The sequence below is a fragment of the Salvelinus alpinus genome, chromosome 19, assembly GCF_045679555.1.
Source record: "Salvelinus alpinus chromosome 19, SLU_Salpinus.1, whole genome shotgun sequence".
Classification (NCBI taxonomy): Eukaryota; Metazoa; Chordata; class Actinopteri; order Salmoniformes; family Salmonidae; genus Salvelinus; species Salvelinus alpinus.
Window position 1 is genome coordinate 46,340,292 of NC_092104.1, and position 72,089 is coordinate 46,412,380.

Genomic DNA, 72,089 nt, shown 5'->3' on the forward strand with positions numbered 1-72,089 from the left:
GCCTCTCGGCTTTCGCTGCCTCGCTCTGCCTTGGGGCGGCGATATTCACCCGGCTGCTCCCATGGTCCAACTCCGTCTAATATTTCCTCCCAAGTCCAGTACTCCAGGTATCGCTGCCTCTCCCGCTGCTGCTGCTGCCTGTTACCACGCTGCTTGGTTCTTTTGTGGTGGGTGTTTCTGTAACGGCTTTCGTCGGTGGAAGGAGAGGACCAAAGCGCAGCGTGGTTAGTGTTCATCTTAGTTTAATACAAATCAAAAAACAGAACACTTCAAAATACAAAACAACAAAAGTGAAAACCGAAACAGTTCTATCTGGTGCAGACACACAAAGACTGAAGACAACCACCCACAAAACCCAACAGAAAACAGGCTACCTAAATATGGTTCCCAATCAGGGACAACGATTGACAGCTGCCTCTGATTGAGAACCATATCAGGCCAAACACAGAAAACCAACACAGAAATAGAAAACATAGATTACCCACCCAACTCACGCCCTGACCAACTAAAACAAAAGACAAAACAAAGGAACTAAGGTCAGAACGTGACAATAAAGCCCTTTTTACATCAGGTGATGTCACAAAGTGCTATACATAAACCCAGCCTAAAACCTCAAACAGCAAGCAATGTAGATGTAGAAGCACGGGGGCTTGGAATTAATCCCTAGGGAGGCAGGAAGCTAGGAAGAAACCTAGAGAGGAACCAGGCTCTGAGGGGTGGCCAGTCCTCTTCTGGCTGTGCCGGGTGGAGATTATAACAGTACATGGCCAAGATGTTCAAACGTTCATAGATGACCAGCAGGGTCAAATAATAATAATCACAGTGGTTGTAGAGGGTGCAACACTTCAGCAACTCAGGAGTAAATGTCAGTTGGCTTTTTATAGCCGATCATTCAGAGTTAGAGACAGCAGGTGCGGTAGAGAGAGTCGAAAACAGCAGGTCCGGGACAAGGCCGCACGTCCGGTGAACAGGTCAGTGTTCCCATAGCCGCAGGCAGAACAGTTGAAACTGGAGCAGCAGCACAACCAGGTGGACTGGGGACAGCAAGGAGTTATCAGGCCAGGTAGTCCTGAGGCATGGTCCTAGGGCTCATGTCCTCTTAGAGAAGAGAGAAAAGAGAGAGAGAAAGAGAGAGAGGGAGCATACTTAAATTCACACAGGACACCAGATAAGACCGGAGAAATACTCCAGACATAACAGTCCATGTTCAGTGATTATGTGGTTTTAAGAATGGATGGCAAGGAAGAAAATAGTATTTCAAAAACGAAAAGCATTGTATTTGGGACAAATCACTCACTAAACCCTAAAACTCAACTAAATCTTGTAATTAATAATTTAGAAATTGAGCAAGTTGAGGTGACAAAATTGCTTGGAGGAACTCTGGATTTAAACTGTCATGGTCAAAACATATTGATACAACAGTAGCTAAGATAGCGAGAAGTCTGTTCATAATAAAGCCCTGCTCTGCCTCCTTAACAGCACTATCAATAAGGCAGGTCCTACATGGATTTTGTGTTGTAGATATGTGGTAGTAAAGTAGGGGCCTTTGGGCAGATACTTAATGTGTTGTGAAAACGGTTGTGAATGTATTCTAATGTTTAAAAAAGTGTATGAATGCCTTTAATTTTGCTGGACCTCAGGAAGAGTGAAGTATATTCGGAAAGTATTCAGGCCCCTTTACTTTCTCCAAATGTTCTTACTTTACAGCCTTATTCTAAAATTGATTAAGTAAATTTTTTCCCTCAGCAATCTACACACAAAACCACATAATGACAGGGCGAAACCTTTAGACATTTTAGCTAATTTATTAAAAATAAAACACTGAAATACCTTATTTACAAAAGTATTCATAACGTTTGCTGTGAGACTCGAAATTGAGCTCAGATGCATCCTGTTTTCAGTGATCATCCGTGAAGTTTCGACAACTTCATTGGAGTCCACCTGTGGTAAATTCAATTGATTGGACATGATTTGAAAAGACACACACCTGTCTATATAAGGTCCCAGAGTTGACAGTGCATGTCAGAGCAAAAACCAAGCCATGAGGTTGAAGGAATTGTCCGTAGAGCTCCAAGACAGAGGCACAGATCTGGGGAAGGGTACGAAAACATTTCTGCAGCATGTCCTTGAGTAGCCCAGCCAGAGCCCGGACTTGAACCTGATCGGACATCTCTGGAGATCTGACAATAGCTGTGCAGCGAGGCCCCCCATTCAACCTGACAATGCTTGAGAGGATCTGCAGAGAAGAATGGGAGAAACTCCCCAAATATAGGTGTGCCAAGCTTGTAGCGTCATACCCAAGAAGACTCGAGGCTGTAATCGCTGTCAAATGTGCTTCAAAAAGGACTTGGTTGGAATATTTATGTAAATGTGATATTTAATACGTTTTAGAATAAGGCTGAAACCTAACAACATTTTGGAAAAGTCAAGGGGTCTGAATACTTTGAAATGCACTGTAGCTAACAGGGCTCTATAATAAATACAAATTGGCTATATCCCGCCTAGTGGCACAGCGGTTGACTTTTGGCCACATTAGAAAATAGTGACTTTTCCGCTTCAGCAAGCATCCTAAAAGCTAGTAAAATTGGTTGTTTTTGGTGTAACTGTAACATAGGCCTACTATTACTACTATGCTTTAGCCTATGCTATTTGATCTTGCAAGAAAGGGCGTGTTCATTAAGTGCATCATATTACGAGGACAGACATTTTGGAACACCCCAGAGTTTTCCGTCTGTGGCTGTTCATGTTATTTCGGATTTGAGCGCAGAGCTTGTTTGACCATGAAAGAGCTTGGCACCCAACTTGGCACCCAAATACGCACCGTTCTTTTGTAACTTAATGCTGAAGTTCAGCAGCACACTCAGCGAGTTGGTTACTTCTAAGCTGCTATACATATTGATTTGGTTTCTCATTCTATCGTTTTTCATGGAATTTTGGGGTAATTAAATAGCCAATAATTTATTTAGAATTTATCTGTATAAATTTCTCAAATATTTATGCCAGCTCGGTGCATTCTTAAGTTGAAAAAGTGAGGGAGCGCAGCATATTTTAAACATTTACCAGCCGCTCTTGTAACGCTCGTCCTCCTCCTCGTCTGAGGATGAGCAAGGATCGGACCAATATGCAGCGTGGTATGTATCCATAGTATATTTATTTAAGCGACGTAAATAAAGAACACTTAAACAAAATACAAAATAACAAAAACGACGTGAACAGACCTGAAGAAGAACATAAAACATGAACACACGAACAGGAACAAACGAAGAACGAAACGAACCAGTACCGTGTGGTGAACAAACACAGACACAGCAACAATCACCCACAAACAAACAGTGAGAACAGCCTACCTTAATATGGTTCTCAATCAGAGGAAACGTAAAACACCTGCCCCTGATTGAGAACCATATCAGGCTAATACAATGAACCCAACATAGAAACACATAACATAGAATGCCCACCCAGCTCACGTCCTGACCAACTAAACAAGGCTAAACAAAGGAAATAAGGTCAGGAACGTGACAGCTCTTATCCAGAGCGACTTACAGTAGTGAGTGCAAACATTTTTGTATTGGTCCCCCGTGGGAATCGAATCCACAACCAACTGACCCACACTAGACAACTTTGGCATCAGAGGTTGAATTGGAGATGGTCAGAGCATGTTTACACAATAATAAATAATCACTAACCTTTGATGATCTTCATCAGATGACACTCATAGGGCATCATGTTACACAATACATGTATGTTTTGTTTGATAATGTGCATATTTATATCCCAAAATCTCAGTTTACATTGGCGCGTTACGTGCAGTAATGTTTGATTCCAAAACATCCGGTGATTTTGCAGATAGCCACATCAAATCCCAGAAATACTCATAATAAACATTGATAAAAGATACAAGTGTTATTCACAGAATTAAAGATAGACTTCTCCTTAATGCAACCGCTGTGTCAGATTTCAAAAAAACTTTATGGAAAAAGCATAATCTGAGTACGGCGCTCAGAGCACAACCAGCCAAAGAAATAACCGCCATGTTGGAATCAACAGAAGTTAGAAATAACATTATAAATATTAATTTGTCTTTGATGATCTTCATCAGAATTCACTCCCAGGAATCCGAGTTCGACAATAAATGACTGATTAGTTCCATAAAGCCCATCATTTATGTCCAAATAGCCACTTGTCGTTAGCGTGTTCAGCCCAGTAATCAATCTTCATGAGGCGCGAGCACTACGTCCAGACAAAAACTCGAAAAGTTCCGTTACAGGTCGTAGACACATGTAAACTAGGTATGGAATCAATCTTTAGGATGTTTTTAACATAAAACTTCAATAATGTTCCAACCGGAGAATTCCATTGTCTGTAGAAAAGCACTGGAACAAGAGCTAACTCTGTCGGGACCGCGCGTCACGAGCCTGAGACACTCTGCCAGACACCTGACTCATTCAGCTCCCATTCCCCCCTCCTTTATAGCAGAAGCCCGAAACAAGTTTCTAAAGACTGTTGACATCTAGTGGAAGCCTTAGGAAGTGCAACTTGACCCCATAGACACTGTGTATTCGGTAGGCCAAGCTTTGAAAAACTACAAACCTCAGATTTCCCACTTCCTGGTTGGACTTTTCTCAGGTTTTCACCTGCCATATGAGTTCTGTTATACTCACAGACATCATTCAAACAGTTTTAGAAACTTCAGAGTGTTTCCTATCCAAGATGATTAATACTATGCATATATTAGCATCTGGGACTGAGTAGGAGGCAGTTCACTCTGGGCACGCTATTCATCCAAAAGTGAAAAACAGGTTTTTAACCACATTTTCCCACCAACATCTGCGTCTTAACATGCAGATGGAAGCAAACAGATTGAAAACAGAAAAGGGGATCTTATGATCTTATTGTTTCCGCTTCTGAAGAGATATAATAAAATACAATTTTCACAATTAAGAATAGATGATCTTATAGTAAAGAAATACAATGTTTTGGGGGTTTTAAGTAACCTTTATTTTTTCTGTTATGGTGACAATTTCCTCATACAAAACAGCCCAATACTGTACATCACAGTATGTAGAATACTTTGCAGAGTAATGTTTGTTGTAACATTTCTTTCATGAAGGCAGCAATTATTAAACCCTACCCCATCTGAAAGGACATGATTAATGTGTTATGCAAGGAAAATGTCACTCTTCATACAAACCTATCGGTGTAAACAACAACAAAATTGTATTAATGTAAAAAAACACACCAATTAATAATTTCACTCAGATCAATTTGTCTGCTCAATAAGCAATACTTTTTGTTCTTCAAAGAAAATATAAAATATGGATTTTCTATTACTCATGTTAATGAGTTAATGTTTTATTTTATAAAATATGTTAGAAAATTAACTAATTTATTGGGGGGAAAAATACACTTCATTACACACATAACAAGTTACTAAATATTATATTGGCTAATGAGACATAGGATATTTGGATATTTAAATCATGGGCCTACATATTTAATAATGTATTGGTAAATATAATATTTAGGAAAAATATTTTTATATAAATCAAATACAGATTTTGTACAAAATAATTTAAGCTATGACAGATATTCAAGGGCATCTTTCATAAAATAGTCTACATTTTAATTGTAAGGATCTACCTTCAAGATTTGCTTTCATTATTTTTCAGACAACCTTAACTTAACCTTTATTCAAGTGTCTGCAATGGGTAGCTCCCACAGTCATAAAAAAATGTAATATTAGGCTTCATTTTTATTTTAAGCAGAGAAACACAATTTACATAATGTTCTGCAAAAAATGTCATTATTGTCAGTTTAAGTTATTGGAAGACATGGAAATCTATGGCTTACAATATTTTAGCATCTTAAAAATAAAGTTTAGAAAATTAAGGCAATAGGCCAACAATTGAGATGTTAGACCTCAATGGGATGTAAAATCCATGTTATTCCCAACCTACTACATCTTTATCCATACTGGGGGGTATCCTCTCTACAGGTGTTGTGTCCACTTCCTCATCTTCCTGTGGTGCAGCAGGAGAGAGAGCCCACAGCAGTACACCATGCTCTTCACTATCATCACTGTATAAACCAGAGAGGCCAGGTTCAGACTGCACATGACGAAGAAGGGATCTGCGGAAAAGAAAAGAGTATATAGGCCGAGATTTTAGCCAGTGAATTTACTTGAATAAGTCATGTTTTCAGTTAGTTTTTGTTTGCGGTCATCTTCTTCAAATCAAGCTTTATTTATACAGCACATTTCAGACATGGAATGCAACAAAATGTGCTTCACAGGAAAAAACGAATACAAACAATGAAAATAAAAACGGAAATATTTACTACACAACAAACACAAGAGGATAAAAAACAAAAGAATAACAATAAAAACTGAACGACTAAAAAAGCAACCCCCAAGCTAAAAAGGTGTGATTTAAAATCTATTTTAAATATGTCAACAGTTTCAGCCCCCCTCAGGTTCTCTCGCAGCCTATTCCAACGACTGGGGGCATAATAACTAAAGGCTGCCTCTCCATACCTCCTCGTCTTTTGGATGGTTAACTTCTCTGGGATATGTGGGACGGTAGCGTCCCACCTAACCAACAGCCAGTGAAATTGCAGGGAGCCAAATTCAAAACAACAGAAATCTCATAATTAAAATTCCTCAAACATACACCATTTTAAAGATACACTTCTCGTTAATCCAGCCAAAATGTCTGATTTCAAAAAGGATTTACGGCGAAAGCCACCTTGCGATTATGTTAGGTCAGTACATAGCCACGGAAAAACACAGCCATTTTTCCAGCCAAAGAGAGGAGTAACAAAAAGCTGAAATAGAGTTAAAATGAATCACTAACCTTTGATGATCTTCATCAGATGACATTCATGGGACTTCATGTTACACAATACATGTAAGTTCATATTTATATCCAAAAATCTGAGTTTACGCGGGACGCTGCTGTCTCACTTGGCCAAAGCCAGACAAAATGCAGCGCGCCATATTCAAATAAAATACTATAAAAATCAAACTTTCATTAAATCACACATGAGAGATACCAAATTAAAGCTACACTGGTTGTGAATCCAGCCAACATGTCAGAATTCAAATAGGCTTTTCGGCGAAAGCAAACAATGCTATTTTCTGAGGATAGCAACATTGTAAACAAAGAGAGATAAGCATATTTCAACCCTGCAGGCGCGACACAAAACGCAGAACTAAAAATATAATTCATGCCTTACCTTTGACGAGCTTCTGTTGTTGGCACTCCAATATGTCCCATAAACATCACAAATGGTCCTTTTGTAATTCCGTCGATATATATCCAAAATGTCCATTTATTCTGCGCGTTTCATCCAGAAAAACACCGGTTCCAACTTGCTCAAACGTGGCTACAAAATATCTCAAAGGTTACCTGTAAACTTTGCCAAAACATTTCAAACTACTTTTGTAATACAACTTTAGGTATTTTTTTACGTAAATAATCGATAAAATTGAAGACGGGATGATCTGTGTTCAATACAGGATTAAAACAAACTGTAGCATGCTCTCTGGTTAAGCGCCTCAAACAAAAAGTACACTTCACTCGACTCTCGTTCTGAACAGGGCTACTTCTTCATTATACAAAGGAAAAACCCTCAATCAATTTCTAAAGACTGTTGACATCCAGTGGAAGCGGTAGGAACTGCAAGAAGGTCAATTAGAAATCTGGATTCCCAATGAAAATCCATTGAAAAGAGAGTGACCTCAAAAAAATTGGGACCTACTGGGTATATAACTTAAAAGCACTGACAAGTGCTAAAAGCACTGTCTGACATATTGGGGCGCATAATTGAGGATTAATTCCAAAAACAATAGAAGACTCTTAAAAACTTCTTCAGGATTGGTGGGTCCATTGCGGGACGGTTGAGCTAACATAGTGTCACGACTTCTGCCGAAGTCGTTGCCTCTCCTTGTCCGGGCGGTGTTCGGCGGTCGACTTCACCGGTCTTCTAGTCATCATCGATCCATTTTTCATTTTCCATTGGTTTTGTCTTGTCTTCCCACACACCTGTTGTCAATCCCATTCATTACCTGTTGTGTATTTAACCCTCTGTTTCCCTTCATGTGTTTGTCAGAGATTGTTCGTTGTCATGTGTTGTGTTAATTGTGTATAGGTGTGCGACGGGTCTTCGTACCCAGATTTGTTTTATATTTTTTCCGTGAGTGTTATGGAGCAGATTACTAGGACTTTAATTAAAGTACTCCATTCTACACTCTATTTGACTCTCCTGCGCCTGACTTCCTCTGCCACTTATACACGCCATTGTGACAGAATCTCTGACCCAAAAAAATGAAGTCAGCAGGAGGAGGCACTTCACTAATGGAGGTTGAGGAACGCGTCCTGGAACACGCGGCGGAGATTGACAGTCTGTGCGCTGCCATGGATCGTATTATCCAGAGTATGGATCGCTTGGAGAGACAGGGAGCGTGTCCAGTACCTCCACCACCTCCTGGAATTCCTTCGAACGTTTTTTCCCCTCCGGAACAGAACAGGATCCAGTTATCCCTACCCACAGGATACAATGGAGATACTGCCAGCTGCCAGGGTTTTCTCCTAAAACTGAACTTGTATCTGGCCACGGTCTCTCCAGTACCAACAGACCGTGAGAAAAGCTTCGCCCTCATCTCCTGCCTTACCGGGAAAGCCCTGGAGTGGGCCAACGCTGTGTGTGGAGAGGATAAGGCGTTGGACCATTTTGAGGAGCTCATCTGCCATTTCCGGAAGGTATTCGACCACCCATCCGAAGACAGAGCAGCAGGTGAGCTCCTCTATCATCTGAGGCAGGGGAAGAGGAGTGCTCAGGTAGGTGTGTAGGGGTTTCCGTTGGTGCTACTACGGTGGAAAGTCCAGACCAGGTTTCCACCGTGCGCATTCCCCCAGAATATGCCGATTTGGCACTCGCCTTCTGTAAAAAGAAGGCGACTCAATTACCACCCCATCGACAGGGGGATTGTGCGATAGATCTCCTGGTAGACGCTGCATATCCCAGGAGTCATGTGTATCCTCTGTCGCAAGCGGAGACAGTGGCTATGAATAATTATATCTCTGAATCCCTGCGTCAGGGGTTCATTCAGCCATCCATTTCACCCGCCTCTTCGAGTTTCTTTTTTGTGAAGAAGAAGGATGGCGGTTTACGCCCGTGCATTGATTATCGAGACCTTAATAAAATCACGGTAAAATATAGTTACCCGCTACCTTTGATTAATACAGTAATGGAGTCAATGCGCGGGGCCCGCTTCTTCACAAAATTGGATCTCAGGAGTGCGTACAATCTGGTGCGTATTAGGAAGGGGGATGAGTGGAAGACGGCATTTAGCACCACCTCAGGTCATTATGAGTACCTGGTCATGCCATATGGGTTGATGAATGCTCCATCAGTCTTCCAATCGTTTGTAGATGAGATCTTCAGGGACCTGAATGGGCAGGGTGTAGTGGTGTATATCGATGATATTTTGATATACTCTGCTACACGCGCTGAGCATGTGTCCTTGGTGCGCAGGGTGCTTGGTCGCCTGTTGGAGCATGATTTATATGTCAAGGCTGAGAAATGCTTGTTCTTCCAACAATCTATCTCCTTCCTAGGGCATCAGATTTCCACTTCAGGAGTGGAAATGGAGAGCGATCGCATTACAGCCGTGCGTAATTGGCCGACTCCAACCACGGTAAAGGAGGTGCAGCGTTTTTTAGGGTTTGCCAATTACTACCGGAGATTTATCCGGGGTTTTGGTCAGGTTGCAGCTCCCATTACCTCACTGCTAAAGGGGGGACCGGTGCGCTTGCAGTGGTCGGCCGAGGCGAATAGGGCTTTTGGTAAACTGAAGGCTCTGTTTACCTCGGCGCCTGTGTTGGCTCATCCGGATCCCTCTTTGCCATTCATAGTAGAGGTGGACGCATCCGAAGCTGGGATAGGAGCAGTGCTCTCTCAGCGTTCGGGTGTGCCACCGAAGCTTCGCCCCTGTGCTTTCTTTTCGAAGAAGCTCAGCCCGGCGGAGCGTAACTATGATGTGGGGGACCGAGAGCTGTTAGCTGTCGTAAAAGCCTTGAAGGTGTGGAGGCATTGGCTTGAGGGGGCTAATCACCCTTTTCTCATCTGGACTGACCACCGCAATCTGGAGTACATCCGGCAGGCGAAGAGACTAAATCCTCGCCAGGCAAGGTGGGCCATGTTTTTCACTCGTTTTGTGTTTACGCTTACTTACAGACCAGGCTCCCAGAACGTCAAGGCAGACGCATTGTCTCGGCTGTATGACACAGAGGAGCGACCCATGGATCCCACTCCCATACTCCCAGAGTCGTGTTTGGTGGCGCCAGTAGTGTGGGAGCTGGACGCGGACATTGAGCGGGCGTCACGTGCAGAGCCCTCTCCTCCTGAGTGTCCAGCTGGTCGTCTGTACGTTCCGTCTGCTGTCCGCGACCGATTGATCTATTGGGCTCACACATCACCCTCCTCTGGTCATCCTGGGATAGGTCGGACGATGCGCTGTCTTGATGGGAGGTACTGGTGGCCCACTTTAGCTAAGGACGTGAGGATTTATGTTTCCTCCTGTTCGGTGTGCGCCCAGTGCAAGGCTCCTAGACACCTGCCTAGAGGTAAGCTTTTACCTTTACCCGTTCCTCAACGGCCGTGGTCGCACCTGTCAGTGGATTTTGTGACTGATCTTCCACCTTCACAGGGTTACACCACGATCCTGGTCGTTGTGGATCGGTTCTCTAAGTCCTGTCGTCTTCTCCCTTTGCCCGGTCTCCCTACGGCCTTACAAACTGCGGAGGCTCTGTTTACACATGTTTTCCGGCATTATGGGGTGCCTGAGGATATAGTGTCTGATCGGGGTCCCCAGTTCACGTCAAGGGTCTGGAAGGCGTTCATGGAACGTCTGGGGATCTCGGTTAGTCTTACCTCAGGTTTTCACCCCGAGAGTAATGGGCAGGTGGAGAGAGTTAACCAGGATGTGGGCAGGTTTCTGCGGTCCTATTGCCAGGACCGGCCAGGGGAGTGGGCGAAGTTCGTGCCCTGGGCAGAGATAGCCCAGAACTCGCTACGTCACTCCTCCACTAACCTTACCCCTTTTCAATGTGTATTAGGGTATCAGCCGGTTCTGGCTCCTTGGCATCAGAGTCAGACCGAAGCTCCTGCGGTGGACAATTGGTTTCGGCACGCTGAGGAAACTTGGGAGGCAGCCCACGTCCACCTTCAGCGTGCCATAAGGCGCCAGAAAATTGGCGCAGACCGTCGCCGCAGTGAGGCCCCGGTGTTCGTACCAGGGGACAGGGTCTGGCTCTCGACCCGAAACCTGCCCCTCCGCCTGCTCTGCCGGAAGCTGTGTCCGCGGTTTGTGGGGCCGTTTAAAGTCCTGAGGAGAGTGAACGAGGTATGTTATAGATTACAACTGCCCATTAATTACCGTATTAACCCCTCGTTCCATGTGTCTCTCCTCAGGCCGGTGGTGGCTGGCCCGCTCCAGGAGGCTGAAGTGCGTGAAGTTCCTCCGCCTCCTCTAGACATCGAGGGGGTCCCGGCGTACGCTATTCGATCCATTTTGGATTCGAGACGTCGGGCGAGGGGCCTTCAGTACCTCGTGGACTGGGAGGGGTACGGGCCGGAGGAGAGATGCTGGGTTCCGGTGGAGGACGTTTTAGATCCTTCTATGTTAAAAGAATTCCACCGCCTCCATCCGGATCGCCCTGCACCTCGCCCTCCGGGTCGTCCCCGAGGCCGGTGTCGACGCGCTGCTGGAGCCGCGCGTCAGGGGGGGGGTAATGTCACGACTTCTGCCGAAGTCGTTGCCTCTCCTTGTCCGGGCGGTGTTCGGCGGTCGACTTCACCGGTCTTCTAGTCATCATCGATCCATTTTTCATTTTCCATTGGTTTTGTCTTGTCTTCCCACACACCTGTTGTCAATCCCATTCATTACCTGTTGTGTATTTAACCCTCTGTTTCCCTTCATGTGTTTGTCAGAGATTGTTCGTTGTCATGTGTTGTGTTAATTGTGTATAGGTGTGCGACGGGTCTTCGTACCCAGATTTGTTTTATATTTTTTCCGTGAGTGTTATGGAGCAGATTACTAGGACTTTAATTAAAGTACTCCATTCTACACTCTATTTGACTCTCCTGCGCCTGACTTCCTCTGCCACTTATACACGCCATTGTGACACATAGGCTAATGCGATTAGCATGAGGTTGTAACTAACAAGAACATTTCCCAGGACATGGGAAAGCTTAAATTCTTATTAATCTAACTGCGCTGTCCAATTTACAGTAGCTATTACAATGAAATAATACCACGATATTGTTTGAAGAGAGTGCACAATTTTGAACATATAAAGTTATTAAACCTCTCTGGGATAGCGGGACGGTAGCTTCCCACCTGGCCAACTACACTCGTTGTGAATCCAGCCAACATGTCAGATTTCAAAAAGGCTTTTCGGCGAAAGCATAAGATGCTATTATCTGATGATAGCACAATGTCAACAAAGAGAGTGTAGCATATTTCAACCATGCCGGCGCTACTCAAAACGCAGATATAAAATATAAAACATGCATTACCTTTGACGATATTCTTTTGTTGGCACTCCAATATGTCCCATAAACATCACAAATGGTCCTTTTGTTCGATTAATTCCGTCCATATATATCCAAATTGTCCATTTATTTGGCGCCGTTGATCCAGAAAAAAACAGCTTCCAATTTGCGCAAAGTCACTACAAAATATCTAAAAAATTACCTCTAAACTTTGCCAAAACATTTCAAAGTACTTTTGTAATACAACTTAAGGTATTTGTAAACATTAATAATCGATCAAATTGAAGACGGGTCTATCTGTTTTCAATACAGGAGATCAACAAACAAACGCTACATTTTTTTGTCTTGCGCAACTCCCAAACAGTACACATGACGTTACTCTACTTCCTGATGGCCTTCTTCTTCATTGCACAAATGAATAACCTCAACCTATTTTCTAAGACTGGTGACATCCAGTGGAAGCAGTAGGAACTGAGAACACCGTGATTAGAAATCTGGCTTTCCAATGAAAGCTCATTGAACAGACAGTGACTTATAAAAAAAATGTTTTTTTAATGGTTATTCCTCTGGGTTTTGCCTGCTACATAAGTTCTGTTATACTTACAAATATGATTCAAACAGTTTTAGAAACTTCAGAGTGTTTTCTATACAAATCTAATAATATGCATATCTTATATTCTGGGGATGAGTAGAAGGAAGTTGAAATTGGGCACGCTATTTTTCCCAAAGTGAAAACTCTGCCCCCTATCCTAGTTAATAAGTAAAATTTGCAGGTTCTTCCATTTAAATTAGACATTTTAAACATTCCCATAATAACCTAGATGAACCAACTTCTCAGGTTAATTAAAGTTGAATTACCAGTTGCATATAAAAGGTATGATTAATCATTATCATTGATTAACCAAAAATATGCTTTTGCAAATTCATTAACGTCCAACTCCCACATTACTGATACAGTACTGTAACATCTATAAATAGAATAAAATTGTCTTTGAAGCTTCCAACGTATTCCAAAACCAAACTTTGGAAAAATAGGAACTTTATTAATATTTTCTTTCTCCTCTAAAATGTTCTAATAATGTGCAAGCTATCAGAGCAAGTGGTCCCCACTCCCCCGCTAATTAGTGAACCCTCACTCATAAGATGATTGATCTCTGACCTCAGCAGCGATACCAACCCTAACTTTGCCATTAGCGGAAAAACAGTAGAAATCGCGACACACACTCTCCAAAATCATCCTTCGGGCACAGTTTAGCCCGGATGTCTTGCCCTCCGAGACTGGCATCGGTCCAATACCGCAGCGCACAGCTGAAACACAAGCAGGAAATGGTAGACATAAAGGGACAGGTGGAGAGAACTGGGAACCTGATGACAAATGCAGAAAAGGGATACATTTAGCTAGCTATGGAACTGTGTTTGAAAACAGAACAATTAAATGTAATTGCAAAAACTTATGAAGACGAACGAGCAGAAACTCTTTAACAAAATCGCCTTCTACAGGAACAACTCGGTTTAGCCAAAACTAAATATGACGATGTCCACGCCAAACTAGATAAATCTGACGAGTTCAAATCAAATCAAATTTTATTTGTCACATACACATGGTTAGCAGATGTTAATGCGAGTGTAGCGAAATGCTTGTGCTTCTAGTTCCGACAACACAGTAATAACCAACAAGTAATCTAACCTAACAATTCCACAACTACTACGTTATACACTCAAGTGTAAAGGGATAAAGAATATGTACATAAAGATATATGAATGAGTGATGGTACAGAACGGCATAGGCAAGATGCAGTAGATGTATAGAGTACAGTATATACATATACATATGAGATGAGTAATGTAGGGTATGTAAACATTATATTAAGTGGCATTGTTTAAAGTGGCTAGTGGTACATTTTTACATAATTTCCATCAATTCCCATTATTAAAGTGGCTGGAGTTGAGTCAGTATGTTGGCAGCGGCCGCTAAATGTTAGTGGTGGCTGTTTAACACTCTGATGGCCTTGAGATAGAAGCTGTTTTTCAGTCTCTCGGTCCCTGCTTTGATGCACCTGTACTGACCTCGCCTTCTGGATGATAGCAGGGTGAACAGGCAGTGGCTTGGGTGGTTGTTGTCCTTGATGATCTTTATGGCCTTCCTGTGACATCGGGTGGTGTAGGTGTCCTGGAGGGCAGGTAGTTTGCCCCCGGTGATGCGTTGTGCAGACCTCACTACCCTCTGGAGAGCCTTACGGTTGTGGGCGGAGCAGTTGCCGTACCAGGCGGTGATACAGCCCGACAGGATGCTCTCGATTGTGCATCTGTAGAAGTTTGTGAGTGCTTTTGGTGACAAGCCAAATTATCTACAAGCCGAGTTATCTACAAACTGGAGCGAGCAGCTTGATAACATGCATGCAGTTTTGTTGAACGTTACTCAAAGTAACAATGTTCTACTCAAAAGGCTGCAGACCAAAGACGATCAGTTATTAATGAACAGAATGACTAGGTTGGATGACAGGTCAGCAGAACTTATTGAAGTTGCTGACCAAATGAATGATGAGAGAACTCATGTGATGAAGATATTGATTTATAAGCAAGCGGAGGAAATCTCATCACTGAATCTCTCGCTCAGTACTCAAGACCTCTATCTGCAAACCATGACAGATAAGTATGAGACCAAAAGGAGAAAGTGCGACACTCACGTGTCCAAAATCAGTACTCTAAGTGCTCAAGGGGTGGCAGGGTAGCCTAGTGGTTAGAGCTTTGGGCTAGTAACCGAAAGGTTGCAAGTTCAAATCCCCGAGCTGACAAGGTACAAATCTGTCATTCTGCCCTTGAACAAGGCAGTTAACCCACTGTTCCTAGGCCATCATTGAAAATAAGAATGTGTTCTTAACTGACTTGCCAGGTTGAATAAAGCTAAAAATAAAAATAAATAAAAAAGTTGACTCTGCAATGCAGCAGAATATCACCCTTAGGTACAATCTGGTGGAATTCCAGAATAGTCATGCACTACAGCGTGACTACCCAACCAAGCAACTGGAGTCCGGTACTATAAGGAGTGAAGACGATAGATGGTTTCAGACTTTGCCTCCCTCATGTGTCTCTCAGTCTTCTCCTCTTGGCCATTCGGCACTGAGTAATATGGCACCTCTTCGCCAACAAAGCCGAAGTTTGGCTTCTCCACTTGGCCTTTCGGCCCCAATTTCCCCACAGGATGAAGCCAACCCTTTCCGCCTGCTTGGCACGGAACACCTTGACAAACTCGTCAAGAATTTCCCCACCTTTGACCCCGTTCCAGGTCAGCCAAACTATACTGAGACGTTCCTAGCTGACAGAGGACGCATTGGATGGCTACCCGAACGCTACGGGTTCTGACAGGGTTTACCTGTTGAAGTGAACGTCGAATAGACACGTGACGAGGTTCATTCGTCAACAACAGCAACACATGCTAAATGACTACGCTAAACTTGCCACAACTTTGAAATTAGAATTCAGTGGTTCTTACAAACACGATAGCTCACATACCCACAAGCTTACTATCATAGGCTTTGTTCAGCTTACTTTGGCCTACTCACTGAAAGAGGAATGGAAGAGCTTTTACCATTCAAACAAATGTTTCTGTCGAACATGTATCCCACCATTACCTACTTGGGCCCTACAGCCCACGTTGGCTTGCCTATCTTACAACTCAGAGAGCTTGCAAACACAGCTTTTGAGGCATCAAAAGCTCGCAACGCTAAGAGCCTTGACAACTTGGTTTTGAAGTTTGACCAGGAGCACTCACTACAGTTAGAGGGTGCATGATCAGGTATTGGAGCGTTGAGAGATGACGCACAACAACGGTTTCTACCATGAAACCACGAATACAATAACCTCTGCGGTCGAAATAACTGTAAAGTACATCGCCATCAAAACGACTACCGCTCTACAATTGACCTGTTCGCTATGTTCCTGCACCCAAACCACAAAAAGTGTCAGAGCACAAGGGTAACAAAGGGTTAAAGGACAATCAAAACGTTGACCAATGTTCTCTAGAAAGAGAGAATAATTTGAGAAAAGGGTAAAAGATAAGTCACAAGGACTAGACAGGGATTTACGAGCCAGCAGTCTCATTCTTTTCAGGATTACGAGCCAGCAGTCTCTGAATGAGCAATGTGTAGTTGAGATTAACTTCTTATGGCTGCAGGGGCAGTATTGAGTAACTTGGATAAAGGTGCCCATTTCAAACGGCCTCGTACTCAATTCTTGCTCTGTCACGATCGTCGTAGTGAGGAGACCAAGGCGCAGCGTGAGAGAAATACATTCTTCTTTTTAATAACGAAGAACACTTAACACACATTACAAAATAACAAAACGAACGTGACCGCTATAATACTGAGTGCAAACATGCAACATCACATAGACAATTACCCACAATAGCCTAATGCCTATGGCTGCCTTAAATATGGCTCCCAATCAGAGACAACAATAAACAGCTGTCTCTGATTGAGAACCAAACCAGGCAACCATAGACTTTCCTAAACACCTACACTGAACACAACCCCATACACTCTACAAAACCCCCTATACAATACAACCACCCAAGACGAGACAAATACACACAACATGCTCGTTTTATATAGGAACACTATGCTGACAGACACAGCAAACCTTCTTGCCACAGTTCGCATTGATGTGCCATCCTGGATGAGCTGCACTACCTGAGCCACTTGTGTGGGTTGTAGACTCCGTCTCATGCTACCACTAGAGTGAGAGCACCGCCAGCATTCAAAAGTGACCAAAACATCAGCCAGGAAGCATAGGAACTGAGAAGTGGTCTGTGGTCACCACCTGCAGAATCACTCCTTTTTTGGGGGTGTCTTGCTAATTGCCTATAATTTCCACCTTTTGTCTATTCCATTTGCACAACAGCATGTGACATTTATTGTCAATTAGTGTTGCTTCCTAAGTGGACAGTTTGATTTCACAGAAGTGTGATTGACTTGGAGTTACATTGTGTTGTTTAAGTGTTCCCTTTATTTTTTTGAGCAGTGTATTTCGTGAGTGTGTGTGCGTTGTTAACATCTGCCTAAGTTACTGCCCAGATCTTCCAGTCTGGACGACCAGACGATGGGTCCGGAACAGCAATCCCAATCCAGACACCCACTGCCCATCCTTGTGTCGGCCTGTTCCATTTGCAGAAATCCTACCCGACCACCAGAGGGGGACTGCAACGGCGATCACCAACCGGACATCCCCTGGCCATTCCTGTGGTACTTTGCGGCTTCCAGGAAACCTACCAAGGTAAACCGCTAGAGGGGGACCGCAACTGCAATCACCAACCGGACATCCACTGCCTATTCTTGTGGTGGACTGCTCCGCTTTCAGAGAGCTCAACAAGGTCAACCACCAGAGGGGGACCGCAACAATGGTCCCCAACATGGACATCATGTGGTCATTGTTTTTATGTTGGTTTGCAACTTGCAGGATAATCACAAGATTCAACCCACCAGAGGGGGACTGTCATGATGTGCCCTGGGGGGAGGATCATAGCCTCCCCCCTCTCTCTCTCTCCACAGCTTTATGACTTTATGACAGGTCATGAATACCTGGTAGAAACTGCCATGCAGTATTGAGGGAGAAAGTCTACCAGAACAAAGAGCTTCTCTTAGTTCAAAACTCCTAATCCCCAAAATGGGAAAACTAAATATTATTTATACTTTTGAGAATGTGGGAATGGTCCGTGGACACTTAAGGGACAGTCAAGTCGAGTGTGTTTCATTTGGTGATCTCATGAAGGACAGGAAACACATATCTCTTAATAAAGTGTTCATTTCCCAGCTGTCAGATTTACATCTAGATATTGTGAAACATATGTGATTAAACATGAAACTATTTGTGGAAAGATGTAATGTGATGTTTTCCTTCTAAATGAGACTATGGATTTTCATATAAAGATTAACTTGTCAGTGGCCACGCCCACGTGAGCATAGACATTATGTCGGCGTTATGGAACCGCCCTTTTCTACTCCAGAGTATAAGACCACCCGTGATGAAATGTACATTTCATGCCAAAGAGATCCACGGTAAGCCAGACGTCTTGAATGGTTAAGAAGTCAGAGAACACCGGGACAGAGTCCCCACGTTGGAATGGCTACAATTCTATAGTCCACAGAGACCATACACCTGTAGTTTTGGCTACAGGGCTAGAAATTGTTAAAATCTGAGACTATCGATCACTGCAGAAGGAGCAAATTCTAGATAACACAAATTACTAGTCTGCAGCTAGAAATGATGTAAACCTAGTATGAGAATACTGACACCCGCCAAAGCATCTATTCTATGAGAACATTTCTGAATGGTACTCTGAAGTATCCATTCTATCCACCTATAACCACAAACGACATTGTGACTTCTGGGGAAGTTAACCAGAGACTCAGATGAACTCTCAACGGCGAGACAACAACGACATACGGGCGTAAATATATATATTGCAATTATTCTTGAATGAGCAGCTGTTCATGTGCAAAGGATTAGCATTTCAATTAGTATAATTATCCACTGTGTGTAGTGAATCAATTTAATCTTTTCTGCTCTCTGTCACCACCCCTTTCTTTTGTCTATCAAGCCGTCATATCGGCTTCATCTACTAGGGATTTTTTCTTTGTATCATTGCTAGTAACCAATATCTACTGTTTGTTTGATGTATTTCTGTGATTATTTAGATAGTTAGTAAATAAATAAATAACTTCTTACGGGCAGGTGGGACGGTAGCGTCCCATCTCGCAACTTCCGTGAAATTCAAATGACAGAAATATAAATATTTAACATTCATGAAAATACAAGTGTCATACCTCCAAAATAAAGCGTAACTTCTTGTTAATCCAGCCGCTGTGTCAGATTTTAAAAAGGATTTATTAAGGTGAAAGCACACCATACAATTATCTGAGGACAGCGCCCCTCATACAAAACAACATTTTTCAACCAGGCAGGTGCGCCACGAAAGTCAGAAATAGCGATATAATAAATGCCTTACCTTTGAAGATCTTCTTCTGTTGGCACTCCAAAAGGTACCAGCTACAACACAAATGGTCCTTTTGTTCGATAAAGTCCTTCATTATGTCCCCAAAAACTCAGTTTAGCTGGCGCGCTTCATTCAATAATCCACTGGTTTCACTCCTTCAAAATGCATACAAAATGAATCCCAAACGTTACCAACAAACTTCTCCAAACAAGTCAAACCACGTTTATAATCAAACCTCAGGTACCCTAATACGTAAATAAACTATAAAATTTAAGACGGAGAATCATCCAGGTCATCAGGTCAATCAAATATTTCTAGCCCAATGACCAATCAAAACCTGCCCAAAAGGCCTGAAAACTATCCCCATTTTTCTTTCACAACAAGAGAGGAGTTGCCATATCTACACTGCTCAAAAAAATAAAGGTAACACTTAAACAACACAATGTAACTCCATGTCAGTCACACTTCTGTGAAATCAAACTGTCCACTTAGGAAGCAACACTGATTGACAATAAATTTCACATGCTGTTGTGCAAATGGAATAGACAAAAGGTGGAAATTATAGGCAATTAGTAAGACACCCCCAAAAAAGGAATGGTTCTGCAGGTGGTGACCACAGACCACTTCTCAGTTCCTATGCTTCCTGGCTGATGTTTTGGTCACTTTTGAATGCTGGCGGTGCTCTCACTCTAGTGGTAGCATGAGACGGAGTCTACAACCCACACAAGTGGCTCAGGTAGTGCAGCTCATCCAGGATGGCACATCAATGCGAGCTGTGGCAAGAAGGTTTGCTGTGTCTGTCAGCGTAGTGTCCAGAGCATGGAGGCGCTACCAGGAGACAGGCCAGTACATCAGGAGACGTGGAGGAGGCTGTAGGAGGGCAACAACCCAGCAGCAGGACCGCTACCTCCGCCTGTGTGCAAGGGGGTGCACTGCCAGAGCCCTGCAAAATGACCTCCAGCAGGCCACAAATGTGCATGTGTCAGCATATGGTCTCACAAGGAGTCTGAGGATCTCATCTCGGTACCTAATGGCAGTCAGGCTACCTCTGGCGAGCACATGGAGGGCTGTGCGGCCCCACACCATGACTGACCCACCGCCAAACCGGTCATGCTGGAGGATGTTGCAGGCACCAGAACGTTCTCCACGGCGTCTCCAGACTCTCACGTCTGTCACATGTGCTCATGTGCTCAGTGTGAACCTGCTTTCATCTGTGAAGAGCACAGGGCGCCAGTGGCGAATTTGCCAATCTTGGTGTTCTCTGGCAAATGCCAAACGTCCTGCACGGTGTTGGGCTGTAAGCACAACCCCCACCTGTGGACGTCGGGCCCTCATACCACCCTCATGGAGTCTGTTTCTGACCGTTTGAGCAGACACATGCACATTTGTGGCCTGCTGGAGGTCATTTTGCAGGGCTCTGGCAGTGCACCTCCTTGCACAAAGGCGGAGGTAGCGGTCCTGCTGCTGGGTTGTTGCCCTCCTACGGCCTCCTCCACGTCTCCTGATGTACTGGCCTGTCTCCTGGTAGCGCCTCCATGCTCTGGACACTACGCTGACAGACACAGCAAACCTTTTTGCCACAGCTCGCATTGATGTGCCATCCTGGATGAACTGCACTACCTGAGTCACTTGTGTGGGTTGTAGACTCCGTCTCATGCTACCACTAGAGTGAGAGCACCGCCAGCATTCAAAAGTGACCAAAACATCAGCCAGGAAGCATAGGAACTGAGAAGTGGTCTGTGGTCACCACCTGCAGAACCATTCCTTTTTTGGGGGTGTCTTACTAATTGCCTATAATTTCCACCTTTTGTCTATTCCATTTGCACAACAGCATGTGAAATTTATTGTCAATCAGTGTTGCTTCCTAAGTGGACAGTTTGATTTCACAGAAGTGTGATTGACTTGTAGTTACATTGTGTTGTTTAAGTGTTCCCTTTATTTTTTTGAGCAGTGTATACAGTGAGGGAAAAAAGTATTTGATCCCCTGCTGATTTTGTACGTTTGCCCACTGACAAAGAAATTATCAGTCTATAATTTTAATGGTAGGTTTATTTGAACAGTGAGAGACAGAATAACAACAAAAATATCCAGAAAAATGCATGTCAAAAATGTTATAAATTGATTTGCATTTTAATGAGGGAAATAAGTATTTGACCCCTTCTCAATCAAAAAGATTTCTGGCTCCCAGGTGTCTTTCATACAGGTAACGAACGGAGATTAGGAGCACACTCTTAAAGGGAGTGCTCCTAATCTCAGTTTCTTACCTGTATAAAAGATACCTGTCCACAGAAGCAATCAATCAATCAGATTCCAAACTCTCCACCATGGCCAAGACCAAAGAGCTCTCCAAGGATGTCAGGGACAAGATTGTAGACCTACACAAGGCTGGAATGGGCTACAAGACCATCGCCAAGCAGCTTGGTGAGAAGGTGACAACAGTTTCTGTGATTATTCGCAAATGGAAGAAACACAAAAGACCTGTCAATCTCCCTCAGCCTGGGGCTCCATGCAAGATCTCACCTCGTGGAGTTGCAATGATCATGAGAACGGTGAGGAATCAGCCCAGAACTACACAGGAGGATCTTGTCAATGATCTCAAGGCAGCTGGGACCATAGTCATCAAGAAAACAATTGGTAACACACTATGCCGTGAAGGACTGAAATCCTGCAGCGCCCGCAAGGTCCCCCTGCTCAAGAAAGCACATATACATGCCCGTCTGAAGTTTGCCAATGAACATCTGAATGATTCAGAGGACAACTGGGTGAACGTGTTGTGGTCAGATGAGACCAAAATGGAGTTCTTTGGCATCAACCCAACTTGCCGTGTTTGGAGGAGGAGGAATGCTGCCTATGACCCCAAGAAACCATCCCCACCGTCAAACATGGAGGTGGAAACATTATGCTTTGGGGGTGTTTTTCTGCTGAAGGGACAGGACAACTTCACCGCATCAAAGGGACGATGGACGGGGCCATGTACCGTCAAATCTTGGGTGAAAACCTCCTTCCCTCAGCCAGGGTATTGAAAATGGGTCGTGGATGGGTATTCCAGCATGACAATGACCCAAAACACACGGCCAAGGCAACAAAGGAGTGGCTCAAGAAGAAGCACATTAAGGTCCTGGAGTGGCCTAGCCAGTATCCAGACCTTAATCCCATAGAAAATCTGTGGAGGGAGCTGAAGGTTCGAGTTGCCAAACGTCAGCCTCGAAACCTTAATGACTTGAAGAAGATCTGCAAAGAGGAGTGGGACAAAATCCCTCCTGAGATGTGTGCAAACCTGGTGGCCAACTACAAGAAACGTCTGACCTCTGTGATTGCCAACAAGGGTTTTGCCACCAAGTACTAAGTCATGTTTTGCAGAGGGGTCAAATACTTATTTCCCTCATTAAAATGCAAATCAATTCATAACATTTTTGACATGCGTTTTTCTGGATTTTTTTGTTGATATTCTGTCTCTCACTGTTCAAATAAACCTACCATTAAAATTATAGACTGATCATTTCTTTGTCAGTGGGCAAACGTACAAAATCAGCAGGGGATCAAATACTTTTTTCCCTCACTGTATAATAGTCCCTTTTTCCATAACGTTATTGAGCCAATTAATAAGGAATATCATAGTGACGTTAGAAGCAAATTTCGTGTTTCCTCAAAATAATTATTATTGCAAGCTATGACATTGCTTAGTCATAGCAGTCAAACGAGTTAAATCGACATCTATTGACAGAAAATTATCTGGCGAGTTTAAAAAAGGCAAATTATCTGATCAAATTAATTGATTACGTCATAAGGATCAAGGGGTATGGTATATGGCCAATATACCACTGCTAAGGAATGTTCTTAACCATGACGCAACGTGGACTGCCTGGATATAGCCATTAGCCGTGGTATATTGGTCATATTCCACAACCCTCAGTGTGGCTTAAAGCTATTTTCAAGTGTTAAAACTGTAATTGGAACAGTAAAAAGTAATGTTTTGTCATATCTGTGGTATATGACAAATCAGCATTCAGGGCTGAACCAGGTTTATAGATAAATCTCGAAGTCTCTGAGCAAGAAACATTTGGATGAACATAAAAAACATTATGTGCCATATGTTAATAAGACTACAAACCGTTATAAAGGGCCCAATTGCGAGATTGACTTGTCATTTCAATAGGCATAAGCTACTGATAGGCCTACATCTCTTTTCACATAGTCAACAGTAGCCTAGACAAGATGTAGGCAAGATGTGAACTGAACAATTTAGCAGCTTGCTTAGTTCAAATTAACAGACTAATTTATTCATGAATAGCAAGGCGATTTCGCAGTAAGAAGTGCTTGTGTTTCCCAGTAGCATGCTGGAATAAGCTACTGAGGATGGGGGCATAATTTCAATCACTGAATTAAATATGAATAATGTGTATATGAACTGAATATGCTTGTCAACAACAGTCAGTGTTTATTTTTTTTTAAATTTGTTTTACCTGTAGCCTAATCTGACTACTGTTACCGTCTATCTAATGCGTTAAAAATAACACAAGGCTACAACAACAAACTGAAGTCATAGGCTATTTATTAAATTGGTTTACGAGCTCCAGGTAGGCGACACAAGTGGCACGAATTGATTTGCAATGACTCCAGTGATATCGTCATTTCAACATATGAATTGTATCAAATGGTAGCCTACAATGGTTTATACATTCATAGGCTACTTGATGGCCAACAGAGGCAAATGTATAATTCTCCACATTTCGCCTAATGTCAGTTTCATTGAAGACATTTCCCCATAAAAAGAACCACGCGAGGGAGTTCCAAAACTTCCATTTCAAATGTACACTCGGGCAGCCCCCGAGACGCAAGATGCATAAAGCACTTAGCTTGATACCAGTTTTCTTTAAGCAGTCAACATAATAATGCAGTTTAAACCACCTCGCTCAAGTGACTCAGCCTATAACTGTAGTGCTCTCTCAACACACACACACACACACCTGACAGTAAGCAGCAGGTCACAGCGCGCTATCGACTGTGCCCCAAAAGCATGCTCAAGCGGCAGAGTCGATATCCGCGTTTATAAACCCAGGGTCGTTACAACACCGCGGCCGCGGTGCAACTTAGAAATAGGCCAAAAACCGGCAACCGGCGGCCAATACATTTTCACCCGCGAAATGATTTGCAAAATAGCCCAATTTGCGGGAACTGAGAACATGGCAACACTGCAACTGACTTACTGACTACTAGGATGCTAGCGCGAGAGCCACTGTAGAGTGAGAGCGCGTGAGGCAACCACTAGAGCGAGCGGCTCAATCTGCGGGGCGAAACTACCACAACACCCTTGACTATAAATACTCTAAATGATTACAAAATGCCAAAGATTAAGCTACTTAAGTATCTTTATCAATCGTACAGTTTTTTGCTCATGTTTGGGTTCCCTGTGTTGCCAACCTGAAATTAAAACGGTACTATTAATACAGAATGTATTACCCCTTTTTCATTGATGTTACAGACAAACTAGGACCAACAATAGCATCCTGCCTCTGATTTGATGAGAAACTTGCCCATACTGGTATATAAATTAATCAATATAATACCAAGCAACCTCTTTTGACCTTGTGGTGTTTATTTATTTAATGCATTATACTGCCACTGTGCTATGGTAACACACACACTTTTTAAAATGTTTATGTATCCTTTATTTATACAGGTTTTTCTCATTAAGATAAAATACATTTTCAATTAATAAATATGGTACCATATGATAATTTTTGGCACCATTTATCCTGATTGTGTGTTACCATGGTAGAATGTATAATGCAGTATAAAACCAATGGTATTTCCATGATCCACATCTATACCATAGTATAAATGAGGCAATACCATAGTATTATTTTGGTGCATCGCAGTACCATCATACTTCAAAGTTAAAACCATTGTTCAGATCTATACCATGGTATAAATGATGCAATACCATGGTAATATTTAGGTATAGGCCTAATGGCAGTACCATGGTAAGCGGAGGTACCATGGTAAAATATAACTTATAGCTCATCTATTCACATGCTCATCTAACACTGTTCAGAAACATTTAGTTTGCAAAAATGTAGCCTATGTTAAGTGTATTATTTTTTGCTCGATCGCCAAAAGTCAACTCCCAAACCCCGCGAAATATGAACATGAGACTCACATGCTTTTGACATTAGATTGCGATTTTTTTTGTATCGGTATCATGATGAAGATACTCTCAATGTAAGACCCTACACCTGCTCCCTAACAAAGCGGAGTGAGGGTAGAAAAGAGATGAAAGGTGGATTAAAAAATAGCATGGGCTTGTCTTCAAAATATCACTTTTATATATGACAGCGCATATAGGCTGCACAGACCAGTAGCCAAATTAAACTCTAAATATGCCATTCTATTATTTTGAGATTTTTTCTAAATGTGTCTCATGTTTCTTAGGACCTACCTAAAACGAATTAATAATGGATTTCTTTGTGATGGTGTATATTATTAAGATTGATGTCCACCCACATCTGCACAGGTCTAGTCCCACTCCTAAACTTGCTGAGAGATATAAAAGGCTTATCCCAGAATGTGGTAAAAATAGGACTGCATGAATTGGTCTCTAAAAAACATTTCCAGATTTTTTTTTATACGGGCAACACGCCGTAAAGTCTGCCTGTAAAGGGTATAATTTACCAATCCAAAAATGGTTTGCTGACATGGCCAGTTAAATGCCTGTCAATGACTGACAAAACAAGCTAAACACTGCTGATGCACATGCTCATTTCGAATTTACGCCTTGTGTATTCTACTATTCTAACTCTCAACAGTAAGTTGAGAACACGACTGAGGGGCCCAAAAGCGACTGAATATGTCACGTATGCCTGGCACGTATGCACTTTTTACATGGTTGAATAGCCTACATGATAGCCGACTCATATAAATATATTACATGAATAAATATACATGAATAACGATGTATACAAAACAATACACACGAATGTAAAACTATTTCGATGACTGGCTTTACCTTTTAGCATGTCAACATCGTGAGTGTCCCCTTCATGCTCCACATAACATCTGTATTTGTTCTTGCACGCATTCTCTTGATTAATGATGATCATACTGGTCGTCCGTCCTTCCTCCCTCTGCTCCAGCTGTTCCGTCTCTGCTTTGGACACCTCCACTGTTTGGCCGTATTCATCCTCCATCTTCCATGAGATCTTGACCAAGTCTGGAAACATGTCTCTAGCCAGACATAGCAGTGTGGTCTTCCCATTCGACTCAGGGTTGGACGCTGGGTAGACCGTCACTTTGGGTTTACGTACGTGATTGTCTGATTTTCAAGAGAAACAATAACATTTACAGTCTTCTTGAAAGGACCGTCACACACACACGTTTTCAGACTTCAGATGTATTATGGTGTCAAGATTAATCGTGATGTCCCACACCATTTGTTTTATATCCAGCTTTACTGCCTATATTCAAGTAAACAATTAATTACATACATCAATAATTTCCATGTACCAACTCGTCTATTTTGTCATAACAACTATCCTTTATGGAATATCCAATTTCGTAATATAAAGTCAATTATAACGTTCAATATTATTTTAATCATAAGATTCTTAGCTCAGTAAACAATTCGACATTCTTGCCCTATATCAGACTACTTTACATTTATATCACACATTTAACTGAGGGTGTATATCTATATGATAAAGGACACGCAATATACTGCAAATTGTGCGTATGGCTTCCTTGAAAATCTGAATAATCAATTATACAGGTTAATAACACACGTTCAAATTAATAATATAGAGATTTTTTTAACATGGGTTGATCGTAAATAGTGCGTGCATATTTGGAGCAAAACTGCAGGAAGTTTTGTCAATTATTTTGGACTGATTAGACATAGATTAATTATGAATTATTAATGACTACTGCTTAGTTTTTTTTTCTGCTCGAAAACCCGAGGAATGGATCTCTTACCTGTCACATAAAGTCTCGTACCAGAGCCAAATACATAACCATACACAGTGAAAATTCCCTTGTCAAAAAGTAGTCTTCACTGTGTTTTGGATCAGCTTGTGTTAACAATACAAAGGTTCAGCGGCATCATGCACCCCAAATATCATAGGGGGGTTCAAATATGAGGGGGCACATTCAAAACATATTTAATTCTACAGTATGCACAAAAATATGTATATTTTTATGCATATCTAAGCATACCTCTTGAGCTAAAATATATATATATATACACACATAGAATGAGTTGGAACATGAAGCCTACTGCCAAAGTATTATTATAATGTTTTTATATTTTTTATTATTATTATAAAAACACAACCCCGCCACACTGCTTCTTGACACAATGCACGCTTAACCCGGAAGCCAGCCACACCAATGTCTCAGAGAAACGCCGTACACCTGGCAACCGTGTCAGCGTGCATGAGCCTAGGCCTGCCACAGGAGTCACTAGAGTGCGATGGGACAAGGACATCCCGGCAGGCTAAACCCTCCCCTAACCAGAATGATGCTGGGCTAATTGTGCATCGCCTCATGGGTCTCCCAGTCGCGGCCGGCTGCGACACAGCCTGGTATCGAACCAGGATCTGTAGAAACGCAGCTAGCACTGCGATGCAGTGACTTAGACCGCTGCGGCACTCGGGAGGCCTCTACTGACAAAGTTTTAAATTACGTTTTTTCATTGGTTGCACTGGTGCTTCCAACTTAAAAAAGTTAGGAGCACAACACAAACATTAGGAGTACCAGAAATGAAGATTTTTTTAAATCGTTTGAGCCTATATTAGCTACTTCTGAAGCACACGTTGTGCCATTGAAACTAATATGTAACACTGTAAATACGTGTTTATTATAAAATGCTAAAATGTTGATACAAATACCTGTTATTTAAATTACAAAATTGTTTGTGGAATATTAGGTTTCTACCTTGTATAAAATCACTTTTTTCAAAAAAGCTTAGGCTCACTGCTGTCAACAACAACAAAACGTATGTTAATTTATGTGAAGATAATAATGAAAATGTATGATGTAAATTATCACTATAATGGGGTAGGAAACAAGAGTCCTGACCTACAATTCTTTCCAATAGGTTGGCCCTCTTTTACTCCTCCTTGCAGATCTGAGACAACTGGATAGGTATAAGAAACAGCGTCCATTTTCTGTCATGTCTCTTTCACCTCTCTCCTCTGGTACCAGTAGAATATGTAAGCCTTACATTGGCTGACAACTCTGTTGTTGAAGGAGACACTCTTTCCCTCTCTCCTAGTCTTTACTGTGTTGGGCTCTGATGAAGGTTGACAGGCCAAAAGCTCAGTTACTATTAAAATACATTTGCATCTGATTGGAAGTGCACAGAAACTCTTTCCCGCTATTTCAGCTTTGTATTTTGCCTCCAGCACCTTCACTAATCGTAACTAGGCTCCATGATCTATGTCAAAAAAGCCAAACTTACCTTTGGCCCTGGCATGACGCAATTGCTTACAATATGGTGTTAAATGGGGAGCCATTGCAAATACTGTATATTATTAATCATCACTCCCATTTTACATTGTTTAATAATCACAGTCTCCTCTTGGGTGACCAGCAAATACACTGCTCAAAAAAATAAAGGGAACACTTAAACAACACAAAGTATCTCCAAGTCAATCACACTTCTGTGAAATCAAACTGTCCACTTAGGAAGCAACACTAATTGACAATAAATTTCACATGCTGTTGTGCAAATGGAATAGACAAAAGGTGGAAATTATAGGCAATTAGCAAGACACCCCCAATAAAGGAGTGGTTCTGCAGGTGGTGACCACAGACCACTTCTCAGTTCCTATGCTTCCTGGCTGATGTTTTGGTCACTTTTGAATGCTGGCGGTGCTTTCACTCTAGTGGTAGCATGAGACGGAGTCTACAACCCACACAAGTGGCTCAGGTAGTGCAGCTCATCCAGGATGGCACATCAATGCGAGCTGTGGCAAGAAGGTTTGCTGTGTCTGTCAGCGTAGTGTCCAGAGCATGGAGGCGCTACCAGGAGACAGGCCAGTACATCAGGAGACGTGGAGGAGGCTGTAGGAGGGCAACAACCCAGCAGCAGGACCGCTACCGCCACCTTTGTGCAAGGAGGAGCACTGCCAGAGCCCTGCAAAATGACCTCCAGCAGGCCACATATAACGTGTGCCACAAATGCACTGGCTGGCTAGGCTACCAAGACGTTTTCATTCAAAATTTGTGACTGAAAGTAGTTAACTTACCAACATAGTGATGAGATACACTTAGCAAATAACTTTTGAATTACAGGTGCATAACGATGCACCCTGCATAAAGCAAGCTCAGCCATATTTGTTCTGTTGTCCAATTGCACAAGTACTGTACAAGGTTGCTGTGGTTCGGCAATTCATTCATGCTCTCTAGGGTCTCAAGTTGGAAAAAGTCATAGTTCACTGTGTAATGGTTGGAAAACTTTCCCATAGACTTCTAAATGTATTTTAACTATTTACAGGGACTCCATTCCCTGGCAGAAGGCCATGAGCATGCATTCGATACAAGCCACACCAGTAATCCCCCAGATTCTCAGCAACCCCGCCACCAGCGGCGCTTCTTCCCAGCCTACCCCTCTGTCCCGAGAACCTCGCTTACCTCCTCTGGAGAGTCTGGGACCTGCCTGGCCTTTCTCTCCCAGTGCTCCCTCATCTTCAAGCTGCAGCCTTCTTCGTTCCCCATGGACCGCTCGAAGATGGCATACCTCATAACGCTGATGTCCGGGATGGCACTTGCCTGAACTACGACGGTGTGGGAGCAACAGTTCGCCATTTGCCTCAGTCTGGAGGGGTTTGTGGCGGAGATACGTAAGGTGTTCAATTCTCCATTGTCTGGGAGAGAGGTTACTTGTAAGCTGCTCCAGCTACATCAAGACTCCCGTAGTGTGGAAAACTACACTACGGAGACCATGTAACTGGGCTGGGCTAGATTGTCTCCTGCTGATCGCTTATGCAGACTACACACCAACAGCTGTCTGTATTGTGGAGCTACAGGACATTTCTTATCTACCTGCCCATTAAAAGACCAGGCTTATCAGTAGGAACGAGTACACTGGTGAGGCTTTACTACTCGTAACCCCCTCTATGCTACCCTGTTGTGGGGATGCCAGTCCTTAATCCATCATGGTGCTCATTGACTCTGGGGCCGATGAGAGCTTTATGAACACTACCCTGGTGTCGAAGCTGGGAATCTCCACTCAACCCCTTTCCATTCTAATGGACGTCAGAGCGCTGGATGGGCGCTTTGTTGGCAGAATCAACCACAGTACGGTTCCTATCCACCTGCAAGTATCAGGCAACCACAGTGATTCTATGCAGTTTCTGCTCCTGGAGTCTCCTCATATACCCATGGTTTTGGCTCCAGGGGCACAATCCCCTAATTGACTGGGCTAAGGAGTCCATCATGGGTTGGAACCCATTTTGCCATGCTCATTGTCGGAAGTCGGCACAGCCTGCCCCGGGACGTCTCCCTGCTGGCCTGGGGAAAACCTTGGATCTCTCCGCCGTTCCCATGGAGTACCAGGACTTATGGGAGGTTTTAAACTCTGCCCGAGCCACATCTCTTCTGCCGCATTGGCCATATGACTGTGCTACCAACCTTCTACAGGTCACTGCATCGCCTTGGGGGAGACTTTATTCCCTGTTGGGTCCGGAGACCAAAGCGATGGAAGAGTATATTAAGGACTCACTGCAGAGATTATGTGTCCAACTTCCTCTTCTTTGTGTAGAAGAAGGACAATACCCTGCATCCATGTATCGACTACTGGGGTCTCAATGACATTACCGTTAAAAAACGTTACCCGTTACCACTCATCTCCTCAGCTTTTGAGCTTCTCCAGGGGGCAATCATCTTCTCCAAGTTGGACCTTTGGAATGCCTACCATCTGGTTTGGATACGGGAAGGAGATGAGTGGAAGACTGCCTTGAACACAGCTAGCAGGCACTACGAGTACCTGGCGATGCTATTCGGACTGACCAACGTTCCCTCAGCATGTCCTCCATGTCCGACAGGTCCTCCAGCGTCTCCTGGAGAACCAGCTTTTCGTGAAGGCTGAGAAATGTGAGTTACATCACTCCACCATCTCCTTTCTAGGATACATCATCGCTGCAGGGAATATTCTCACCATGTGAGAGCTGTGTTGGATTGGCCTCAACCCACATCCAGAGTGCAGTTGTAACGTTTCCTGGGGTTTGCCAATTTCTACCGTTGTTTCGTCCGGGGTTACAGCACCTTTGCTTCCCCCATCTTTGTACTCACCTCTCCCAAGGTTTCATTCATATGGTCTCCAGCAGCTGAATGGGCATTCTCAGACCTCAAGCAGCGAATTGCTGCAGCTTTTGCCTTCCCCTCGAACTACTATAACTTCTTAAGACTAGGGGGCGACATTTTCGTTTTTGGCTAAAAAACGTACCCATTTCAAACTGCCTATTTCTCAGCCCCCGAAACTAGAATATGCATATAAGTGTCAGATAGATTAGGATAGAAAGCACTCTGAAGTTTCCAAAACTGTACATTTTTTGTCTGTGAGTTAAACAGAACTGATATTGCAGGCTAAAACCTGGAGAAAATCCAATCAGGAAGTGACCCTGTTTTTGAAACCTCTCTGTTCCTAAGCATCCCTATTGCCCATTGAAAGGGATATCAATCAGACTTCTTTTTCTATGGCTTCCCTAAGGTGTCAACAGCCTTTAGACATAGTTTCAGGCTTTTATTTTGAAGAATAAGCGTGAAAGGGCACATTGCGTAAGTGGATAGGTGGGGGCTCTCAGAGTGAGTTCTGCGTAACAGAGAAAGGCGGCCATTGTTCCTCCCTGTCCTAGTGAAAAGCCAACTGTCCCGGTTGATATATTATCGAATAGATATTTGAAAAACACCCTGAAGATGGATTATAAAAAACGTTTGACATGTTTCTGTGGACATTATGGATATAATTTGGGATTTTTGTCGGGGTTGTCGCGAGCGCTCTTTCCGGTGGATTCCTGGGCATTACGCATCAAACTAACGGAGGTATTTGGATATAAAAAATATCTTTATGGAACAAAAGGAACATTTGTTGTCTAACTGGGAGTCTCGTGAGTGAAAACATCCGAAGATCATCAAAGGTAAACGATTAATTTGATTGCTTTTCTGATTTTCGTGACCAAGTTACCTGATGCTAGGTCTACTTATTGTTTTGTCGAGCGATCAATAAACTTACACAAACGCTTGTATTGCTTTCGCTGTAAAGCATAATTTCAAAATCTGAGATGACAGATGGATTAACAATAGGCTAAACTGTGTTTTGCAATATTGCACTTGTGATTCCATGACATTATTTTATATTATATACCTGTGGTGCTAGGCTAGGCTATGCTAGTCAGCGTTTCTGATGACAATTATCCCGGATCCGGGATGGGTGGTTCAGAAAAGATAATAAACTCGAGACTCGTACTACTTAGCCTGCGCCGTGATAACAGGAGTTGCTTACCAAGACAGTGAAAGCTCCTGAGTGGTAGAGTTAAAGTTTTGACTTAAATCTACTTGAAAATCTATAGCAAGATCTGAAAATAGTTGTCTAGCAATGATCAACAACCAATTTGACAGAGCTTTAAGAATTTTAAAAATAATAATGAGCAAATGTTTCATAATCCGGGTGTGGAAAGCACTTAGAGACTTACCCAGAAAGACTCACAGTTGTAATCGCTGCCAAAGGTGATTCTACAAAGTATTGACCCAGGGGTATGAATACCTACGTAAATGAGTTTTTTCTGTATTTCATTTTCAATGCATTTTTTTTAAATATCAAAAAACATGTTTTCACTTTGACATTATGGGGTATTGTGTGTAGATGCGTGAGACAAATAAATACATTGAATCCACTTTGAAATCAGGCTGTAATACAAGAAAATGTGAAATATGTTTTTTTTGTGTGTACTTTTTACCCCTTTTTCATGATATCAAATTGGTAGTTACAGTCTTGTCCCCGCACTGCAACTCCCGTATGGACTCGGGAAAGAGCCATCCGTATGGACTCGTTCGAGAGCCATGCGTCCTCCGAAACATGACCCTGCCAAGCCGCACTGCTCGCTTAACCTGGAAACCAGCCGCAGCAATGTGTCGGAGGAAACACCGTAGAACTGGTGACCGAAGTCAGCATGCATGCGCCCGGCCCGCCAAAAGGAGTTGCTAGAGGGCAATGGGACAAGGACATGCCGGCCAAACCCTCCCCTATCTCAGATGACGCTGGGCCAATTGTGCGCCGCCTCATGGGTCTCCCGGTCATGGCCGGCTGCGACACAGCCTAGGATCGAAGCCGGGTCTGTAGTGATGTCTCAAGCACTGAGATGCAGTGCCTTAGACTGCTGCGCCACTCGGGAGGCCTTATGAATACTTTCTGAAGGCACTGTATATGCTACATTTTGTTTTGGTACCAAGGACTGATATGACAATTATTAGAGACGCTCTCTGGAAACCAAGACAAGATAAGAGATATATTCAGAATAATATTTTATTTCATATATGTATACTCTGATACTGTATCACCACATAGTGATCAATGATGTATATAATCCCTGGATTGCTGATGCTATGTCTAGGCCATGGAGAGGCTTTGAAGCCACCGGTCGGCCATATTGGCACTCCTCAGAAAAGCAGAACAGCAGTCAGAATTAATGGAATTATACAGTATTTCAAGGACATAATTACATGAATACTTTGTAAAATGTTGTTATATTTTTTTTTATTTGTTATTTTTATGTTTAGCTTACATAATATAATTTAAAAGTATGCATTAAGTTGTCTGTAATACAATAAATGTGGACAAAACGAATGTAGACATTTTTCACACTGGTGGAGGAGTGCCAAGGAGGCTCCGTGGGTCCTCCTCTTGGGTAGACATCTGGTGTAGCCTAAATCATTGGTAATGACGCATGTCGTTTTCAAATCGAGTTATTGCATAGCTTTTTTTTGTTGCCATTTCCTGTCTCTGTGTGGGTTTTTGAATTTTCTTAGATAATCTATTTGATTTTGTTGTGCTTGCTCCGTTTGTAGATTCTGAGGAGGAAGTGCTGGATGATAAATACGACCTGAAGAAGGGTCTTATTTAGCAGGTAGATATACTGTCTGTACCTCTCAAACTAATGAGGCAAACTAATCTGTCGAGGGAAACTTTTAATAACATTTCTAAATTATTTCGGTGTGTAGAATGGTGTATATCATAGGTATGATTTATATAAGTAAAATATAAAAGCTGTATGGCTCTATTGTCCAAAGGTAATTTTGATACCAAAATACTTCCATAATACAACATGGAATTTTTGGTTTGATTAATTATGTGGCTCAATCTGTTTTGGAGATAACAAGATAATAATAGAGTTTGTGTTTTGCTTTCTTATAGCATGCTTTTTTTTATAAGTACCACCTTTAGTGGTCATCCTGGAATGTGGAACCCATTTGAAGTTACCCAAGTTCTCGCAGTAGCTGCCCCAGCTAACTGTGGAGCAAGACTTGGCCTTACAACTACCGCATGTTCTGTATTCCTCCACTGAGAGATCCATGTTCCTCAGCCTATTCACCATCTACACACCTGCTTCATATCCCTTCGCCTCTTCACTCCCTTCCAGCTTCATGAAGGGGGCACACCCATGCAGCATCAGCTTAGCTGTATGCGGGTTGGGCCAGGTTGTTGTAAATTCTTTGATGAAATCTGAAAACAGAGGTAGGTTGTCTGTGGGAGCCACAGGGGCCAGGTTCTTTCCACTGAACCTTGATCACTTCTGCGCCGGGGGTGAACACGGCCACTTCACCTCTAAATGCATAGCCACTCTGCTGTACAGTCTCTGAGGATGAGTGGTATCAGGGGTGACAGAATTTTCATCAAAATCAATGTCTAGAATCCAAGTGAAGGGTTAACCCTCTCTCTTCCGTTACCAGTCGACGAAGTTACCCGCACACCGACCAGTACTTTGCAGCCGAAGGAGACAATATGTCTCTCTCTCCTAGTCTCTGATATTTGGTCCTGTTGCAACCACTGTTCTGAAGCAGCCACTGAAAAACAGAAGTGGAATACTAAAAAACACACAGTAAAGTTACTTTATTGAAATATCTGGATACAGGTTGGATGAACCACTTAAAAGAGAGTATATTGTTAAACCACAGTCCATGTTCAGTGAATATGGGCTTAAGAATTGAGAAAATCAAAAGCTGTATAACACTATAACATTGAACAATATGAATATGAAAAATAAATTATCACTGAAAATCAAATTGATTTCACAGATCTTTACTGAAGTATGGTTTGTATCATACAGTTGAGAATGAAGATGAGAGGTGATACACCAGCTGGGAGTGTCATTTCAAACAGTTATGTAACTTCCTGGGGTGCAAAAAAATTAAAATATTTAGCTTGATTAAAACCACAGAGTTTCTGTACAGGGTGTGTGGATCAGTTTTCACTGTGGATTCCAGCAGGCACAGTAGTAGGTGGCAGAATGGGACACTTTAACTGACTGGATCTTCAGATCACAGGTGTTCTTCTTTCTCATGGTTGAGAAATCATCTTCTTGAGGATGGTCGAAATTTCCATAGACTCCGCAGTCATCCTTTTCAATGATAAGAATCAAGGTAAAAGTTTCTCCCTCTTTCTTCTGGTACCAGGAGACATACGTTCCACACCGGTCATAGTCTTTGCAGCTGAAGGAGACAACCTCTCCCTTTTTCCTAGTCCATGAAATCTCCTGGTCCAATTTCTGCCCTGACACTGACACTGCAATGACAAAATCAACACACAAAAAAAAATACATTAGCAGAAGTTAAAAGCATTCACATGTCAACAATATTTGCATCAATCATAGACTTAAATTCAGACATAGACACTATTTTCCTATTTTCCTCTAGTAATTTCCAGTTGCTCCATGAACTATTCTAAGTGATGGACACACTTACTTAAATAAAGTGAGTAAAGAATGACAACAGAGCCTAGAGACATTTTTATGATGATTCTGATGTGTCCTCTATTGAACCTGAAGATAATTGTGTTCAGTTGAGAGAGATGATGTGAAGTGAAACACTGTCACTTGGGCCTTGTGGTTTCTAACTTCTCCTCCAATCTGATGTCACTTCCTGCTGTCCTTGACAAGGGCTATGTTCCAATTATATTATCTACTTATTGCTCCTTCCTCCCAAAGTGTGCACTTGTTTACTTCAATTCACTGATTTGAAAGAAACATGGTGGGAATGCCAGTAGCCCCTCGACCGATCTAATGCTTGTGGGAAGTAGTGAACACTTCAGGAGAAAGGATGTAATATTGGGACGCACCCATTCACTGTCTAAATAAAAGAAAAATGTATTTTTACCAAATTTATCAATACTACTCAGCTAAGTGATTAATTCCTGATGTATACATGAACTTGTTCAACGTCCTCCTAAAAAAAAAGACTTCATGTAGACCTCGGTGTACCAATCCCAGACTGCTCCTTTAATGCTGACATTGCTCCCCTGTCTCTTTCTCCACAAGATGGTGATAAAACATAAGCCTATAAATCATGTTTGATAAATCAAGTTGAATAGAGAAATGGTTCACATAACAGACCAATGGCTATATATTTTCAATTCTATAAATGGGAACCATTGATTTTGATCACTGATGTTCTGTTATTATTAATAACATTTTCATATACCATTTAAGGTTTATACTACCCTACAAGGCAAAATGCATTAACTACCCCAACTGTGAAACTGAGAAAAATGGCTTTAAAGTTTTATTTGATAGCCAGCCAAATATGCTGTATGTAGATAAGTGATAATGCACGAATGTATGATGTTATTATGAAGTCATTTTTATGCATAATAACCATGACCTCTGATTTAATATATGACCCCTAAACGCAGATACTGCACTCTGCCTTCGCATGAACTTAAACTATACGGGTAATGCAAAGGCAAAGTGCAGTATCTACAATCAAAATGTTTTCATCCAACTTTTTTGTTGTTTTTCTGTTTGATGGAAACAGATTGAGAGTTTTAACTACATTCCATATTTAATGGTTTTATGTAGTTATCTTTTCATGTTTTGAATGTTATAATCTCCCGGGTGGCGCAGTGGTCTAGGGCACTGCATCGCAGTGCTAGCTGCGCCACCAGAGTCTCTGGGTTCGCGCCCAGGCTCTGTCGCAGCCGGCCGCAACCCGGGAGATCCGTGGGGCGACGCACAATTGGCATAGCGTCGTCCGGGTTAGGGAGGGTTTGGCCGGTAGGGAGGGTTTGGCCGGTAGGGATATCCTTGTCTCAGTATGTAAAAAAAAATGTAATAAAATGTATGCACTCTACAGTAAGTCGCTCTGGATAAGAGCGTCTGCTCTTGGCCGGTAGGGATATCCTTGTCTCAGTATGTAAAAAATGTAATAAAATGTATGCACTCTACAGTAAGTCGCTCTGGATAAGAGCGTCTGCTCTTGGCCGGTAGGGATATCCTTGTCTCAGTATGTAAAAAATGTAATAAAATGTATGCACTCTACTGTAAGTCGCTCTGGATAAGAGCGTCTGCTAAATGACTAAAATGTAAATGTAAAATGTTATATTGTAGTTACCCACAAGCATTTTCCCAACAAAGATAAGGTCTATTTCATGACGTAGAACGTTTATAGATAAAAACATTTTTTGACTTTGTGAGTATCTACAATCTAAATGTGTTTATCCATATTTCTTGTAGTTTTTCTATTTTACTTTGCCCGGTCATTTATTTGACTTCGGGGTCACAGGTCAAATCAATGGTCATGCTAGATATGCATAAAAAAGTACTTCATAGTTAATACATCAGTGCATCATCACTTATCTACAGTACCTATGACATGTTTGGCTGGACAGCAAATAAACTTAAGACATTTTTCTCAGTTTCCCTGTTTGCGTAGTTACTGCTCAATGCCTTTGTATGGCAGGACGAAGGTTAATTAACCATGTAACCATGGTTATGTGAGCTTTATGGATCACTCCAATATATTGGTATCCGCGGCAGAGTGATATAAGGGCGCAAGGCGTATATGTATAAGGGCACAAGGCGAGACCCAGATGCAGACACAGGAGGCAGATGGTTGGAGCCTTAGATGTTAATTAATCCAAAAAGGGGTAAGCAAGAGAATGGTCGTGTACAGGCAAAAGGTCAAAACTAGTTCAGAGTCCAGTAGGTACCGAAGGGCAGGCAGGCAGAATGGTCAGGCAGGCGGGAATGGAGTCCCAGAAAACAGGCAAGGATCAAAACCGAGAGGACTAGCAAAGAGAAGAGAAAAAGGAGTACGGGAAAAAAGTACGCCGGTTGACTTGACAAACATACAAGATGAACTGGCACAGAGAAACAAGAAACACAGGGATAAATACACTGGGGAAAATAAGCAACACCTGGAGGGGGTGGAGACAATCACATGGACAGGTGAAACAGATCAGAGTGTGACTTTACCCCCTCTCCGCCCCCGCTCTCCTATGGGCGCCACCTGGCATCCTACCTGGAGGCATACCTGGCTGACCGGGGTGTCGGAGGTAAAGAAAACCGGCAATGAGGGCCGGGTCCAGGATGTCTTTAGCAGGGACCCAGCACCTCTCCTCTAGGCCATAGCCCTCCCAGTCAACCAGGTACTGGAAACCCGTGGTCGAACCCTCAGGAGGCGTCTCATCGTATACGCTGGCTGACCATCGATAACCCGGGGGGGAGGGATGGGCCTAGAAACAGAAGACAAAGGACTGTGAGACACGGGCTTAATGCTAGACACATGGAAAGTAGGGTGAATACGGAGGGTACGGGGTAACACAAGACGGACATAAGTGGAATTAAGGACGGGAAAAGGACCGATAAAATGGGGGGACAGTTTGCGGGACTCCACCCGAAGGGGCAGGTCCCGAGTGGAAAGCCATATCCTCTGCCCAATGCGGTAGCGGGGAGCTGGAGTCCGGCGACTGTCCGCTTGTCGACGATACCTGGAGTTGGTCTTGAGAAGTGCCGCCCAAGCTCTTCTCCAGGTACGTCGACAGCGGCGGACAAACATCTGGGCCGAGGGTACGCTGACCTCCTGCTCTTGTTCCGGGAAGAGTGGAGGTTGATACCCCAAAGAGCACTCAAAAAGAGAGACTCCTGTGGCCGAACAGGGAAGGGTGTTCCGGGCATACTCCACCCAGACCAGTTGTTGGCTCCAGGTAGTGGGGTAGGTTGAGACCAGGCATCTCAGTGTGGTTTCTAAGTCCTGGTTGGCTTGCACCGACTGGCCGTTGAATTGGGGATGGAATCCGGAGGACAGGCTGGCCGATGAACCAATAAGGGTGCAGAATGCCTTCCAGATCTGAGACGAGAACTGAGGACCCCGGTCAAAGACCATGTCCACCAGGAGTCCATGGATCCGGAATACGTGCTGCACCATAAGCTGGGCCATTTCCTTGGCAGAGGGTAGTTTGAGGAGAGGGATGAAATGGGCGGCCTTGGAGAATTGATCCACTACCGTCAGAATGACAGTGTTGCCATCAGACAGAGGGAGCCCAGTGACAACGTCCAGAGAGATATGGGACCAGGGACGATGAGAGTGGCTGAAGGAGGCCAGAAGGATCTTGTCGTGGATCTTGATCTGAGCACACACTGTGCACGCGGCGACAAAGGCAGAGATGTCAGGAACCATTGTGGGCCACCAGAAACGTTGTCAAATGAAGGCTAGGGTACGACGGGAACCTGGATGACGGGTCAGCCTGGAGGAATGAGCCCATTCCAGGACCAAGGACCGGACTGAGTTCGGAACAAATAACCGGTTAACCCGGGCCTCCTTCAGGTTCAGGCTGGGAACATTGTGCCCTGTGAACCAAGGTTTAAATACCCCAATCCACTGAAGCTGGCATGAGGTAGGGAGAATGGTTTTGGAGAGAGAGGGTGTGGCAGAGGAACTGTATATGCGGGAGAGGGCGTCCGTCTTCACATTTTTGGACCCTGGGCAGTAGGAAATGGTGACGTTGAATCTTGTGAACAATAAAGCCCACCTGGCCTGCCTGGAGTTAAGGCGCTTGGCTGTACGGAGATATTCCACATTTTTATGGTCGGTCCAGACCACGAAGGGCTGTTCTGCTCCTTCCGGCCAATGCCTCCACTCCTCCAGCGCCATCTTGACAGCCAGGAATTCTCTGTTGCCAACGTCATAGTTCCTGTCTGCCGGACTGAGACGATGGGACAGGAAGGCACAAGGATGGAGATTCTGATCCTGGCCAGATCGCTGGGACAGGATGGCCCCCACTCCAACATCAGAAGCATCAACCTCTTTCACAAATTGACGGGATGGATCCGGATGGACGAGGATGGGTGCTGTGGGGAACCGATGTTTCAGGTCCACGAGGGCTTTGTTGACCGCTGGAGACCATGTGAACGGTACTTTGGGAGAGGTGAGTGCCGAGAGGGGGGCTGCCTGGGTGCTGTAGCCCCAAATGAAATGGCGGTAGAAATTGGCGAACCCCAGGAAACGTTGTAACTGCACTCTGGATGTAGGTTGAAGCCACTCTTCCACTGCTTTCACTTTTTTTCTGGATCTATTTGTACATTTCGATCAGCGATAACATATTCCAGAAAGGAGATTGTTGAGTGGTGAAACTCACATTTCTCGGTTGGTTCTCCAGGAGACACTGAAGAACTTGTCTGACATGAAGAACATGTTCTTGGGCAGACCGGGAAAAAAACAGGATGTCGTCCAGAACACGAAACCGTTTAGCATATCCCGGAGCACATTGTTTACCAGAGCGTGAAAAACAGTGGGGGCGTTGGTGAGTCCAAATGGCATGACCTGGTACTCATAATGTCCACTGGCTGTATTAACTTCTCGACGCTATTTTTTTTAAAATAACGTTCCCAAGGTAAACGGACTATTTCTCAGGCCCAGATCGTAGAATATGCATATAATTTAGATTAGGATAGAAAACACTCCAAAGTTTCCAAAACTGTCAAAATATTGTCTGTGAGTATAACAAAACTGATTTGCCTGCAAAAACCTGAGGAAATCGAACCCGGAAGTGCATTTTCTTTTTTTTAATCCCTATTTCATTGCCTGCCCCTCTTCCATTTAAAGGGGTATCAACCAGATTCATTTTCCAATGGCTTCCTCAGTCTGTGACCAGGCTTTAGACATAGTTTCAGGCTTTTATTTTGAAAAATGAGCGAGATTTTTCAAAACGAGTCAGGTGTCCTTTGATTAGTTCCTTCGCGCGAGAGGGGTAGCGCAACATTTTCTTTCTCTCTTCTATTGAATAGGTTACCGTCCGGTTGAAATATTATCGATTATGTATGTTAAAAACAACCTGAGGATTGATTATAAAAAACGTTTGACATGTTTCTACGAACATTACGGATACTTTTTGGAATTTGTCTGCCTTTCAGGAACGGAACGAGGCTGTGGTTTTCTGAACATAACGCGCAACCCAAATGGCGTTTTTTTGTTATAAAACTAATATTTATCGAACAAAAATAACATTTATTGTGTAACTGGGAGTCTCGTGAGTACAAACATCCGAAGATTATCTAAGGTAAGCGATTAATTGTATTGCTTTTCTGACTTTCGTGACCAAGCTAATTTAAGGCTAGCTGTTCTAGCATTGAATGATACACTCACAAACGCAAAATCTGACACGGTAGGTGGATTAACAACAAGCTAAGCTGTGTTTTGGTATATTTCACTTGTGATTGCATGATTATAAATATTTTTTGTATTATTTTTGAATTTGGCGCTCTGCAAATCAGTGGTTGTTTAGGAAAATGATCCCGTTAAAGGGATCTGTGCGCCAAGAAGTTAAAGGCTGTCTTCCACTCATCTCCTTCGCATATCCGAAGCAGGTGGTAGGCCAATCAAACTATGTTTTCAAAAGTATTCATACACTCAGTTGCTACAGACCGGATCATACATCAAGCCTCAATCAGTTTGTCTCCTTACTCCATTTTATCAACAGTGTGAATGAGCCCATGCCACCAATTGGATGCTGGAAGACAACGGTCACAAGCTTGACCCAAGACAGTTTGGACGAAAAAGGGCACATCGACGAGAGATGCCTTGTTCAGCTTCCTAGACATGATGTAAAATGCCTTGATGCAAGCAAGACCATCTGCACTATAATAACAGATTGACCATAAAGTGGTAACAAAGTGTCTGATTCAGCTAGGAGTCAGGGAGTCCCTTATCCCCTGCGTATTTAGCTTCCTCTACAACAGGAAGCAGAAGGTGAGGTAAGTTGCAACAACTGACTTGTGGAATGGCTTCTTAATTAAGCTGTTTCACATTGGCAGTTTTGAAGTGACTCAAATAAAAATGTTTGCATATACAGTCTGAACAGCCAAAAAGCACATGGAATCTGACATTTCAAGCCCCTTTTCAAACTACCTTCGTAGGTGGTTTTAAGACATACAAATCGGATTCCCTCAAGTGGTTTTTAGACTTATTTGTCATATCCTATTGCTTGCTAGCTACTCGGTTGACAGTTTGACAAGAACATGTGGTAGCTAACTAGTTCGTTAATTGTTTACAAACAAATTAGTGAATGTGCTACCTAGCTAGCTAGTTGACTGCCTTGGCTAGCCAAAAAGGACTAGTTTTGAAGTCCTTTAAAGCAGGGTTACCAAACTGGCGACCCCTGCAGGCCGAATTTGGACCGCGGGTGGTTTTATTTTCCCCCTCCCAAGATTTCTGAACAAAACATTTAAATAAAATGTTTCTGGAATTTTTCTAAAATACTGTAAAAAAAAAAATCAGCTCCAAGCGATTTGAATTTATGTAACGGTCGTCTTTCGGTGAGAGAGTGGACCAAGGCGCAGCGGGTGATGAATACATAATGATTTATTTGACAAGACGAACACTGACACGAAATACACTTGATAATTTAAAAAATAACAAACAAACGACGTACTGCTGGTACTGCTGTGTCTGCCTCATCTTCTGGGTTCTGCCGACTATTAGTGACTGTTTCTCACACCGGGTCCTGACAGAAACACAGAGCCATTAAAATGAACCCAGAGGCAGCCAGTACCCAGGATTTTTTTCCCATGCTGTCCCACCACGAGGGGACTGTCCAACGCCACGCAGCTGCTCTGGTTCAGCAAGAGGCCTTAATGGCTAGACATTCTCAACTTCTGTCAGAGATGCTGACTTCCATAAAGCAGATTTCTGATCGACTTTCCCCGGCAACCGCTTCTGCCCCAGTACATCAGATTCAAGTGCCCGTGGCAGTTAACTTCTTTGGGCTGCAGGGGCAGTATTGAGTAGCTTGGATAAAAGGTGCCCATTTCAAACGGCCTCGTACTCAATTCTTGCTCATACAATATGCATATTGTTATTACTATTGGATAGAAAACACTCTCAAGTTTCTAAAACCGTTTGAATTATATCTGTGAGTAAAACAGAACTCATTTTGCAGCAAACTTCCTGTCAGAAAGTGAAAAATCTTAAATCGAGGCTTTGTTCCAGGGCCTGCCTATAAATGTGCTTGATATCGATTAGTATACATGCACTTCATACGCCTTCCACTAGATGTCAATAGGCTGTGAGAGGTGAAATGTGGTTTCTAGGTATTTCTATGGTCAAAAGATAGAGCTTGGAATGACATGACCCCAGAATTCCTTTGTTCAGGAAGCGCAGGAAGTCACCAGTATTGGCTTCTGAAAAGCATTCGCTATAGACGTCTTATATCTCCGGCTTTGATTTTATTTGATAAATGTGATAATATCATCGTAAAGTATGTTTTTTCAATATAGTTTTATTAGATTATTGAAATTTTTTCGGGAGTTTAGGCGTGTTGCGTTCTTTGCGTTTGGTGACGAAGGAGAGCTTAGCACCACTTGGCTAGTTTTGCTTGCTCATTCGAGAGGGAAAAATGCCATTCTAAAACCAAACAACAATTGTTCTGGATAAAGGACCCCTTGTACAACATTCTGATGGAAGATCATCAAAAGTAGGACCCATTTATGATGTTATTTCATATATCTGTCGAACATGTTTACTTTTAGTTTGTGCCCAGATTTTGGGCGCGCTCTCGCTATAACGTAAGCTGCATGTCGTAATGAAGTTATTTTTAGAATTCTAACACGGCGATTGCATTAAGAACTAGTGTATCTATCATTTCCTATACAACAAGTATTTCTTAGTAAAGTTTATGAATAGTTATTTGGTCAGAATAGGTGAGTGTCAGAAACATATACGGAGATTCTGGAAAATAATTGCTACATGGTCACATTGTATAACCACGGATTTCAGCTCTAAATATGCACATTTTCGAACAAACCATATATGTATTGTGTAATATGATGTTATAGGACTGTCATCTGATGAAGTTTATGAAGGTTAGTGAAAAAATTAATATCTTTTGCTGGTTTATTCGCCATCGCTAACGTTGAATTGAATGAATGGGGTTGTGTGGTAGGCTATTGTAGTAAGCTAATATAATGCTATATTGTGTTTTCGCTGTAAAACACTTAAAGAATCGGAAATATTGGCTGGATTCACAAGATGTTTGTCTTTCATTTGCTGTACACCATGTATTTTTCATAAATGTTTTATGATGAGTATTTAGGTATTTCAATTTGGTCTCTGTAATTGTTCTAGCTGCTTCGGTGCTATTTCCGATTGTAGCTGCAATGTAAAACTATGGTTTATACCTCAAATATGCACATTTTTCGAACAAAACATAGATTTATTGTATAACATGTTATAAGACTGTCATCTGATGAAGTTGTTTCTTGGTTAGTTTGGTTGGTTCTTGGTTAGTTTGGTTGGTTTTGTGCATGCTACCTGTGCTGTGAAAAATGTCTGTGCTTTTTTGTATTTGGAGTATATATACAGTGATAGTGGGGATTGGAACCAGGTGTGTGTAATGAAGATTAGACAAGTTCGGGGTTGATGAGTGAAGGGCGTTTGCCAGCAGTAGGTTCGGCAGCAGCTGGAAGGCTGGCGACGCCGAACACCTGAGCTGGATAGGAGGGCGAAGGCTGGATAGCCAAAGCGGAGGCTGTTCTGACACTTGGGTTGAGTTGGGCTGGGCGATACAGACAAAATATCATATCACAATATTTTTTCCAATTTTTTAAGGTTGATATGGTGTGTACCATAGGTATAATACATTTATTCATATAAGAACATATTAAAGTATATAAAAGTTTTATGGCTCTATTGTCAAAATGTCCTTTTGATAATGTTGACATGAAAATACTTCCACATTACTGTATTTTTAGGACACTATTTCTGGTTTGATTAATTATGTGGTTCACTGATCAGTTTTTGAGAATACAAGGTTATAATATAATTTGTGTTTTGCTTGCTTACAACATGGTCATCCTGGAAATTGCAATGTTTGAATATCACAACTTTGAGCGATAGAACCCAAAGTTACCCAAGTTCTCACAGCAGCTGCCCCATCTAACTGTGAAGGAAGACTTTGCCTTACAACCACCGCGTGTTCTGTATTCCTCCACAGAGATCCACATTCCTCAGCCGACTCACCGTCTACACACCTGCTTCATTTCTCTTCGCCTCGTCACTCAAGCTTCCAAACAGTTGTATTTAAAGATGAAGATAATGGTAAATTTTTACTTGACTTTGTGCATACAGCTAACATTTTTGGAAACCATATTCTTTCAAATGAAACTAGATCCTGATGTGTTTATATTGGTAACTTTATATTGGTAAATCATGGCTCCAAAATCAGTTCAGAGTTGAAGACTGAGAAGTCAGCATGGGCAGTGTGTGACAATTGAGTCCTTAATGATGGCACTTGAATATCAATAGATTGCCTAATATCAATAAAAAATATGTTCAGAGTAATCTCCTTTGGAATACTATCAAGAGGGAAAAATAGAATAGGCTGCATAACCAACACAGCTGTGCCTACATATGCATATTATTATAATGTAACAAGTTCATACAGTATGTCCAAATGCATGCATTTGGGAACTCAATGACAGAATGTTTTTTTTAATGGCTGCCATCTCTTCATTGTAGGAAGTGAACAAATTGTGGATTCATACAGTACAACCATTAAAACCACTAGGCAGTGTTATACTATTTGTTTGCTAAACTGACATTTTGGAAGAAGGGCATTAGCGTGGAATGTTCTTGATAAACTTTGCATTTAGCTTTGCAAAATGCATCAATATACAAATTCAACATGTCTTCCATGTTGGACAGGACAGAATACTTTTTCTATGAACTGATTTTGGAGTTCACACTGGTGTCTAACAGCCACCTGTAGTGGTTTACAGAAGCTGTGTTTGAATTAAATAGAATGACTCCCACCCCCATTTCTATCCACCATGACAAGAGTATGAAAGTGGCAATGGTAATAAAACTTCTGTGGTCCATACTTGCAAACATTTGAAAAGAGTTTAAATGTATCAAAATACGCATCAGCCAATTAAAATTGTTGTCATAGTTACACGTGATGAAATTATACTTATAAACTGGGTTGTTCGAGCCCTGAATGTTGATTGGCTGACAGCCGTGGTATATCATCCTGTATACCACGGGTCTGACAAAACATTTATTTTTACTGTTCTAATTATGTTGGTAACCAGTTTATAATAGCAATAAGGCACCTCGGGAGTTTGTGGTATATGGCCAATATACCACTGCTAAGTGCTGTATCCAGATACTCCGCGATGCGTCGTTCTTAAGAACAGACCTTGGCCATGATATATTGGCCATATACCACACCCCCTTATTCCCCGTGAGATGACCTGGAACCCTAAGCTATATGGAATTGTTTGGAGGTTATACGAAGGATCATTTAGCTATTCGATTTTTTATTTTAAGACCCCTTGAAGTATCAACAAAATACTTTAAAAAAATATTTGACTTACTGCTATTAGCCAATAGAAAGTCCTTGAATTACAGATTCAATACATGGAACATAGTCCCCCCCCCCCCAAAAAAAAAATCTAAAGAAGTTTGTTCTTAAATGTCTATATCTGAGAGATGTAATAAAGTTCAGGAAACGTTTTAGACACTTTTTCTGGCACTGAACAGTGACCATATATACTGTACTTCCATTCATTTTTTTAAACAGGGACCTTCAATCGAGTCATAAAGGGCCTGTGAGAGTCTCACCTTTCAACAGAGGGGTATTGTAGCCGAAACTGTTCGGGCACCACAAGACACAGAACACCATTGTGTTCGTGAGAGTGTCATCTTTCCATAGAGTGTTCATAATAGGGTGTAGGCCAAACCGTCCGGATGCTACAGACGACTTTTGTGAGAAGACAGATTATGGGGATGTCTCATGATTTGACAAACACCGCTCTAGCTCTGTCACCTTTCACCGCAGATGCGGAAGTGCGACATTGACAGATGCGGTGGATTGAGACGCATTCAATGCAACCCAGATATCTCAAACTGACTGGTTATGGGGATTTTTTTTTTATGGTAATATTTCCGTAGGGGTGCGAACATCGACCTTTTGGGTTGCCTTTTAAAAGGTGCACGCTGTCAAAGCCTAATCAGATTTTATCCTGGCCTTAGTGTTCTATATTGAAGACCCACTAAACAGCGTATTCTCTATTCAATACAGTAAATGAATTAGGTTCACCTTTTAAGACACCAAGTTAATTTTCAGTGACAAGCCTGTGTGTTTATAAAGTAGCCTAACAGTTACCTACCACATTTGATCATGAATTACATTGGTTGTCAATTCAATGATGTGTATATATGAAAGTTACAATTATGATTTATTTCTGTTATTGATAGTATTATAGGCCTATATAAGTTCTGTTTTGCATTTCTTTAGATTTGAATGAAATGTAACACTTGAACACATTGTTCGTCTTTGGGAAGTGTAGAGAAAAGAAAGCAATTAATACAACATTTTGGTAGGACGTTACATTAAAACAGAATAAATGGTAATAACGTAACAGAAACGCAAGTCTACTGTATTTACTACTTCTTTGGATAACAATGTTAATTTCCTTTCCAAAGATGTGTTAGAAACAAACTAAACACTTAACCCTGATTTAATTTGATTGTTTCAAGGTAAAAAGTACACAAACAGAAGTAAGAGCTTGTTTTGTCATAGGGCTATATTTCTACAAATGCAAGAACCATAAGCTACCATTATGGACTCGTTTTGTCAGCCATCGCTGTCATATTCTTCAATTTGATGGCAGGAGCCAAACCCACAAAGAGAGCTGAAAACGGACCAAGATAAAAATTAATCATCCAGCAGCTTTGGATAACCAACTCATCACACGCTCGAGCTGTGGTTATGCAGCTAGCTATATCTTGTTTCCAGTAACTACCGTTTCACATTTCTTCAGAAAACCAAATATACATTAACCACATTTTCCCACCACTATTGAGTCTAGGCTCAACATCTGTGTTGGAACATGCACAATGAAGCAAACAAGTTGAAACAGAATAGGGGATCTTGCAAGTTTATTGTTCCGCTTCTGATGAGATTCAATCAATTAACATTCACAAATATGAATAGATGATCTTATAGTAAAGAAATACTATGTTGTTGGTTTTTTGGGGGGGGGGGGGGGGGGTTAAGTATCCTTTATTCATACAAAGCAGCAAGGAACTGTAAAAAAAAGTTATTTACAATAATTGGCAGAACCATTGTAACTTTTCATTCACAAAAGCGTTTATTAAATCCATCCTCATCTGAAAGGATATTATTATTTTGAGCAACTTGGTTAATTTGAGCAGGCTGTGTTACTCTTTATAAAAGCTGTATAAAAACAATGTATTCATGTAAAAAAAGCACCAAATGATTTTGCGCATAGCCCAATTTTTATGCTCAATAAGCACTCAGCATTTAGATATTTAAAGCAAAAATTGATTATCTTATTCATTAATTAAGATGTGAAATACTATGTTAGAAAATCTACACTTCAATACAAGACAAGTTGCTAAATATTATATTGGATAATGATTTAGATCTCATGGGCCTACATATTTAGGAAAATATTTTGTATAAATTAAATACAGGTTGTGAGTATAATTTAGGCCTACCTCTGACATTTTGCAGGGAAACTTAAACAAAAGTCTAAATTAAAATCATAATTTATTTACATTCAAGATTTGCTCTGCTTATTTTTCAGAAAACCTTAACCATTATTTATGTGTCTGCAGTGGGTAGCTCCCACATGAGGCAACCAATACACCATATACAAAATGAAATGTGCTGCAATTGTCATATTTGGCAGTTGAAGCTATTAGAAGACATGGAAATCTATGGCTCATAGTATTGTAGCATCTAAAAAATAAAGCAGGAAAAATAAAAGCAATACAAATGAAATGTTAAACGTCAATGGGATGTAATATCCATGTTACTCTCAGCCCACTACAACTCCATCCATACATGGGGGGGTATCCTTTCAATACATGTGTCTACAGGTGCTGGGTCCTCTTCCCAAGCGCCTGTGGTGCAGCAGGAGAGAGAGCCCACAGCAGTACACCATGCTCTTCACTATCATCACTGTGTAAACCACAGAGGCCAGGTTCAGACTAAACGTTGACTGGAAGGAATCTGGAGAAGAGAAAAGAGTAAGGCCGGGATTCAGTCTGATTGCTGGTTACAGGCATTGCGGTTTTTAAAGACATTCTCCTTTTAAGCCGACATATGCAACATTTACCGTGGATGGCATCTTGGCAAACACAGGAAATATACCTTATAAAAGACACTTTGCCTATTCACCATGATCAGATTAGCAATCCAATCGCATTTTGTTGGCACCACTCTATTTAGGGCGTTTTAGCAATATGAACATTTTACGAGTACAACAGGCAGAAATGTTCCATGCGACTCGCGCTGGTTTATCACAATAGCTAGTACTCTGGTCCTGGCTGCTACTCATGCAGGTCCAGTAGTCGTTTCAGCATTGACCAAGCTTCCCCCCAAAAATGACCAATATTTTTTTTTAATACATCTTTCATCTGTTTCATAATTTTCAATTCGCAATTGACAATGTATCTGACAGGAGAAAGCACCAGAGCGAGCGAAATAGCGCCCCTCTGTCTCTAAGTGTGTGTCACGGCCTGGCCTTAGTTATCTTTGTTTTCTGTAATATTTTGGTTAGGTCAGGGTGTGACAGGGGGGGATGTTTGTTTGTATTTGTCTTGTATTGGGTGGTTGTATGGTATAGGGGGTGTTGGTAGAGAGTATGGGTTTGTGTTGAGTGTAGGTATCTAGGTAAGTCTATGGTTGCCTGAATGGTTCTCAATCAGAGACAGCTGTCATGCATTATCTCTGATTGGGAGCCATATTTAAGGCAGTCATAGGCATTAGGCTATTGTGGGGAATTGTCTATGTCTATGTTGCATGTGTGCACGTAGTTTGTTTAGCTTCACGATCGTTTGTTGTTTTGGTCATTTGTAAGTGGTTTCGTTCGTCTTCATAATAAAAGAAGATGTATTTCTCTCACGCTGCGCCTTGGTCCACTCTTCCTCATTACGACGATCGTGACAGAATTCCCCACCAAACTCGGACCAAGCAGCGTGGCTACGGGAAGCAGCGGCAGCAGCAGGAGCTAGCAAGGCAGAGTGGCTGGAAGCCCGAGAGGCTCCCCCAAAAATGTATGTGTGGCTGGGTCAAGTGGGAGACTTCAGCCAGTTCCCCGTGCTTACCATAAGGAGCAGTTGGCTAAATTGAGGTACGAATTGAGGTACGAGTCGGAGAATGTGGAGGAGTTATTGGACAGATTGGAGGAAAGTGAAAGGATGGGAGATTATGAGACATTTGATGAGTTGTTGGTGATATTGGAGGAGAGCGAAGAGAGAGAGATGTTGGTTTGGCGGAGTATACACGGTACTCGCCCTGAGGTGTGTGATTACCGTGGAGTACGGGCAGACACCGTGTTATGCGGAAGAGCACACGGTGTCTCCTGTACGTGTGCATAGCCCGGTGCGGGTTATTCCACCTCCCCGCACTGACAGGGCTAGATTGAGTATTGAGCCAGGTGCCATGAAGCCGGCTCAACGCGTCTGGTCTCCAGTGCGTCTCCTCGGGCCGGCATACATGGCACCAGCCTTACGCATGGTGTCCCCGGTTCGCCTACACAGCCCGGTGCGGGTTATTCCACCTCCCCGCACTGGTCGGGCTACGGGGAGCATACAACCAGGTAAGGTTGGGCAGGCTCAGTGCTCAAGAGAGCCAGTACGCCTGCACGGTCCGGTATTTCCGGCGCCACCTCCCCGCCCCAGCCCAGTACCACCAGTGCCTACACCACGCACCAAGCCTCCTGTGCGTCTCCAGAGCCCTGTTCCTCCTCCACGCACTAGCCCTATGGTGCGTTTCTCCAGCCCGGTACCACCAGTTCCGGCACCACGCACCAAGCCTCCTGTGCGTCTCCAGAGCCCTGTTCCTCCTCCACGCACTAGCCCTATGGTGCGTTTCTCCAGCCCGGTACCACCAGTTCCGGCACCACGCACCAAGCCTCCTGTGCGTCTCCAGAGCCCTGTTCCTCCTCCACGCACTAGCCCTGTGGTGCGTGTCTCCAGCCCATTACCACCAGTGCCTACACCATGCACCAAGCCTCCTGTGCGTCCTGTTGCTGCTCCCCGCACTAGCCTTGAGGTGCGTGTCCTTAGCCCGGTACCTCCAGTTCTGGCACCACGCACCAGGCATACAGTGCGCCTCAGCCGGCCAGAGTCTGACGTCTGCCCAACGCCGTCTGAGCTGCCCGTCTGCCAAGCGCCGCCTGCGCTGCCCGTCTGCCAAGCACCGCCAGAGTCTGCCGTCTGCCCAACGCCATCTGAGCTGCCCGTCTGCCAAGCCCCGCCTGCGCTGCCCGTCTGTCCTGAGCCTTGGCTTGGCTTTATAGCGCGGATGAGGGTAGGCTACTAAACACTCCAGGATCATAAGAGGATACAGCGCATTCGGAAAGTATTCAGACCCCTAAACTTTCCATATTTTGTACAGCCTTTTTTTTTCTTCCATCTACACACAATACCCTATAATGACAAAGCAAATACAGGTTGCTATTAAAATTTTTACTGAAATATTACATTTGCATAAGTATTCAGACCCTTTACTCAGTACTTTGTTGATGCACCTTTGGCAGCGATTACAGCCTCGAGTCTTCTTGGGTAAAATGCTACAAGCTTCGCACACCTGTATTTGGGGAGTTTCTCCCATTCTTCTCTGCAGATCCTCTTAAGCTCTGTCAGGTTGGATGGGGAGCGTTGCTGCTCAGCTATTTTCTTGTCTCTCCAGACATGTGCGATCTGGCTGGGCAACTCAAGGACAGAGACGTGTCCCAAAGCCACTCCTGCATTGACTTGTCTGTGTGCTTAGGGTCGTTGTCCTGTTGGAGGGTGAACCTTTGCCCCCAGTCTGAGGTCTTGAGCATTATGGAACAGGTTTTCATCAAGGATCTCTGTACTTTGTTCAATTCATCTTTCCCTCGACCCTCACTAATCTCCCAGTCCCTGCCGCTGAAAAACATCCTCACAGCATGATGCTGCAACCCCCATGCTTCTCCGTAGGGATGGTGCCAGGTTTCCTCCAGACGTGACAGTTGGTATTCAGGCCAAAGAGTTCAATCTTGGTTTCATCAGACCAGAGAATCTTGTATCTCATGTTCTGAGTCCTTTAGGTGCCTTTTGGCAAATTCCAAGCAGGCTGTCATGTGTCTGACTGAGGAGGAACTCTGAAGCTCTGTCAGTGTGACCATTAGGTTCTTGGTCACCTCATTGACCAAGGCCCTTCTCCCCCAATTGCTCAGTTTGGCTGGGCGGCCAACTCTAGGAAGAGTATTGGTGTTTCCAAACTACTTCCATTTAAGAATAATGGAGGCCACTGTGTTCTTGGGGACCTTCAAGGCTGCAGAAATGTTCCCCAGATCTGTGCCTCAAAACAATCCTGTTTCGGAGCACTACGGACAATTCCATCGACCTCATGGCTTGGTTTTTGCTCTGATATGCACTGTCAACTGTGGGACCTTATATAGAGATGTGTGTGCCTTTCCAAATCATGTCCAATCAATTGAATTTACCACATGTGGACTCCAATCAAGTTGTAAAAACATCTCAAGAATGATCAATGGAAACAGGATGCACCTGAGCTAAACTTTGAGTCTCATAGCAAAACCTGTAAACCTGTTTTTGTGTTTACATTGTGTTAATCCGAGAGAACATTTTAATTTAATATATTTTGGAAAATGTCAAGTGGTCTGAATACTTCCCGAATGCACTGTATGTGAAAGCGCCCTTAAGGTAATTTCCAATTCAGCAGACATAAGCAGCGTTTACCATGAATGCGTTCTCCAAAAGGTGCAATTTTGACAAAGTGCAATCGAATTTAATACCTGTCTAATTGGTTAATTTATCCAACCACTTACTTCTCCCCCCCCCCATATTTTTGAATTGACCTAAACCCTAAATGAAATACAAATCAATTTTACCGTCGGTAAGATGTAGAGTCTGAGACTGCTGCGTGTCATTTCTGAACGGACAGGTTGGTGCAGCCACGGTGGTTAGCGGAGCTACAGTTGGTTTATCTGACAATGAAATGGAAAAAGATCATATTACATTTTTTTTTTTAGAGCACTATGTAGGCTACTGTCAAAGGATAATTGTTAAGAAAACAAAGGCTATTTTGTTTAAAATCTTGGGAGACTAACTACACAACATTCCAATACAATTACCAGTGTGAGTCCAATTTTTATATACTTTCTTTTTTACTTTGAAAAGGTAATAGGCATGTCAATTTTACAAGGTTGAATACACAATAACCTACTCATAATTATATTACATACATATAAAATAAATAACGATGTATGTATATAAAACATAATAGGCCTACATACTAATGTAAAACTATTTCAATGACTGGCTTTACCTTTTAGCATGTAAACATCTTGAGGGCCCCCTTCATGCTCCACAGAACAGATGTATTTGTTCCTGTACATCTTCTCTTTATCAATGATGATCATACTGGTCGTCTCTCCTTCCTCCCTCTGCTCCAGCTGTTCCACCTCTGCTTTAGGCACCTCGACTGCTCTGCCGTTTTCATCCTCCAACTTCCATGAGATCTTGACCAAGTCTGGATACATGTCTCTAGCCAGACATATCAGGGTGTTCACATTCGTCTCAGGGTTGGACTCTGAGTAGACAGTCACTTTGGGTTTTCGTACGGTATTGTCTGGTTTTCAAGAGAAATAATAACATTTACAGACTTCTTTAAAGGACCATCACACAAGTTCAGACTTCAGATGTATTCTGTTGTCAAAATGAATCGTGATATCCCAGACCATTTGTTTTATATCCAGCTTTACTGTATATAGTCAAGTAAACAATTACTTACATAAACCAACAGATTTTTTTCTTAGCAATACTTTAGGGAATATCTTATTTCAGTATAAAGTCAATTATAACATTCAATATAATTTAGATCAGATTGTTAGCTCAGTAAACACAATACTTTTTTTAACATGGGTTGATCATAAATAGTGTGTGCATATTTGGGTAGCAATACTGCAGGATGTTAGATCAATTATGTTGGACTGATTAGACAAATTCATTATTAATGACTACTTAGTTTTTCCTGCCCGAAAATCAGAGGAATGGATCTCTTACCTGTCACAAACAGTCTCGTACCAGAGCCAAATACACCACCATACACAGTGAAAATTCCCTTGTCAAAAAGTAATCTTCACTTCGTCTTGGCAGAACTTGTTAGCTATACAAAGGTTGTGGCCTCATGCACCCCAAATATCTGAGGTGGCACAAATATCTGAGGGGGCACACTAAAATCATGCTTAATTCTACAGTATGTAAAAAAATATGTCTATTTCTATGCATATCTAAGCATACCTCTTCAGATTAAAAATAATAAATATCTGGAGGTGGCACGCACGCACACAGGCGCACACACAAAGAATGAGTTGGAACATGAAGCCAACTGACAAAGTTATTTGAACTTTTTTTATTGGTAGCACTGGTGCTCCCAACTTAAAGTTAAGAGCACAACATAAACATTAGGAGCACCAGAAATGAAGATTTTTTTTATCGATTGAGGTGTAGCCTGTATTAGCTACTTCTGAAGCACACGTGCAATTTAAAAACTAATATAACACTGTAAAGACATGTTTATTGTAAAAAGTTAAAATGTTGATACAAATGCCTGTTATTGAAATAAGTCATTTGTAGAATATTAGGTTTCTACATTGTATAAAAACACTTTCCAAACCAGCTTAGGCTCACTGCTGTGCTGTCACATGCTACAGCAAATTTCCAATAATTAAGTATGTTAATTTCTGTGAAGATAATGAAAATGTATGATGCAAATTATCACCGACTTGGGGTAGGAAACAAGAGTCCTTATTTACATTTGATTCCAAGAAGTTGGCCCTATAAGGGCACCAGGCTAGACCCCGATGCAGACACGGGAGGCAGATGGTTTGAGTGTTTGATATTTATTAAACAATCTAAAAGGGGTAGGCAAGAGAATGGTCGAGGACAGGCAAAAGGTCAAAACCAATTCAGAGTCCAGGAGGTACAGAGCGGCAGGCAGACTCGAGGTCAGGGCAGGCAGAATGGCGGGTACGGAGTCCAGAAGACAGGAAAGGGTCAAGACCAGGGAGACTAGCAAAAAGAGAATAGAAGCAGGAGTACAGGAAAACACACTGGTTGACTTGAAAAACATTCAAGATGAACTGGCACAGAGGAAACACAGGGATATATACACCAGGGAAAATAAGCGACACCTGGAGGGGGTGGAGACAATCACTAGGACAGGTGAAACAGATCACGGTGTGACAGGCCCTCTTTAACTACTCCTTGTAGATCTGAGACAACTGGATAGGTGTAAAAACAGCTTCCAATTTCTGTCAATTCTTGTTTACCTCTCTCTTCTGGTACCAGTGGAATGAAATGTACCAGTGGATGAAACTACTTCCGGCGCCGGAAAGAGATGGCTGCCTCGCTTCGTGTCCCTTGGAAAATATGCAGTATTTTGTTTTTTTACGTGTTATTTCTTACATCGGTACCCCGGGTAATCTTAGGTTTCATTACATACAGTCGGGAGGAACTACTGAATATACGATTAACGTCAACTCATCATCGTTCCTACCAGGAATATGACTTTCCCGAAACGGATCCAGTGTCTTGCCTTCCACACAATACAATGGATCTGATCCCAGCCGGCGACCCTGTGCGACGCCGAAAAAGGGGAAAACGTGGCGGTCTCGTGGTCAGGCTTCGGAGACGGGCACATCGCGCTCCACTCCCTAGCATACTACTCGCCAATGTCCAGTCTCTTGACAATAAGGTTGATGAAATCCGAGCACGGGTAGCATTCCAGAGAGACATCAGGGATTGCAACGTGCTCTGCTTCACGGAAACATGGCTAACTCAAGGGACGCTAACGGAGTCGGTGCAGCCAGCTGGTTTCTCCATGCATCGCGCCGACAGAAACAAACATCTTTCCGGTAAGAAGAGGGGCGGGGGGGTATGCCTTATGATTAACGAGAAGTGGTGTGATCATCATAACAACACACAAGAACTCAAGTCGTTCTGTTCACCTGATCTAGAACTCCTCACAATCAAATGTCGACCGCATTATCTACCAAGGGAATTCTCGTCAATCATAATCACAGCCGTATACATTCCCCCCCAAGCAGACACATCGATGGCCCTGAACGAACTTTATCTGACTCTTTGTAAACTGGAAACCACACACCCTGAGGCTGCATTCATCGTAGCTGGGGATTTTAACAAGGCTAATCTAAAAACAAAACTCCCTAAATTCTATCAGCATATCGATTGTGCTACCAGGGCTGGAAAAACACTAGACCATTGTTACACTAATTTCCGCGACGCTTATAAGGCCCTCCCCCGCCCCCCTTTCGGAAAAGCTGACCACGACTCCATTTTGTTGATTCCAGCCTACAAACAAAAACTCAAACAACAAGCTCCCGCGCTCAGGTCTGTTCAACGCTGGTCCGACCAATCTGAATCCACGCTTCAAGACTGCTTCGATCACGCAGATTGGAATATGTTCCGCATCGCGTCCAACAACAATATTGACGAATATGCTGATTCGGTGAGCGAGTTCATTAGGAAGTGCATTGACGATGTCGTACCCACAGCAACGATAAAAACATTCCCAAACCAGAAACCGTGGATTGACGGCAGCATTCGCGTGAAACTGAAAGCGCGAACCACTGCTTTTAACCAGGGCAAGGTGACCGGAAGCATGACCGAATACAAACAGTGTAGCTATTCTCTCCGCAAGGCAATCAAACAGGCCAAGTCTCAGTACAGAGACAAAATCGAGTCGAAATTCAACAGCTCAGACACAAGAGGTATGTGGCAGGGTCTACAGTCAATCACGGATTACAAAAAGAAAACCAGCCCCGTCGAGGACCAGGATGTCTTGCTCCCAGACAGGCTAAACAACTTTTTTGCCCGCTTTGAGGACAATACAGTGCCACTGACACGGCCCCCTACCAAAACCTGCGGGCTCTCCTTCACTGCAGCCGAGGTGAGTAAAACATTTAAACGTGTTAACCCTCGCAAGGCTGCAGGCCCAGACGGCATTCCCAGCCGCGTCCTCAGAGCATGCGCAGACCAGCTGGCTGGTGTGTTTACGGACATATTCAATCAATCCTTATCCCAGTCTGCTGTTCCCACATGCTTCAAGAGGGCCACCATTGTTCCTGTTCCCAAGAAAGCTAAGGTAACTGAGCTAAACGACTACCGCCCCGTAGCACTCACTTCCGTCATCATGAAGTGCTTTGAGAGACTAGTCAAGGACCATATCACCTCCACCCTACCGGACACCCTAGACCCACTCCAATTTGCTTACCGACCCAATAGGTCCACAGACGACGCAATCGCAACCACACTGCACACTGCCCTAACCCATCTGGACAAGAGGAATACCCATGTGAGAATGCTGTTCATCGATTACAGCTCAGCATTTAACACCATAGTACCCTCCAAACTCGTCATCAAGCTCGAGACCCTGGGTCTCGACCCCGCCCTGTGCAACTGGGTCCTGGACTTCCTGACGGGCCGCCCCCAGGTGGTGAGGGTAGGTAACAACATCTCCACCCCGCTGATCCTCAACACTGGGGCCCCACAAGGGTGCGTTCTGAGCCCTCTCCTGTACTCCCTGTTCACCCACGACTGCGTGGCCATGCACGCCTCCAACTCAATCATCAAGTTTGCGGATGACACTACAGTGGTAGGCTTGATCACCAACAACGACGAGACGGCCTACAGGGAGGAGGTGAGGGCCCTCGGAGTGTGGTGTCAGGAAAATAACCTCATACTCAACGTCAACAAAACAAAGGAGATGATTGTGGACTTCAGGAAACAGCAGAGGGAGCACCCCCCTATCCACATCGACGGGTCAGTAGTGGAGAAGGTGGAAAGTTTTAAGTTCCTCGGTGTACACATCACGGACAAACTGAACTGGTCCACCCACACAGACAGCGTTGTGAAGAAGGCGCAGCAGCGCCTCTTCAACCTCAGGAGGCTGAAGAAATTCGGCTTGTCACCAAAAGCACTCACAAACTTCTACAGATGCACAATCGAGAGCATCCTGTCGGGCTGTATCACCGCCTGGTACGGCAACTGCTCCGCCCACAACCGTAAGGCTCTCCAGAGGGTAGTGAGGTCTGCAGAACGCATCACCGGGGGCAAACTACCTGCCCTCCAGGACACCTACACCACCCGATGTCACAGGAAGGCCATAAAGATCATCAAGGACAACAACCACCCAAGCCACTGCCTGTTCACCCCGCTATCATCCAGAAGGCGAGGTCAGTACAGGTGCATCAAAGCAGGGACCGAGAGACTGAAAAACAGCTTCTATCTCAAGGCCATCAGACTGTTAAACAGCCACCACTAACATTTAGCGGCCGCTGCCAACATACTGACTCAACTCCAGCCACTTTAAAAATGGGAATTGATGGAAATTATGTAAAAATGTACCACTAGCCACTTTAAGCAATGCCACTTAATACAATGTTTACATACCCTACATTACCCATCTCATATGTATATATACTGTACTCTATATCATCTACTGCATCTTGCCATCTTTATGCAATACATGTACCACTAGCCACTTTAAACTATGCCACTTCATGTTTACATACCCTACAGTACTCATCTCATATGTATATACCGTACTCTATACCATCTACTGCATCTGCCATGCCGTTCTGTACCACCACTCATCCATATATCTTTATGTACATATTCTTTATCCCTTACACTTGTGTGTGTGTGTAAGGTAGTAGTGTGGAATTGTTAGGTTAGATTACTGTTGGTTATTACTGCATTGTCGGAACTAGAAGCACAAGCATTTCGCTACACTCGCATTAACATCTGCTAACCATGTGTATGTGACTAATAAAATTTGATTTGATTTGATTTGATTTGAATATGTAAGCCCTACACTGGCTAACAACTTTACAGTTGAAGGAGACACTTTCCTTCACTCCTAGTCCTTCCTATGTAGGGCTCTGATGAAAGTTGACTGGCCGAAAGCTCAGCTACTATTAAAATACATTTGCATCTAATTGGAAGTGTGCAGAAACTTTTTCATGCTTTTTCAGCTTTGCATTTTGCCTCCAGCACCTTCACTAATCTTACAGGCTCCATGATCTCTATCAAAAAAGCCAAAGCTCAACTTCGGCCCTGTCGTCACGCAAATGCTTACAATATGTTGTTAAATGGGGAGCCATTGCAAATGCTGTATACTATTAATCATCACCCCCATATGCTATTGTTTAATAATCACAGTCTCCTCTTGGGAGACCAGCAAATATATTTTCCAGCTTGGAGTGAGAAGGGAATTCATACTCTCTCTGATATTGTGGACAGTTGTAGCTCACGTGATCTCCAATACTTAAAAAATGAAAGGATCTGCCTGGTTCTTCATTTTGCTTTCATTAGCAGCTTTGTTCTGCTCTACGTGCTCATGGAGTACCCTGAGATTCAGATCTAGTATCTAATTCTATCCACAAAATAATGACAGCAATGGTAAGGCCATATTCTCAAAGTGTTACATTCTAAATCGAACCAACATATCACCAACTACCAATCTATTCAAAATGGAACAAATATATACCAGCAATATATATTATTGTGCCTTTGGAAAGTACTCAGACAAACTTTTTACACATTTTGTTACGTTACAGCCTTTTTCTAAAATGGATTATATATATTTTTAAATCATCAGCAATTTACACCCAATACACCATAATGACAAATGCAGTCAGCATGCCAATTGCACACTCCCTCAAAACTTGATACATCTGTGGCATTGTGTTGTGTGACAAAACTGCACATTTTAGAGAGGCCTTTAATTGTCCCAGCACAAGGTGCACCTGTATCATGATCATGCTGTTTAATCAGCTTATTGACATGCCACACCTGTCAGGTGGATGGATTATCTTGGCCAAGGAGAAATGCTCACTAACAGGGATGTAAACAAATTTGTGCACTAAATTTGAGATAAATATACTCAGAGACCCAGCATCTGCCACTGATGTATGACGTGTGCCACAAATGCACTGGCTGGCTAGGCTACATAGACGTTTTCATTCCAAATTAGTTACTGAAATTAGTTAACTTCTCTAGGATAGGGGGCAGCATTTTCACTTTTGTATGAAACGCATGCCCAGAGTAAACTGCCTCCTACTTAGTCCCAGATGCTACTACATGCATATTAATAGTATTGGATAGAAAACACTCCGATGTTTCTAAAACAGTTTGAATCATGTCTGTGACTGTAACAGAACTTATTTGACAGGCAAAACCCCGAGGACAAACCATTCAGATATTTTTTTTTGAGGTCACTCTCTTTTCAATTGGTTTTCATTGGGAATCCATATGTCTAAGGAACCTTCCTGCAGTTCCTATCGCTTCCACTGGATGTCAACAGTTTTTAGAAATTGGTTGAGGTTTTTCCTTTGAGAAATGAAGAAGTAGCCATGTTCAGAATGAGGCTCCAGTGAAGTGTACTGTTTGTTAGAGGCGCGTGACCAGAAAGCATGCTACACATTGTTTTCCTCCGGTATTGAACACAGATCATCCCGTCATCAATTTTTTCGATTATTTACGTAAAAAAATACCTAAAGTTGTATTACAAAAGTAGTTTGAAATGTTTTGGCAAAGTTTACAGGTAACCTTTGAGATATTTTGTAGTCACGTTGCTCAAGTTGGAACCGGTGTTTTTCTGGATCAAATGCGCCAAATAATTGGACATTTTGGATATATATCGACGGAATTAATCGAACAAAAGGACCAATTGTGATGTTTATGGGACATATTGGAGAAGAAGCTCGTCAAAAGTAAGGCATGAATTATATTTTTATTTCTGCATTTTGTGTCGCGCCTGCAGGGTTGAAATATGCTTCTCTCTCTTTGTTTACTATGGTGTTATCCTCAGATAATTGCATCGTTTGCTTTCGCCGAAAAGCCTATTTGAATTCTGACATGTTGGCTGGATTCACAACCAGTGTAGCTTTAATTTGGTATCTTTCATGTGTGATTTAATGAAAGTTTGATTTTTATAGTAATTTATTTGAATTTGGCGCTCTGCATTTTCTCAGGCTTTTGGCCAAGTGAGACAGTAGCGTCTTGCCTAAACTCAGATTTTTGGATATAAATATGAACTTTACTGAACAAAACATACATGTATTGTGTAACATGAAGTCCTATGAGTGTCATCTGATGAAGATCATCAAAGGTTAGTGATTAATTGTATCTCTATTTCTGCTTTTTGTTACTCCTCTCTTTGGCTGGAAAAATGGCTGTGTTTTTCTGTGGCTATGTCCTGACCTAACATAATCGCAAGGTGTGTTTTCGCCGTAAATCCTTTTTGAAAGCAGACATGTTGGCTGGATTCACAACAAGTGTAGCTTTAATCTGGTATCTTTCATGTGTGATTTCATGAAAGTTTGATTTTTATAGTAATTTATTTCAATTTGGCACTCTGCATTTTTACTGGCTTTTGGCCAAGTGGGATGTTAGCGTCCCACATATCCCAGAGAAGTTAAAATCATCTAAGTTCTCGGTGCCATTCTTGTGTCTATAACCCTTGTACTCATCAGGAGTTAACATTTTCTCAATAGGGGGTGCTGTTTTCACTTTGTAAAAAATTCGTTCCCAAATTAACTTCTTGCCACTATAGGGGGTGCTGTTTCGCATTAGCATAATTTGCTCTACAGATTAAACGGCTTCCTACTCAATTCTTGCTCGTACAATATGCATATTATTATTATTATTGGATAGAAAACACTCTCTAGTTTCTATAGCCGTTGGAATTTTGTCTCTGAGTTGAACAGAACTCCTTCTACAGCACTTTTCATGACAGGGAGTCAGATTTCAGACATCTTGGCCCCTGATCTGGAGTCAGTTTAAAGGTCCCTGTAAATGCTATGGAGAAACAGACACTTCTTACGTCTTCCCCTGGATGTCAGTACGTGATGACGCGTTGAATGGAGTCGATTGCGCAATCAGGGGCTGTATAAAACAGCAAATACCGGAAGTAGCTTCCCTTTGCTGCCTGCGCCTGGCGCACGAAGGACGTCGGACTCGCCTCCTTCCAAGCTTTTGTTTAGCCAGTAATATTTCACCGGTCATGTTTTTACTCGTTAGAGGTGTTAAAAACATCATAAGGTAGTTAATTTAAACCGTTTTATAGCAATTTATATCCGTTTAGTGCGATTTTGAGGCATTTATTTCTGAGACACTTTGAACCGCTGGGCACGTTTCCAGTTCATGCCGAACGTTAGTGGGCATTTCCACATGGCAAGAGGACAGCTTTCGACCAAAAGACGATTAGACCCAAGAAAGGATTCATTGCCCAAGATTCTGATGGAAGAACAGCTCACAGTAAGAACAATTTATGATGATAAATCGTGTTTCTGTCGAAAAATGTTAAACGCTTATGCCGCCATTTTGTTTTGTATAGCTTCGCTTGGCGCAACTTGTATTGAAAAGTAAGGATAATTAAAAAAATGTAATTCAGCGATTGCATTAACTTCTTGGGACTATAGGGGGTGCTGTTCCGCATTAGCATATTTGGGTCTCCAAATTAAACTGCCTCGTGCTAAATTCTTGATCGTACAATATGCATATTATTGTTATTATTGGATAGAAAACACTTTCTAGTTTCTATAGAAGTTGGAATTTTGTCTCTGAGTGGTACAGAACAATATCTACAGCACTTTTCATGACAGGGGTCAGATTTCAGAATTTTTACCCCTGATCTGGAGTCTGTTTTTAAGGCGACAGTGAATGCTATGAAGAAACCGACACTGCCTACGTCTTCCTCTGGGTGTCTGTACGTCATCACGTTTTGAATGGAGTCTATTGCACAATCCCAGCCCATATAAAACCACAAAACGTGGGAGGACCTCTCTCTCTTCTCCGCGCGCCACAAGCAAGATGGACATCGGACCTGCCTCATTCCAAATCGTTGTTTAACTAGTTATATTTCTCCGGTCATGTTTTCAGTCGTTATAGTTGTTAAAAACGTCATAATGTAGTTAATTTGAACCGTTTTATAGCAATTTATATCCGTTTAGTGCGATTCTGAGGAATTTCTTTGTCGTGCACTTTTTAGCTTTGGAAACGTTTCGGGGTGTCGGTCGTTGGTGGTGGACATTTCGAAGGACAGAGGACATCTATCGACCAAAAGACGTTTATAACATAGAAAGGATACATTGCCCAAGAATCTGATGGAAGAACAGCTTAAAGTAAGCAATATTTAATATGATAAAACGTTGTTCTGTCGAAATATTTTAAACGCATATTTCGCCATTTTGTTTGGTATAGCTTCACTTGGCGAACCCTGTATTGAAAAGTAAGGATAATTTTAAAAATGTAAATCAGCGGTTGCATTAAGAACTAATTTGTCTTTCGATTCCTGTCAACCCTGTATTTTTTAGTCAAGTATATGATTAGCTTTCGATTAAACTAGATCACTCTGAAAGCTGACGTTCCTCATTTTGAGGCTTGAGTTGTGACTATTTCCATTGTATAACCACGGTTTTGTATGGCTAAATATGCACCTTTTCGAACAAACTGTATATGTATGTTGTAAAATGATGTTACAGGAGTGTCATCGGAAGAATTCTGAGAAGGTTAGTGAAAAAATTAATATATTTTGGCGGTGATTACGTTATAGCGCTCTTTGGCTGGAATCGATGCTCTGGTAACGTTTGCACATGTGGTATGCTAACTTATCGATTTATTGTGTTTTCGCTGAAAAACGCTTAGAAAATCTGAAATATGGTCTGAAATCACAAGAACTGTGTCTTTCCATTGCTATGCTTTGTCTATTTTTATGAAATGTTTTATGATGAGTAAATTGGTCATACACGTTGCTCTATCTAGTAATTCTAGTTGATTTGTGATGGTCGGTGCAATTGTAAACTGTGATTTCTACCTGAAATATGCACTTTTTTCTAACAACACCTATCCTATACCATAAATATGTTATCAGACTGTCATCTGATGAGTTTTTTTCTTGGTTAGTGGCTATCAATATCTTAGTTTAGCCGAATTGGTGATAGCACCTGAAGGAGTAAGAAACTGATGGAGTTAGAAAAGTGGTGTATTTTGCTAACGTGTTTAGCTAATAGATTTACATATTTTGTCTTCCCTGTAAAACATTTTAAAAATCTGAAATGGTGGCTTTATTCACAAGATCTGTATCTTTCATCTGGTGTCTTGGACTTGTGATTTAATTATATTTAGATGCTACTATCTACTTGTGAAGCTATGCTAGCTATGCTAATCAGTGTGTGGGGGGATGGGGGGTGATCCCGGACCCGGGGTAGAGGCTCGTTAGAGGTTAAGAACTAATTTGTCTTTCGATTCCTGTCAACCCTGTATTTTTTAGTCAAGTATATGATTAGCTATTGATTAAACTAGATCACTCTGAAAGATGGCGACCGACATTTTCAGGCTTGTTTTGCTACTATTTTCATTGTATAACCACGGTTTTTTATGGCTAAATATGCACATTTTCGAACAAACTCTATATGTATGTTGTAATATGATGTTACAGGAGTGTCATCGGAAGAATTCTGAGAAGGTTAGTGAAAAAATTAATATATTTTGGCGATGATAACGATATCGCTCTCTTTGGCTTGAATTCATGCTGGGGTAACGTTTGCATATGTGGTATGCTAATATAACGATTTATTGTGTTTTCGCTGTAAAACACTTAGAACATCTGAAATATTGTCTGAATTCACAAGATCTGTGTCTTTCCATTGCTGTGAGCTGTATATTTTTATGAAATGTTTTATGATGAGTAAATTGGTAAAACACGTTGCTCTCTGTAGTAATTCTAGTCGAGTTGTGATGGTGGGTGCAATTGTAAACTATGATTTCTACCTGAAATATGCAAATTTTTCTAACAAAACCTATCCTATACAATAAATATGTTATCAGACTGTCATCTGATGAGGTTTTTTCTTGGTTAGTGGCTATCAATATCTTTATTTGGCCGAATTGGTGATAGCTAGTGGTGGAGAGAGAAAATGGTGGACAAAGAAAAATGGTGTATTTTGCTAACGTGGTTAGCTAATAGATTTACATATTGTGTCTTCCCTGTAAAACATTTTAAAAAACAGAAATGATGGGTTTATTCACAAGATCTGTATCTTTCATCTGGTGTCTTGGACTTGTGATTTAATGATATTTAGATGCTACTATTTAATTGTGACGCTATGCTAGCGATGCTAATCAGTGTGGGGGGGGGGTGGGGGGTGATCCTGGATCCGGGGTTGAGGCTCGTTAGAGGTTAAACTGCCTCGTACTCAATTCTTGCTCGTACAATATGCATATTATTATTACTATTGGATAGAAAACACTCTCTAGTTTCTAAAACCGTTTGAATTATATCTGTGAGTAAAACAGAACTCGAGTTGGAGCAATCTTCCTGTCAGCAAGTGAGAAATCTGAAATCAGGCAATCTGTTCCAGGGTCGGTTTATTAATTTGCATGTATTCTATTGGTCGACATGCACTGCATACGCCTTCCCCTGGATGTCAGCAAGCAATGAGAATTGGAATGGAGTTGCTAGGCAGATCTGAGGCTATATAAATGGGCTTGGAACCGGGGGTGCAGCCTTTTCAACATTCGCCATGACGCAAGACAGACCTCAGGATTGCGTTCTGGAAAGCTGCCGTTATAGGCCTTAGATATATCCGGCTCTGATTTTATTCGATATAGGTGTTAAAGACATCATAATGTTGTTATTTTAAACCGAGTTATATCAGTATATTGCGATTTTCGGATATTTCTTAGTGCTGCGTTATAGTGAGTTGGGCACGTCTTCGCCACATGGCTAATGTTTACTGCTAATTCCAAAGTTGAAGGCGACAATCTACAACCGAGCAACGATTCCTCTGGACAAAGGACAACTTGCCCAAGATTCTGATGGGAGCTCATCAAAAAGTAAGAAGTATTTATGATGTTAATTCGTTGTTCTGTTGAAAAATGTAAATATACTATTCCGCCATTAATTTCGGTGCGGTCTCGCTTTAACGCACGCTGTATGTCGTAGTAACGTTAATTTTAAAAATCTAACACAGCGGTTGCATTAAGAACTAATGTATCTTTCATTTGCTGTTCAACCTGTATTTTTTTGTCAAGTTTATGATTAGTTACTGATTAGATTAGGTGCCTCTCCCAAGATTTCTCCCGACATTTTGTTTGCATTTTGGCTACTATTCATATTGTATAACCACGATTTGTGCCACTAAATATGCACATTTTCAAACAAACTCTATATGTATTGTGTAATATGATGTTATAGGACTGTCATCTGAAGAAGTTTGAGAAGGTTAGTGAAATAATTAATATCTTTTGCTGGTTTATTCGTTATCGCTATTGTTGGCTTGAATCAGTGCTGTTGTGTGGTTGGCTATTGTAGTAAGCTAATATAATGCTATATTGTGTTTTCGCTGTAAAACACTTAAAAAATCGGAAATATTGGCTGGATTCACAAGATCTTTGTCTTTCATTTGCTGTACGCTGTGTATTTTTCATAAATGTTTTATGATGAGTATTTAGGTAATTCACGTTGGTCTCTGTAGTTATTCTAGTTGCTTTGGTGAGAGTTGTGATGGTGGCTGCAATGTAAAACTATGATTTATACCTGTGGCCAAACGCGTTCTCTTCCAATTGATTGTTGAGCATTTTATAGTATCTCTGCATTGCATTCTCTTTAAGATCACTATTGGTGTCAGAGGAAACGGTCTGAGGATTTTTGTAGTTTGCTCTGATCTTTAATCTTCTCTAAATCTGGTACAATTTCTAGTCCCATATCTCCTGTAGGTTGTTCTGTTCTGTTCTCCCTGTGTCCACTTCTGGTGAGTGTGAGTGATGAATGGGTGAATTTGGTGACGTGGCCATTTGGTGAGGCGACGTTGGTGAAGCTTTGTTCCATTATTTGAATGTTTAATGTTTCCCTTCAAATCCTTGATCTTCTTTGACTCCTTATTCTGTAAGTCACTCATCAGTGTATTATATAATTTATCTTTTACTTCTTATCCATGCATATAATTAGTACCGGCGTAGTGGTAGATCTGGATGTATCAGAAAGGTTACCAAGACTATGATGCAGCTCAGGGCCGCTACTCTTCCCAAAAACCGCCAACCCTCTCGTGCACTTAGTCGGTCTGCTAGGTACCACCCCATACTCACACTTCTGGGAGCACACACAGTGATGAACGGTCGGGATAGGAAATCTTTGATAAGGAGGTAACCCCCGGACCCTGTTGGTGCTCGGTTCTTCTCCTAACTCTGTGTGTGATCTGCAGTGCTTATATGTGTACATACCTCCTTGCAGTGGGTAACGTGGACCCAAGTGACTCTCTCAACTGTTCTAATGGCAAAGGTGGTGGTTTAACAGAACCTGGTATGGGCCTTCCCAACGGGCTGCTTCCAGTCTATTCTCCTCAGGGACTGGATCCCCCCCCCAGTCTCCTGGTTGGATTGAGTGAATCACCTTCTCCTGTCATTCACCTGTTGGACACAAAATCTTGGACATATGGGTTTGGTTAACAAACAGTCTTCTCATGTGTTCTACTAGTATATCTTCAGCTTCTATGTCTACCGGTTCTGGTCCCTAACTCTGGCCTTCTATTTTTTCTACCTGATTAGCTAAAATGTCATCCATCATTTAAAGAAATAGATCCGAGTAAACTAACTCTCGGGATAATATCTTGACCTAATATTTTAGTTCACATAATCGTGTCAGCCAAGTAAGTTGGGAACTATTCTACCCATTTGCTATATTTATCTATTATTTAAAAAAAATGTTTTCGTTTATTATCCAATAGGCCACAAAGTGTCATAACCTATACCCCCCTATTGATACATGTCTCTACTCATTTATCGATTTGCTGCATATCAAAACAATGACAGGTAAGATTAGTAAATTTTGCCTTTTGTCAGACATTATCTTGTAGGATCGCCCCTTTCATTTTCCACATGTCCAATTATCCCTGGTGCGTTCGTCCATGGCTATCCTGTAACAATTATCTGGCAAGTGTCTTATCTTCTTTAAGATTTATCTGTGCTGCTTTGTATGGTTTTAACTTCTCTGCACTACGGATCTCTTTTACGGGATCACTTTCCTAAACAACCGCTAGAATTGCAGGGCGCCAAATGCATAAATATTACAAAAAATATTTTGTAATATACCAAAACACAGCTTAGCTTGTTGTTAATCCACCTATCGTGTCAGATTTTGAAAATATGCTTTACAGCGAAAGAAATGTAAGCTTTTGTGAGTGTATCAATCAATGCTACAACAGCTAGCCCCAAATTAGCATGGTCACGAAAGTCAGAAAAGCAATAAAATTAATCGCTTACCTTTGATAATCTTCGGATGTTTGCACTCACGAGACTCCCAGTTACACGATAAATATTACTTTTATAACAAAAAAACGCCATTTGGGTTGCGCGTTATGTTGAGAAAACTACAGCCTCGTTCCGGTCCTGAAAGGAAGATGAAAATTCTCAAACATATCAGATTAAAAAATATTACAAAAAATATTTATAATCATGCAATCACAAGTGAAATATACCAAAACACAGTGTAGCTTTTTGTTAATCCACCTATTTTGCCAGATTTTGAAAATATACTTTACAGCGAAAGAAATCCAAGCTTTTGTGAGTGTAGCAATCAATGCTAGAACAGTTAGCCTTATATTAGCTTGGTTAGCTTGGTCACGAAAGTCAGAAAAGCAATAAAAGTAATCGCTTACCTTTGATAATCTTTGGATGTTTGCACTCACGAGACTCCCAGTTACACAACAAATGTTATTTTTGTTCGATAAATATTACTTTTATCACAAAAAAACGCCATTTGGGTTGCGCATTATGTTCAGAAAACCAAAGCCTTGTTCCGTTCGACAAATTCCAAAAAGTATCCGTAATGGTCGTAGAAACATGTCAAATGTTTTTTATAATCAATCCTCAGGTTGTTGTGGTGGTGACATGGTTGGGTAGGGGGCGGTGGTTGCTACAACAGGAGTTGTTGAAAAACGCTCTATTTGATAACTCGACATTTAAAATAAAGGGTGGTTGGCTACAGCTAGAGCACTGGGTGCATGTGTGATGATGATGTACGTCATTCCGAATACCTATGGTTTGGTCACTCCTCACTGATGCTGCTGGCAGCGACGATGTTTGACAGTTAATTTTGATGTATAATCTGGTGCTGCTGATTGGCAGTGTTCTCCTGCCCTTAAGAAAGCAAATAATTAAAAATTACAACCACTCTGACCATTCCCTTCTTAGGGTATGTGGGTTACGGTAGCGTCCCACCTCGTCAACAGCCAGTGAAACTGCAGGGCGCCAAATTCAAAACAACAGAAATCCCATAATTTAAATTCCTCAATATCATACAAGCATTTTACAGCCATTTTAAACCTACACTTGTTGTAAATCTAGCCAAAGTGTCCAATTTCAAAAAGGTATTTACGACGAAAGCACACCATATCACGATTATGTTAGGTCATGCAGCCAAGTCACAGAAAGCAGACAGCCATTTTTCCAGCTCAAGAGAGCAGTTAACAAAAAGCAGAAATATAGATAAAATTAATCACTAACCTTTGATGATCTTCATCAGATGACACTCATAGGACTTCATGTTACACAATACATGTATTTTTTGTTCGGTAAAGTTCATATTTATATCCAAAAATCTGAGTTTAGGCAAGACGCTACTGTCTCACTTGGCAAAAAGCCTGAGAAAATGCAGAGCACCAAATTAAAATTAATTACTATGAAAATTACTATAAAATCAAACTTTCATTAAATCACACATGAAAGATACCAAATTAAAGCTACACTGGTTGTGAATCCAGCCAACATGTCAGAATTCAAATAGGCTTTTCAGCGAAAGCATACGATGCTATTATCTGAGGATAGCACCATAGTAAACAAAAGAGAGAAAACATTTCAACCCTGCAGGCACGGCACAAAATTAGAATAAAATTATAATTCATGCCTTACCTTTGACGAGCTTCTGTTGTTGGCACTCCAATATGTCCCATAAACATCACAAATGGTCCTTTTGTTCGATTAATTCCGTCGATATATATCCAAAATGTCCATTTATTTGGCGCGTTTGAACCAGAAAAACACAGCTTCCAAATTGCTCAAACGTGACTACAAAATATCTCAAAGGTTACCTGTAAACTTTGCCAAAAAATGTCCAACTACTTTTGTAATACAACTTTGTTTTTTTTAATGTTAATAATCGATAAAATTGAAGACGGGATGATCTGTGTTCAATACAGGATTAAAACGAAATGTAGCATGTCTTCTGTTTGATTGAAGCGCATGTCCAGGACACCTGGAGTGACTCGACTTCAAGATGGCCGTACTTCTTCATTACACAAAGGAATAACCTCAACCTATTTCTCAGGACTGTTGACATCTGAATGTCTGAATGGTTTGTCCTCGGGGTTTCGCCTGCTAAATAAGTTCTGTTATACTCACAGACATGATTCAAACAGTTTTAGAAACTTCAGAGTGTTTTCCATCCAAATTTACTAATAATATACATATCTTATCTCCTGGGGATGAGTAGCTGGCAGTTGAATTTGGGTATGCTTTTCATCCAAACGTGAAAATGCTGCCCCCTACCCTAGAGAAGTTAATCAGGTCTCAGTTAGATCTCAATATTCTCTAGTTTATATTGGTACTGCAGATACCCGGTGTCATTATGGACCCCCTTCTACTGCTGCCTAGGTGGCTCTACAACCAATTCCTACCTTCCATTTGCATAGAATACTTTGTTGCCTTTAAAACTTTTCTCTACACAAAATTCTAAAGATAAGTCACCGGGTCAGAGTGCCCTATGAGAATTTTAAAATCAACACCTAAACTACACAAAAACAATCAAATATATTTCTGAATGTAGCACGAGCGTCAATTCCCCAGAATTCGTGAATAAAGATTTACTGACCGTTGTCTCGTAGACTGGGAAAAGCAATGTAGGTTGGATCTCGTCACCACCTCTGTCGTGTACCAGTTCACCACTGGCCTGAAATAA

The 72,089-nt window shown here is 42.1% G+C and overlaps 1 protein-coding gene across 1 annotated transcript; it reads right to left on the bottom strand.

The window, feature by feature from the left end:
- Positions 1 to 4,974: 4,974 nt before the first annotated feature.
- LOC139545887 (uncharacterized) lies at positions 4,975 to 30,349 on the bottom strand. Its single transcript, XM_071354076.1, has 4 exons — positions 30,150 to 30,349; positions 29,001 to 29,008; positions 26,553 to 26,858; positions 4,975 to 6,129 (listed from the first exon to the last, which is right to left on the bottom strand). The coding sequence occupies exons 1-4, from the start codon at positions 30,347 to 30,349 to the stop codon at positions 5,990 to 5,992; spliced, it is 654 nt and encodes a 217-aa protein (XP_071210177.1). The 3' UTR covers positions 4,975 to 5,989.
- Between the last annotated feature and the right edge of the window lie 41,740 nt (positions 30,350 to 72,089).

Coding starts and splice junctions, on each gene's coding strand:
- LOC139545887 (XM_071354076.1), bottom strand. CDS start 30,349: ATGGCGAACTGTTGCTCCCACACCGTCGTAGTTCAGGCAAGTGCCATC. Junction 6,130..26,552: donor CGATGTTGACATGCTAAAAG/GTAAAGCCAGTC, acceptor TCTTTTCCGCAG/ATCCCTTCTTCGTCATGTGC.